The sequence below is a fragment of the Notamacropus eugenii genome, chromosome 4, assembly GCF_028372415.1.
Source record: "Notamacropus eugenii isolate mMacEug1 chromosome 4, mMacEug1.pri_v2, whole genome shotgun sequence".
In the NCBI taxonomy this organism is placed as follows: Eukaryota; Metazoa; Chordata; class Mammalia; order Diprotodontia; family Macropodidae; genus Notamacropus; species Notamacropus eugenii.
In genome coordinates, this window is record NC_092875.1 from 12,806,358 (window position 1) to 12,878,446 (window position 72,089).

Here is a 72,089-nt window from a genome sequence, read left to right on the forward strand (position 1 = left end):
TGAGTGGGGTCCTGGTGTTGGCACTTTCCTGCTCCACCACCTTGGGGCTCAGGATCTCCCTCTGGTTTGCTGAGGTGAGGCTTGCTACTGGCTTCATGGGACACCTCCCCTTCTCTATTACTCCCATTCCTTCATAATGAGAGGAGCCTTTCCCATTAATCCTCTAAGCTTTTTGGACTACGAGACTGCTGTACTCCATCTTTCTGCTGGCTCAGCTGTTTCAGGGTTTTTCCTGGGGTGACATTTTCTGGGATTTCAGAAGACAATAAGGGAAGGTGAGAACGACTTATTTCTTACTCCACCATTTCATCTCCCAAAATTGGAAATCACATTATATAGTTATTTTGAACCAAATTTCTCTTCCTATCACTTTCTTCAGCTTTTTATTGCTAACATAAGAAAAATCGATGAATTGTGTGGGTTAATTATATGCACTGATGCTTTTCTAAAATCATCATTTCAATTGATTTATAGTCATCTCTCTAGGTTGTCTAGAAAGACTGAAAAACATTTTATCATTAATAAAAAGCAATCATTTTGTTGCTTTTTGCCTATTCTTATTTCTTCAATTTCTTTTTTCTTATATTATTGTTAGAGATAACATACTCAATACTGTCTCTAATTATAGTGATAATAATGGACATTCTTGCATTGCTCCTGATCTTATTGAAAAGACTTCTAGTTCATCTCCATTACATTAAATTCACGCTGGCTTTTGATTTTTGATAGATACTATTTATCTTAAGGAAAGATCCAAAAATGGATGTTGTGTTTTGTCAAAAGCTTCTTCTGATCACATTGATACAATTGTGTACTTTTATTGTTTTTGTTATTAATTTGGTTTATTATGTTTGTAGTTTTTTAAATATTGAAACAATCCTAGAATCCTAATATAAATCCAACCTGGGCATTCTATAGATTCTCTTTTTTTTGTTTCTGGAGCCCCTTTGATAATATTTTTAAATTTGTTTCAATATTTATTGGAGATATTGGTCTAAATATTTTTTAATTTTTTTCTCACTGACTTAAGTAGTAAAACCATATTTACATTACAGAAAAATTTTGATAGGATCCTTTATCTTCCTGTTTTTCAGTTAACAGTTAGTATAATATTGGAATGAATTGTTCTTTGAATGTTTGAAGAAATCACATATAATTACAGTTGATCCTGTATTTCTTTTACTTTCATTTATGGCTTGTTCAGTTTCTTTTTCTGAGACTGGGTTATTTGAATTCTTCATTTTTTTGTTCTATTAACTTGAGTGTTTTTTAAAAATTCTGTAAGAATTCATATATTTTGTTTAAGTCATCAGTTTTGCTGATGAATAATCGATCAAAGTGGAACTTCCCAACTGTGACAAACCACTTCCCACCTCCACTTGTAGGTTCCCTGGAGGAACTACCAGAATTGCCCTAATTGACACAAGTCATCAACCTTGAAACTTCTAATGAGCTACAAAATTCTCTCTTGATCCTGTTTACCAGCTATCATTCTACATCTCTCCTCTTATTTTTTGAGAAGGTTGTATTTAATTGGTGCATCTACAACAATCTCCTCTCTTTTAAACTCTTGATGCTCTCACTTGAACTTCATCATCCAACCAAAATAAACTAGTCAACCGACTCTTGTGGCTCCCTCTTGCCTCCTTGATGAAACACAAAAATCCTCTGTTTGGTCATGACTTCATAACTTGAACCCTTCCTCCCTTTCCACTCTTTTTATATTTTCTTCTTTTCCATAGACATCACCAGCAGGTGACAATGACCTCCTTGCTGTATCTTGTACAACACTCCGTATCCCCACTATGCATTTTTACTGCTTGTACTCTATGCTGAGATTCTTTCCCTCTCCATCTCTGTCTTCTGGATTCCTTGGCTCCTTTAAAGTCTCTGCTAAAATCTTACCTTCTGCAAGAAGTCTTTCCAGGTATCCCTTAATGCTAATGCCTTCCCTGCAAAGTTATGTCCATTTTACCCAACTTAGCTGTGCATAGTTCTCTGAATGTGCCTCCCCCATTAGACTGTGAGGCCCTCAAGGGCAAGGACTGTATTTGCCTTTCTTTGTATCCCCAGCATTTAGCACAGTGCTTGGCACATAGTAAATGCACATAGTAAAATTTTGTTGACTGACAGAAAATCCTGTCTCCAGTTATTAAGGTTCACTTAATGGCCACATCTTATGACTTCTTCTTGATCTCTATGCCATCTGACACTATTAGTCACTCTTCTTCCTGAATAATCTCTCCTGTTCAGGTTTTCATGACCCTGTTCTCTTGATTCTCCTCTGAGTGATCTGAATGATTTCTCAATTTACTGAGACTCTTGAACCTCTTTTCTCTCCCTCTGTACTATCTCTCTTGGTGGGTTTAATTATCATTTCTATGCTGATGATCGCTACACCTCTTTATTCAGTCCTAGTCTCTTGAACAAAAGCCACATGTCAACAACCATTCTGGGAAATCTCGAACTGGATATCCCATAGTCATATGGAACATACCCATAAAAAACTCATTGTATTTCCCCTCACCCCTTCCCTTCTTCCAAACTTCCCTTATTCTCTCAAAGGCAACACCATCTCTCAGTCACATGGCCTTGCAACCATTCTCTCCACTCATAGAGCCAATCAGTGGCCAAATTTTGTCATTTATTTCTGCACAATGTCTTTCTTTGGCATCGTTGTTTATTTCTCTGACACAAAAGAGCCAATCAGTTGCTAAATTTATCAAATATTTTTCTCTTTCTTTAGTCATCTTAGTCATGTCTGACTGACTCCATTTGAGGTTTTCTTGGCAAAGCTATTGGAGTGGTTTGTCATTTCTTTGTCTGACTCAATTTACAGATGATGAAACTGAGGCAAACAGGGTTAAGTGACTTGCCCAGGGGAACACAGTTACTAAGTGTCTGAACCCAGATTTGAATTCAGTTCCTCCTTACTCCAGGCCTGGTACTCTATCTACTGTGCCATCTAGCTGCCCAATACCTCTCTTGCACATTCCCTTTGTGATTTAGTGCGTGTCAAGCACTGTGCTAAGTGCTGGTAATACAAAGAAAGGCAAATACAGTCCTTGCCCTTGAGGAGCTCACAGTCTAGTGAGGAAGACACATTCAGACAACTATGCACAAATAAGTTGGGTAAAATGTATATAACCTGCCATGAAATGCATTAGCATTGAAGGAGATCTCTTTCTAAGGATACCTTTCATGTATTCTGTATTTGTTCTGCATGTTGTATGAAACTGCTGATGACCCAAAGAACAGCAGAAGTACATATTGTGAGTATGTCATGATTAATTATGTGCAAGATGTCATCAACTATAGGAATGATTGGAAAAGGAAGTGGACCTGTCATGTATCCAGAGCAAGGCATGATACCTCTGGGCACCTTTGGGGGCCCAGAGAGAAGGTCTCTAGCACCTTGGATCCATAGGTCTACCATGGAGGAATTATGGGAGGATGTGGAAAAGAACTGCATGACACATGAACAACAAATAAATATTTTTTGCTTGATTGATGAGGAGACCTGAATGGACTGTCACCAGCCTCAGTGGTAAAAATATGTAGTTGGAGAAGGTTCCATAGGTGGCAGTTGCCAAGGGGTAGATTTAGACTTGATGTGAGACAAACCTTTCTCGCTGTTAGAGTTGTCCCAAAGGCTACTTTGGGCAGTAGTGAATTTCACCTCACTGATATAATGAAAAAGAGGCTGTAGGAGTCAGGGAGGTGTAGAGGGGATTCTTGATCAGGTATGAGCTGGACAAGATGTCTCTGAGAGTCCATTCTATGAAATACTTTTTATACACATTCTCTTCCTCGTTCTCTGTGTATATTTTTTTCCCTCCCTTCTTGCTCTCTCCTTTGCCCTGTCTTCCTTTCTATCCTCATTCCTTTCTTCTTTCCTTCTTCTCCTTCTCCTTCCCTTCCCCATCCTCCTTGTCTTTCTTCTTCTCCTTCTCCTCCTTCCCCTTCTCCTCCTCTTCTTCCTCTTTCCCCTCCTTATTCATCACCATCTTCTTCTTCTCCTTCTTCTCTTTTTCCTTCTCTGTCACTGTAGATGTCCAGATATGTATGAAGTTAGGAAGAGGCGAGGGGTTTGGGAAGAGGTTTCTCTGTTAGAGCTACAGGTGTTTGAAAATGGAGGTAGGGATGGAAGAACACAGGAAATGTTTGAGAAAACAGGAGAGAATTTCTTGTTCAGGACTGGTCAAAATATTTAACCCTAGTTGAGTGGCTGACTAGTGAGATGAGGCCTGGGTATAGATCTAGTCCTGTGATCTTTTGGCTCTAGATTACCATGGTAAGGGGAATGAATGCCTATGGGGTGACTGCTATTACATTGGGAAGCTCTGAGACTTTTATTGCAAAAATACCCTGGAGAGACACTGCTGGACCCAAAGACTTAGGTGGCTTCCATGTAGGTCTCATTCTTGTCCGGTCCTAAGAGTGGCATGTGTTCTTTTTTTGTGCCCAGGAAGACAAGATTCCCTCTCAAAGTTATGATGGTCTGTGTCTACTATGCTGGGTTAGAATTCATATAACCTACATCCTAGGCCACAAGACAGTAAGTGCCCTGGATTTTTTGTTCAGTCCAGTCTCTCTTTAGGTGTTTGCCTGAGTTAAAATATTCTGCAGCCCCATTTTTACCCACAAACAGAGACAGTAGTAAAAAAGTAGCAGTTACCAGCTATGAAATAACTTTCCAAGGATTTCAGATCAATGGGTCCTCTTCAAGAGTTAGGGACCCCAGGTATGCTGATTTGCCCATCAATCTCACCAGCTTTCAGTTATGCTAGTTTGCTGCCCTTCCACAGCCCAGTGAGGGGCTAACAGGGAAGAGGAATGTTGTTGTTCCAGACTTGGTTGACCTGCTCTGAAGCCCCAGGGAGGACTCAGGCAAAATAACCATAGTAGAAGACACCCACTTCCATGACCAGGATGGCGTTGACATTCACCACATTCCTCCAGAAGGGTTTTTTGGATGTGTCTATCCGCTTCTTCTGGAGAGCAGCCTTCTCTTTCTCGGTCAGCTTGGGGCCTTTCTTCATCTGCAGGCCACAGAAGACTTTCTATGCCCTCTTGAAACACTCTTGTGATTTCCCTGGGCCATGTAGAGAAAAGAGAATACAGGTAAACAGTGAGGAAATGTGCTCATAATGGACATTTCTACAGGGCATTTCAAGCTGGCAAATGGCTTTACCCAGATGTCATTTGGGTCTCACAGAAGTGCTGGGAGGTGGGAAATACAGGTATTATTATGCCCATTTTGTAAATGAAGAATCTGAGATTCAGTGCTTTAAAGTGACTTCTCTGTGGTCACACAGCTAACTGGTGCCAGAGTCAGGATTCAAGCTCAGCTCTCCCTGACTCCAAGAACAACATGCTAGCCAGTGCACTCTGTTGCAATGAACTCTGCAAGGCGACTGGGAGAGCAGTGCATTTCTGGCAAGTGATCAGACCCCAACAAAAACATAGGAGTTCCCTGATATTACTAAAGGCAGCAACTGGATGAAATCAGCTGGAAAGGAAAGAGCTTCCAGAGTAACTTCAGATCTCAGGATCCTGGTCAAAATCTGTCCCACCAGAGGAGAGGTTTCCACTTCAGCACCAGAAGGAAAAGTAGTTCCATTTTCTAGGTGGCCTTGAGGAGATGCCCAAGGGGGCCCTGAGTCTTTCAAAGGACAAATCTGTCTCAGTAGGTGGGAAGTTGTCTCAGCCATTTTGTCAAAAAGCTAATTCCTTGCTGAAACACAGGGCTTCTGAGAGCCCAGTGGAGCTGAGCACACAGACAGACAAGAGGAAAATTCAATATCACCTTCCTCCTCCTGGTCTTCAGCTTCCTCTTGTCCATATTGCTCAGGATTCAGGTCAATGTGGTCTTCTTGGCTATTGGGGAGAGCCCAGCAAAGGTGGTACAGCTGTCCAGAGAGAAGAGGCAGAAGTTAGCCATGTGAGCATGGAAATGAGCAGCCCTCCCCACCACAGATGTTAGAATGAACCTCAGACCAAATGCTACCTGCCTCCAAGAAGCCTGCCTTGATTCTTTCCCTGCTCTCTGTTCTAAGGGCCCTCCATCTCTAACAAATTATATTCTAAAGGTTCTTCTTGCTTTGGCATTCTGTACTCTCAGAACACTCATAATGTGTTCCCAAGAATTCACATTCTATACTCTAAGGGCCCTCTAAGGGCCCAACTCTATCACTCTATGCTCCAAAGTCTCTTCTAGGTCTGACAGTTTATGCTCTAAGAGCCCTCCATAGCTCCCATTCTGCCTTCTGAAGGCTCTCCCAGATTTGGCATTCCCTCTTGTATGACCCCCTCCAAGCTCTGACATTCCCGGTTCTAAGGTTCCCCTTCAGCTCTGACATATCCTGTTCTAAGATGGCTCCAAGAGTTGACATTCTGTGTTCTAAGGACTCTCCCAGACTTGACATTTCTTGTTCTAATGGCCACTGTGGCTTTGACATTCCCTGTTTCAAGGTTTCTCTCAGCTCTGACATTCTACATGCTAAGGCTACTCCCACTTTTGATGTCTTATTTTCTAAGATATTTTTCCTGACTTAGACATTCAGATTTACCTTTTTACAACTTCTTTCTCTGGTTCCTGGTTTTGCCCTATATGGCCACATAAAAAAGTCTTATTCATCTATCAGGTGGCAGTCCTTAAATTCCTGAGGGCATCTCCCACATCTATCCCCTAACTCAACCCCAAGTAGTCTCTTTTGCCATCTCCATATTTTCAGACCTTTTAACCTACCCACATTTGAGACATGAACTTCAAGCTCTCTGGCACCTTGTTCACTTTCCCCCAGATAGTCTGTATTTTATCCACATACTTATTGGGTCTCCATCACTGAATACAGTACTCCAGGTAAAGTCCCAGATACTTTGCTTCTCTCAGTGAAGGCTAAGAAAATCTGAAATTTCTTGGCACCTGGATCAAGTTTCTGCCCCACAAAAGATTTTCCATCCTGTAAACCCCCCCAAAATCTTTTTCAGAGCATTTCCTATTAGAGCATGCCTCCCTCATCTTGTCCTTGTAAAGCTGATCTCTCAGAACCCATGTGAAACTTCACACTTCGCTCTATTCCACTTCGTCTTATTATTAGCACTACTACATTCCCCCCTTATTATAGCCCAGTTCTGACATACTATGTTTTAAAATGCCCCCTCTCTCTGAGAGTCTAGGGTTATGTGACTCAAAGTCTTCCTGATCCAGGATTCATAGCTGAGGCACAAGCCAGGAATAGGGTATGTTCTCACAATGAGTAAAGGCAAACTCATACTTACATGTATGTCAGGAATAGGTTTTGTCAAGAGAGAGATACTAAGTACAACCAAGACTGTCAACATGAAGGAGACGATGGCAAAATAGGGGTAATGCCATCCACAGATGATGTCGGGACATTGGATGGGAACCATGCAAGTTCCTGTCCCATAGGCAAACTCAGCAAACATTCGAATTAGACTAATTGCAAGTCCACACATCAGTCCCCAGAAAGCTCCCTGTCAAAGAAAATCAAGGAGAGTGGTTTCAGGGTGCTTTCAGCCCAAGGGACCACAAACCACACAAAATGCATCTTGGGGGATAGCGGAATTATAGAGGATCAGAATGACAATAACAACAAAAAAACAACACAATGCATTCATATCTGATTCTAAGACTGTCAGAATTAAAGGGAAATGGTGTCCAAAGTTGTTTGTTGTTCAGATGAAAAAACCAAGTCCCAGATAACTGCAGTCATTTGTCCCCAAGAAGCCTGACTTCTAATTCAGACCTCTTTCTACCATACACTTATAAAGGATGATTATTAATGTTATGTCTTATTGCTGTGAAAAATTTGGATTTGGGGACATCCATGAATGTGGGAGGAAGTGGCATTTTGGGTTCCTCACGCGATCAGTTAGAGTCCTTCCCACTTCTACACACTGAACTTTCCCTTTCTGACTCATCTGCTCATTACCTCTCTTGCAGAAGATGGCAAGCAGGAACACAGCTGCGATGGGGGACCCCAGGTAGCTTGCTATTGATGAAAGATACTGGAAGAGTTTGACTTGCCTGGACTACTGGGATCCAAGCAATGCTGAGGGCAATCAGGATGATGATGAACAACCTATAAGCATATTTCTATCAATAGGATATTGAGGTATAACTAGGGTAAACAAGTTGGGGATTTTCTCATGGTGGGAGGATGCTTCTTCCTTCTCATGAGAACACATGCCTTGTATTGCAAAGTACTCTCACATCCCCTGACATTCTTGGTATTGGGAGAGGGCAAGGAAGTGATACTACTCCTTGTTATTTTTGTTCATCCTCCATTTTTGAAGAAGGCAATAGCATCCCAAGGGTGGTGTCTTGATTTGTGCTCAATTGGATTTAAGTCAGGCACAAAGTCGTCAGTCTCACTCTCCCCTCCAGAGTCATCTAAGTCCAGTGGCAAGACAAAAGTCAGGATGGCTGATGATGCCTTGGATGCAGTGGAGGACCTTGGCATTTCGAAATTAAGGTCTTCCCAAGGTCTCATTTTGTCTGAGGCAACACCCATTTGATGACTAAGGTCTAAGCAAGAATTGAGGCAAAAGATGGCCTAATTTTCCACCAAAACAGTATTACTCTGGAAGGGAACTTTCATTGAATGACCAATAATATTACTGGTGGTAGGGATTAAGGACATAAGGGGAGAGATGAAGATGGGTTTCCCCTTTTCTACACAGTCAGGCTATTTTTCCTGGTGGCTACCTGACTTCCTCCCAAATTTCTATGGGGGTTCATATTGGATTCTCTGGACAATGGTCAATAAAGATACCCTCATTCTCTTGTCAATCATGCTCTCAACCTTAGAATTATTATTAATTTCTCCCTCTTCTTTTCCCCCTACCACATTTAGTCCATCACCATTCTAATCAATTCTCTTTCCTTACAGTTTTTGCAAATGAATCATCCTAGGCTGAGAGGGTATAGAGCTGGAAGAGACCTCAGAAGTCCTCTTGCCTGAGCCTTCATTTTGGAGGGAAGGAAACAGGGCCAAGAGATTTGACCAAAGTCACACAGCAAGTAGTAGAAGCAGGATTCAAACTTGGGCTCTCTGACTCCAAAGCTTGTGTTCTTCCCACTGAACCACACTGCTTCTCCAGCATCTTTTCTTCCTTTACAACTTAACAGGTAGCCAGCAATTTGGCTTAGTGGTAGGAACTCTGGAGTCTGAGCCTAAAGACTTGAGTTTTATTGCTGTTGTGATACTTCCTGGCTGGGTAACCCTGGGAAAATGGCTTGCTTTCTCTGCACCTTGATTTCTACATCCATAAAGTGGAGATAGCAGTCCATCCCCTTCCTCACTTATCAATTGGTTGTGAGAATTAAAAACTGTAAATCTCAAGAGGAAGGGGGAGTGCTCCCAAGGAGGTTCATTGAAAGTACAGAGAAATCCCCTGGGCAAGAAGGGACATTATAATTACTATTGTATCCTGGAACACAGTCCTCAAGTTTTGTTTCCTTGTTGTCACTATATGTTCAAGTAATAGATTTAACCATCTTCTCTTCTCTCAACCAGGTGGTACAATTCATAAAGTCTTGAGCCTGGGGTCAGTTTTGTTGATTACAGACAGAAATGCTGGTGATTTGTATGGGTTTATTTTATATTCTGCAACGTTGTTGAAGTTGTTAGTTATCTCAACTAGTGTTAAGGTGCTTCTCTAGGGTTTTCTAAGTACACCATCATATGATGTACAATGAATGATAGTTTTTTCCTTCATCGTCTATTTTTATTCTTTCAATTTAGTTTTCTTGTGTTATTGCTATAGCTAGAATTTCTAATATAATATTAAATCATAGTGGTGATAATGAACCTCTTTGCTTTATTCCTTTTTGGGAAGGCTTCTAGCTTATCTCTGAGGTAAGGTATTTATCAAAAACACTTTACTAGCTCTTAAGGGAACATTTTAAGAACATTTTGAATAATTCATATATATGGAGTCCATAAAAAATACATTTGGAATCTGGAGACCTGAGTTCAAATCCAAGCACTACTAGTTATTAACTATGTAACTTTGGCCAACTTATCCAACCACTTTGGGCATCAGTTCCTCTACCACATCTCTGACCTGTTAGAAGTACAATTACACTCCTTCCAACTGAAAAAAAAAAAGGCTTCAATGACTCCCTATTGCTTCTACGATCCAAGGAAGTTTTTCACCCTGACATTTTTTAAAGCCCTCTATAATATGCCTTCTATCTACTTCTCAATTTCTTATCATAAAATTTCCCTTAGCACACCCTCTATTCTAGTCAAGCTGGCTGGCTAGCTACTCTATTCACATTACATTTTATCTCCAGTCTCTCTACTTTTGTATTATTGGTCCACCATGTCAGAAATACACTCACTGTTCACCTATACTTTGTAGAATCTTTAGCTTCCTTCAAAGTCCAACTTAGAAGCAACTTCCTTCATGAAGGGTTACTTGATTTCCCCCTCCCCCCAGGCGTTAGAATGCTCTTCCCCCTCAAATTACTTTTTAAAACCTTTAGTTTCCTTATCCGGGTACATAGTGTATCCCTCCATCAGAATAGAAGATCTTTGAGAGCAAGAACTGTTTCTTTTTCCATTTTTGTTTTCCATCCGCTAGTACCTAGAAGAGTAGTTTGCTTATATTAGGTGCTTAATATGTATGCATTGAATGTTGACTTGAACCTGTTACTATCTGAGTTCATAGACCTAGGAAATCTTATGCAATGTTTTTTATAATTTAGCTGGGTATCAGAAATATGGCTTCCTAGGTCTTGTTAGCCTACTTCTACCTAGAAGTCCATCCATCCTCTTTAGTGGGCTACTGTTTATAAGATGCACAGGTTTTAGGGAAGAGAATTCCAACACACTCTGGGCAAGGTGTTCACAGGGCTGTGTCAGCCAGGTGATGTTGTGGAAAGGGTGCTAGACTTAGATTTGGGAAGACCTCAGTTCTAATCCTTTTTCAGATGCTGACCAGCCATGTGACTCTTGGCAAGCCACATATCCTCTTACAGATTCAATTTCCTCACCCGTCAAGTAAGAATGTTAATAGCACCTACTTGTAGGATTGTTATGAGGACCAAATGAGATAATAACTATAGATCAATTTATAAACTTCAAAGTACTGTATAAATACCAGCTACCATTATCAGCTCTGTTACCTTCTTGCTAGCAGGAAGCATCTCTCTGATGCTCGCTTTCGGATTTTGGTATAGATGTCAATGCTGAACAGTGTGCTGGCACTATTGAAGATGGAGGTGAGGGAGCTCATGAGTGACGCCAACATGACTGACAACATCAGTCCCCGAAGTCCTTGAACAACCAAAAAAGAGGAAATTATCTTCTTCTGTACTTTGGAACCAATGTCCATGGCTTTATACTATCTATTCTTTCATAGTTTCTGAACCTCTGAGAATAATCCAAGCACAGAATTTCAGAACTGGCAGAGTGTAAGATCAGAGAGTGGCAGAGCTAAGATGAACTTTAGAAAGAGAATGTCAGACCTGAAAGGGCCTTTAGAATACAGAATGTCAATATTGGAAGGGACCATAGCACAAAGAAGGCAAAACGAGGGCTGACCCATACTCAATTTGTATTTGCTACCTTGAGTGTCTGGGCAGCCAGAGGACACAGTGGATAGAGTGCTGGACCTTGAGGTCAGGCAAATCTGATTTCAAATATAGCCTCAGACACTGAATAGCTGTGTAACACTGGGCAAATCACTTAAACACTGTCTGTCTCAGTTTCCTCAGTTACAAAATGAGCTCTAGAAAGAAATGGAAATCCACTCCAGTGTCTCTGCTAAGAAAACACTATTGGGGTCGTGATGAGTCAGACACTACTGAAAAATGACTGAACACTCACACACACAACTTGAGTGTTTATATATTTGGAGAAGCATGGATATGAGCCATACTTGTATTTTATTTTGGAGATTTCCTGGAATAATTTCAGATGAGTTTGGTCATCCCAAAATGACTCCAGAGAAAGGCACCTTCTAGTTTCAGAAGGCATCTGGATTTTCATTCCAGCCCTTCTTCCTTACTAGCTGTGTGACACTAGAAAAGTTCCTTCCCATATCTGAACCTTTGCCTCTTCCTCTGTGAAATGGGGTTAATCATGTCGAATCATGCTTATGCTACCTGCTTCACAGGGATCACTGGGAAGAACCCACTTTGTAGACTTCAAAGTCTTGAAGAAATGAGAGACACAATTATCATGAAGTCATTGCCTCTCTCTGAGCTTCACTGTTTAGCTGTTTAATGAGGGTTTGGCTTGAGTGATTTCTCCAGAAGTCTATACAATCTGAGCTCCCCAGCTTTGTTATTAGCCAGGCAACCATGGTCAGCTCTTGGGGGTCCTCCTTGACATCATGTCAAGGCAATGGTCTGGTTGACCTCTAGTTCTCTGGTTTCTATGATTAGAAGAGTTTAAGGGGATGCTGATCTTTTTTCTACTTTTTCCAGATAACTAGAGCATACCAGACCTTCTGGACTCACCTGATGACTCACTGGATCATAGACTGAGACCTGGAAGGGACCTTGGAGGCCATCTGGTTCAACTACCTCATTTTACACAGAAGAAAACTGACAGAGGTTAAGTGACTTCCTCAAGGTCTTACAGTCAGTGCTGGAAAAATTTTAACCTACATCTTGAATTCAAGTTCCTTGAAAGTAAGGGAGAATAACTTACCCTCAATGAGAGAAGCTAAAATTTGTCTGGGGGAGGTCAAGAAGGATAGTGAGGAGTGGGGCAGATGGCATGTTAATTGTACTCACATATTAGAAAGTCAATCATAAGAAGGAGAGATTGATTAGTCTTGCTCAGCTTGGCCCCAGAAAGCAGAACCAGGAGCCATGGGTGGAAGTGACAAGGTTGCTGAATCGACTTTGTGACAATAATTTTGATGCTCCCTACTGAAATTATTCCACATTTACTCAGTTCATTGTGATTTGATGGGTATCAGTGATTTGTCAGTGAATTACACAGAACAGAATTGTTAAGTTAGTTATAGATGTTAATGTGGCCATTAAGTGTCATAATTAATTAGTCCACCATATATTGATGATTATATTACATATACCTATCAGTGAGATTCATGATGTTAGTTGGAAAAATAATGAAAATATAATTGTTACAGTACCCCACCCCAACCACTCTGTAATGTGGTGTAATAAGGTTCACTTTTAGGTACTGTACACCTCACCCCTTTGAAGCCCTGCTGTCCACTCCCTTGTGACCTTTGCTTCAAACCTACAACTTCCTTGGACCCTAGGTACTCTTTGTCAAACACTAGCATCTCATAACTTGTGGAGGGTACAGAGATGTTACTGAAGGGGTCCTATGATAACATCTGCTGAATGACCTGGAATTGATGACCTGTGGAGGGTCTCATGACTTATCAAGTTGTGTTGATAAATTTATTGTGATTGATGGACATTTCCCTTAAATTTTCCCACTTCTGGAATTGACCAACCAATGAATTATAATGTTCTCTTATTTTTAGTGCTCTCCAAGTATATAGAAGTAATTAGGATCCAAGAGGAGGGGTCCTTGTTCATGCAGAAGATCTTGGGCCCACTTAATTAAGCACCACCAGTATCCCCAATAAATGGAATATGCTTGGAGCTTGTTCTCAATGACTTTTGATACCAATTGACATTTTATGGCCCACAGCTTGATGTTAGGGAAAACATCCTAACAATTGGCATTAACCCAAAGTGGAATGGACTGCCTTTGGAGGTCTTCAAGCACAGACTGGGTGACCCCTTGTTGGATAATGTAGAAGGGGTTCTTAGGACCAGATTGGAATAGATAACCCCTGAGGTCCTTCTCAACTGTAGGACTGAATGAGAAAGGGCTCCATTACTTGCCAGAGACTACTCAAATCAGTGTTCATGGCACCCTATTGTAGGTGATATGAAGATCCCAATAAGACACTAACCATTGGGCATGAGTTCTACCACCAACTTTGAGTAGGCTATGGTGGTTCAACCTGCACTGGTGCCACAATGTTGTTCACATTCTGAAGGCACGACACAGGCGACTTCATCTGTGGAAAGAGCCAGAGAGAATTCTGGTCAGTCAGGATTCAAGCTGTGAGGAGAGCCAAGTCCACTAGTATATTAGCTGGAAAGGAAGATCCTGAGTGTGTGCCTTGGCAGGGGTTAATGGACTTCACCTGGAGCTAGGACATTCTGCCTGGCAGCTCCCAAGTAAACATGACCCCCTTGAGAAGTGTGCCCAATTTGAGACGTGGAGCTGCTAGCTAATAGGGCACAAAAACCTGTTCTGCTTTTCCTACTTTTTCGTTGAACTCTCCCAGAATGTCTTGAAAACATATTTTAAAAAACACATTTTATTGCTGTCCTGGCTTTACCCCTTGAATACAGCGACTTCCTTTTGTCTTTGTGTTGCCAGATCCATCACAGTATCTGGCACATAGTAGGCACTTAATAAATGCTTGTTATTTGATTGATTACATCACAATCACCTTCTGCCCCTGCCCCAAGATTGAACAAAGAACAATAAGTTCATTGTCATCTAATGAAGTGACTTCATTTGATAATGTATACCATATTCTTCATTTAGGTCCAGCTTTTTTCATCCATTGGAAGGGTGTCCTGAACCCCTTAGGCAGTCTCATGGAGCCTGCAGATTCCTTCTCAACAAGTTTTTGAGCATAAAATAAAACAAAATATACATGATTCAAAAGGAAACTAATCATACTGCAGCTGAGCTATCAAAAGAGGTATTTTTTAAGTTCCCAGACCCCCCCAGGCCAAGAACCCCTGATTTAGAGAACATTTCTCTAAAATTAATCAGTGAATCAAGATGTATTAAGTGTCAGTTATGTGTCAGGCACTGTACTAAGCACTGGGTGTACAAAAAGAGGAAATAGCCACTCTCTATCCTCAAGGACCTTACAGTCTAATTGAGGGAGGAGACAATATGCAAACAAACATATACAAAGAAAATTAAATAGGAAACAATTAATGGAAGGCACTAGAATTAAGAGGTATTAGGGAAGGCTTTCTGTAGAAGGTGGGACTTAAAGGAAACCCAGGAGCTCAGTAAGTGTAATCGAGTTCCAGGTATTTAATAAATCATGTCATTGTAAAAAGAGACAGACAGAATGTGAGCATGATGAAGGTGATTTGTGGTGTAGAGTACTGGCATGATCATAGACTTATGTTCTCCAAGTTAAATATTCCCATTAAAAAAAATGGTGACCTTAAGCTAGACAATTGCCAGAAGACTTAATGTCAACCTATTAGAGCTCTGTTCTAAACTGGGACACTTTATTACTAACTGGGAGAGAAAGCTGAGCCAACATACGTTTGGTGACAGTGGAGTAAAAAGGAATGGGCAATGATCACAGATTTAGTGTGCAGCACTGCATTTTCTCATCTGGATCAGAACAGTCACAAAGATCAAGACTATTTTGATGAAAATGATGAGGAAATTCAGAAACTGCTAAATGAAAAATGAGAACTCCACAGGGTTTACCAGCAGGAGAGTTCATTCATCTCTAAGAAGGTAGTGCTTAACTCCATCAGAAGCAAATTACAAGGGGAATTTAGAGGGATGCAGGATTCTTGGCTCAGTAAGAAGTCAAATAAAATTCAGTTTTGTGGTGATAGCAGCAATCCAAAGCATTTTTATGATGTCACAGAAGTTATTTATGGGCCAAAGACCTACGGTGCATCTCAACTCTTCAGTGCTGAAGGAGCCACATTGTTTAGTGATAAGGACTTGGTCCTGGAGAGATCAACTGAACACTTCCATAATGTTCGCAACAGAATATCATCAATCAGTGCTGAAGCCAGAAGGTGAGCAGATGTCAGGGAGGACTTACCTGGGAACAGAATGAAGCTGATCATACCAGGCATCACCATGAGGAAGAGGGGTAGCAGCCAGGCTTCACATGGGACAGGTTGTTCTCTGATAGATACCACTGCACAATCACCTGCCAGAGAAACAGAGTGTGCACGGTGCAGCTACTCAAGTTAAAAGGTGCCTCTGACTACAGAGAGGGATGCGGCCTGATTCTCACTCCAGGCAATGGATAGAAGTTCCAGGTGGGCAGTCTTCAGCTCAGTGTAAGAAATAATGTTCACCCATTTGAGCTGTCCAGCACTTCAGCACTGGAATGTACAGCCTAGGAGGCAGGTAGTGAGTTCCCCACCACAGGAGATATTTAATCAGAGGATGGAGAGCCACCTACTGATAATGTTGCAGACAGGCATTTGGTCTATGTGGCCCCTCAGACAGTGAAGTGGTTTGTTGTTTTTATTGTTGTTTTTGCTCACCAAAACACAGCATTTAAGCAAAGGGGAGACATGTATCATGGTAGAGAAAGTATGATTATGCTGAGTGTGCCCTGCCAAGCATAAGCCACAGATCACTTCCACATCCTCCTACATACGTGCTGCTGGAGGAAGGTGGAGAAATTCAAGAAACTGTTCCGACCAGGTCCACCACAAATTTTTGTTACACAACCTCAATTGGGCCCTCACTATTGCTTGGAAATCCTCCTGTACCACCCTTATCAACTCCCACTTCCACCAGCCAAAGTGGCTCTTCCAGACATTTTCATACCTCCTCAAATCTCCCATGGCCCCTCTCCCCGAGTCTCTCAGAAGTGAACCTTAAGAAACTCATTTTTACAGAATAAAATGGAAGTCATCCACTCCGAGCTCCTTCTTCTCCTCTCTCTTCATCTCCTATCACTCAGATGACTTCTGCCACTCCTTCCTACTTGAAACCTGTTTCTCAGGCTGAAGTGGCCTTACTTTTACCAAGGTTAACTCCTCCACTTGCTTAAGTGACCCCATTTAATCCCATCTTCTCCAACACATTGCCCCCTCTCTTTCATCCCCGCTCTTTTAATTATCTTCCATCTCTCCTAGTTTACTGGCTCATATCCTACTGCCTACAAACATACCTAGGTCTCCTTTTCCCTGAAAAAAAATCCCTCACTTGATCCTTCCATATCTACTGCTATAGAGAACAACACCATATGTCCAGTCCCTCAGGTTCCCATCCTAGCAGTCATCCTAGAGTACTTACATTCTCTCATCCTGCCATATCCAAACTGGTGCCAAGTTCTGTCCATTTCAGCTGTGTAACATCTCTCAAATACAGCCCCTTCTCTCCTCTGACACTGCCACTCCTCTGGTGCAGACCTTCAGCACTTCATTCCTGGACTATCGTAGTAGCCACTGGATGCTCTTCCTGTGTGAAGTCTCTCTCCAATCCAGCCTCCATTCAACCATTAAAGTGATTTTCTTAAAGTTTAGGTGCAACCATGTCACCCCTTACTCAATAAACCCCAGTGGTTCTACAGTGCTTCCAGGATCAAATGTAAAATGCTATTTAGCATTCAAAGTCCTTCATCCCCCAGCCCCTTCCTATCTCTTCAGGCTTCTCACACTGTACATCCCACTCATGTCCTCTGACACCCAGTGACCGTGGCCTCTAAGCTGTCCCATGAACAAGACCCTCCATCACTTGGCTCTGGAAACTCTCTGGCTACCTCTGAAGCCTGGGAAGTTCTCCCTTCTCCTACTGACCTCCCTAATCTCCTTCAAATACCAACTAAAATTTCACCTTCTACAGGAAGCCTTCACCAACACCCTTAATCACAGGGTCTTCCCTTTTTGATTACCTCCAATCATCCTGTAGGGAGCTGGTGCATCTAGTTGTTTGCATACTGTTTCCCCCCATTAGATAGTGAGCTCCTTGAGGGTGGGAAATTTTTGCCTGCTTTTGTGCCATGCATGCTTTGAATAATTCCTAGCACATAGTAGGTGCATAATAAATATTGACTCACTAACTGGTTTTGGAGGCAGAATCTAGGTTCAAATCTCATCTCTTCCAAGTATTCCATGTGTGATCTCAAGCAAACATTTAAATGTCCCTGAGCATCAGTTTCCTCATCTAATCTCTTGAGGTTAATGTCCTGAAAAACAGCCACAAAATCATCACAAACCTACTGTTATTGTTTCTAATCAGAGAGAGAGACCTCAAAGCTGAGTGAGTTTGACCCTGCGGGGAATTAAAACCATGATTCTTTGACAATATTTCTGATTGGGATTCTTGGCTATGTGACATTGGGCAGGTCCTTTCCCATTTCTAAATCTGTTTCCCCTCTGCAAGGTGAAGAGGATCTCAGAGGTCTCTAAATGGCTGATCCCATGAACTGCTGCTGAATAAATATATGAATAAATGAATATGTATGTGTTTAAGAAGAGATTGAGAAAATAGAAAGGGTTGTGTGTGTGTGTGTGAGGGAAGGGAAAGGAAAGAGGAAAGAGAAGGAAAAGAGGAAGGGAGAGAGAAGAAGAAAAGGAGGGGTAGAGGAAGGCAAAAGTGAGAAAGGATGTGAGAGAGGGAAGGGGAAGCAGGGAGAGAGAAAAAGAAAAAGAGAAGTTTAGGAAGGGAAGAGAAATGGATCTTTGAAAATTGGAATCTGATGTCTGTTAGTGATTGGTCTGCTTGTTTCCTAGGAATTAGAACTTTTCCAAAGAGGAGTTGGATATCTCAGGAGGCAGATAGCGCTCCCATCATTAATGTCTTCAAGCAAAGACTGGATTGATGGCCAGCTGCGCTCAGAGTTTCTATTACTCAGTGCCTCAGGGGTTCTGTTCCCTCCTTCCTCTGATCTCACTCTGCATTCGAGGTCCTACTGGCTTTTACTGGCATTGCCACTTCTACATTTGACTGTTGATATTTGAGACCTTGGCTCCACCACTCACTCACTAGTTAACTGTGACCTTGGGCAAGTCATTGCCCTTCTGTGGGCTTTAGCTTTCTTCTTTGTACAATAAGGCTGTTCATTCTTGCCCTGCCTCCCTCAAAGCATTCTTGGGACATTCAAATGGAAGAATGGTTGGGAAACACTTTGGAAAGAAGAAAGTTCTTTGCACAAACAAGCTTAGGTAGCATGAAAAAAGCACTTTCCTTAGGGTTAGCTTTGGGTTCAAAATTTTTTTTTCGGGAAGTAATCAGGGTTACGTGACTTACCCAAGGTCACACAGTGAATTCAATTTCACCTCTTCTAATCAATTTAACTCAACAAATAATTATAAAATGCCTAGTATGTGCTAGTCCCTGGCGATACTGAGTTGAAAATGGATCAGTCCCTGTGTGAAGGAGTTTCCATTCTTCTAAAGGAATGTATCCAAGTAAGGAAAGGTAAAGTATACACAAAGAAAGTTCCAGTGGTACAGAGTAGTTAACAACAGGAGGACCAGGAGAGCCCTGGGCAGAGCTTTGGAGGAAGCCAGGCTTTCTAAGAGGCAGGTGATGCAGGCAGGGCCTGAGGCATACTTTGCATACACTATCTGGGTGGCCTTGGGCAAATCCCCTAAGGTGTCTAAGCAAGTTTCTTTACCTGAACAATGAAGAGGTTGAATTACACAGGGCAGAACACTGGCTTTGGGGTCAAAGGCCCAGTTTTGAATCCTGCCTCTGTCTCTCAATAGCCATATAAGTTTGGGCAAGTCACTTAACCACTCTGGGCCTCAGTTTACCTATTTGTTAGAGGAGGGGGCTGGGCTAGAAGATTTCTAAGGTTCCTTCCAGTCTTAGGTCTAGGATCTCATTCTTTCTATGGTATAGAGAAAAGTGATGTGGCCCTTAGGTCTCTTATCTCTTTGCGACCTCTCACCTGGTCTGCACACCAGTACCAAAGAGAAACAAGGTTCATTCCAATGAGGATTCCCAGCCATGGCAGTTCACCAGTGATGGGATCCTGGAAGAGGTGGAAGGAATCTGCTTTGGGCGTGTAGCATTCTGGGTTCAGAGTTACATTTCTCTCCGTGATGACAGATGGGATGGCTTTCATGTACTTCTCTGTGAAGGTCTCATATCCTCTCACTTCTGCAAAAGCTAAACAAGATCAGGAAAGAAGTTAACTCTAAGGATCCAAAGGGAACCAAGAAGCCATATCAGGTGACCTTGTCCTCAGGCCAAGATAATTATGTCCATGTACATGACTGTCATCCATCTCCATAGTGTCCCAAGCCTATTGTCCCTCCCACTCCTCTCCCTGGCAAAAACCTTTCCTGATTCCCTCAGGTCATCCTGTTTTCTGCTTCAAATTATCTTATCATACTCACTTGTATATACACTATTTTTTTCCAAAAGAATGTAAATTCTTTGGAGGCAGAGGCAATTTCCTTTACATTTTTGTATCCCTAGTGGGCCATTGGGTGGAGTACCAGCTTTGGGTTCAGGAAGATTCATCTTTCTAAGTTCAAATCCACCTTCAGACACTTACTAGCTGAGTGACCTTGTCAAAGTCATGTAGATGTGCTTCCCTTAGTTCCTGGTCTAGAAAATGAGCTGGAGAAGGAATGGCAAACCAGTGTAGCATCTTGGCCAAGAATGCCCCAAACAGGATCATGGAGAGTTGGATACAACTGAAAGGACTCCACCCCAATAGTGCTTAGTATGGTGCTTGACGTGCGATTACAATGATCCTTCCCTTTGATCTTCCTCTAATGCCTCTTTGTCGAGTGGAGGCACCCCAGACTGTCAAAGATGGTAACAGGCAAGAGTGCAAGGTCAGGAAGGTTTTGGGTGCTGGTCTGGTGAGGAATGATGTATGTTTGTCATCTAAGGACTTGGACTGAGTTCAGAGAGGTTCATCTCTGCTTGTTTTGCCAGATGACTCTTTTTGTTTGTTTGATTGAGCTTTTGCTCTTGGTGTGGGGTGGGGTGGTTGGTTGGTTGGTTTTGTTCTAGGAATGTCTATTAATTGTCTCCTGAGAAATGAAGGAGTCATGATTTGTTTCAGTATAGGGAGAAGGGCAAAGTGGATTACACTAATGAAGTTAAAGATCTTTAAAATACTGGCTAGTTTCCAGCATGGTATTCCTGTTTGTTCTTGAGTGAATTAGCACCTCTCATGTCCCAGGGTGTAGTACAAATGACCTGCCATAGACTTTGTTGGCACAAGACCACTTCCTCAGGATCACCAAGCCTCAACAGTACACTGAGCATTGTGAAGCCCCACAATAGGGCCCTTACTGACCCACAAAGCATAGATGATTGGACAAGCCTTCCCTAAATCATTTTCTAAATTCTGACCCCGTACAGGGCCTATGTAACTAACAAAACTGGAATTATGTGCAAAAGATAAAGCAACTTTATCTGTCTCCACTGTGTAAGATACCAAGAATCCAAACAAGGCAAAAATTCAGTGAGCTAATAACAGAGAAGGCTAATATCTACTCCCATTCCATGATCACCCAGCACCTCCTCCCTCACCACCCACCAAGCAGCAAGGTTGTACAAGTCTACTCACAGGCTTGCACCAGAACTCAACTCTACACTCTACTCCTTTATCCCATGCTGCCAAGGAGAGCCAAGCTGAAGAAATTTGATCAAGCTGTGATGGAAGCAAAGGGGATCATTGCAACATCAAGGAGAGGTGTCACAACAGACCCTCATCAGACAATGAGGCAGGATATGTGTGTGTGTGTGTGTGTATGTGTATTTGGGGACAGGGGGAAGTTGTGGCATTCCATTATATCTGAGGGAAAGAGCAAAGCACACAACTGGAGCAAATTCTGTTTTTCCAGAAATCACCTGAGGCAAAGATTAGTGAACTATGATTTACCCAGTGTTGGAGGATATTGAGACAACTTTGAGGGCCAGCTCCCAGAAAAACTGCCATCAAAGGAAAGGGAGTAAAAAAGTGAGCAACAGTGGAAAATAAAAGAAAAAATGGAAACAACCAAAATCTCAGGAAGAAGAAAAGTCAAATAAATACCTTGAGTAGAAGCAAATTGACCAAAATGGAAATTAGTAATAACAGAAGAGAAAATGGTCTCCAAATCACTGAAAGAAGTTTAGGTATCTATGAATACACATTGCAAGATTGGACAGAAATGAATCAGCATCTTGAGACCTTGTGGATTCCTGAGAAAGCATAGAACCACAGTACTATGTGGCTAAAGGGTTTAAAGGAGAAACTGGATGTCCTTTAGGTGCTATGGTTTTTCTAAATTGAACTGGAAAAGTATTTGAAGCTTACTAGTGAAATATACTGGGTAAACTCAGTGAAATGAGGAAGAATGGGACTAGATATGATAATCAGCAACATATGGAACCCATGTGTAAGTTCTTCTAGTTCTTGCCCTGAGATTGATGGGTAGTCACCCCTCCCTTAGATGGAGCAATTCTGATGGCTGCCTCCACTCCAGGACATTTATGAGTATCCTTTGACATTTCCAGGGTGGTTTCTCTCTCTGTTTCAGCCAAGTGGTGATTGCACCTACAAGATGAGGTCCATCCTGCTCAGATGTGCAACTGGTGGTGCTGACCATTCTCTCTTTATCAAAGTAAGGAAGTATGTAATAAACGGTAGGATGATTTCCTTCAAAATAGAAGAAATAAAAATGTCATGACTGCTGAATGGTGTGCAGTGTCATATGTTAAAGTATGATACTCTCTAGTGCCAACAATAGCCTGAAAAAGGAGAACCTTCTCAAGAGTGTCTCAGTTGCTCTCCTCTGCCCTCCTTGGCTCAAGGCGGAAAGGACACATTTTGCTTCTATTTAGTGGTGAAGTGGATTTTACTGTGAGATAAGGGTTATACCTGATTGGACAAAATCAAATCTCCTGCTATTTAAAGATCTGAAGAGTTTGGTAGTTCTCAGGATTAAGTGGGTAACACTTTTCCTCAGAACCCTGGTAATGGTGGCTGTGAGGGAAAAGAACTTCATAATCTTTACAGCAGAAGAGGAATAGTTGCCAAGCAAGAGAGTAGTGAGAAACAGAAGGGGAAGCTAGCAGAGAAGTTATGTTTTATATTGTTCCAGAAAGAACTGAGGACATTAAGAGCTACTGTTCAGAGTTGTTATTTGCCCCAGGAATATGAATTTCTAACTCACGCATGTACCTGCTAAGTTTCTTTAAGTGTGCTCCTGATTTTTCACATGGAGACTGGTATGCATTTGTAAGAGAATATGATTCAGGTTCCTGAGGGGATATTTGGTTATTCATGATTTGCCTTATCTTGACTAAAAGTTATTATTTCTGCTTTTGCCTTCTATTGAATAAATATTGTGATGATTATTGCACTTGCCTTGATGTTTAGGAAACTTTTTATATTTTAATGGTGTCATGGTAACTGATTTAGTGTAAATGGGAAGTGAATCAGATGGTGTTCAGAAACTACATTGGCATGTAGCAGAAATGTATACATGTACACATACAAACACACACCAGTGTTACCCCTAGGATGGAGATAAGGAGAGAGAGAAGGAGGGAGAGATAGACAGAGACAGAGATAGAGGCTGGCCACACCTCTGGGGACATTACCCTGATGTACTAAAGTAGATGTAGGTGGAGTAAGCAATTCATCACAGAGACAAGAGCAAAACAGGGGAGGGTTGAGAGTTGAGAAACGTGGGCCACAGCCTAATCATAGATGTGGAACTAGAAGGACCCTCAGAGATCAACTAATCTAATCCTGTCTTTTTACAGAAAAGGACACTGAGACAAAGATAGTGGAGTGACTTGACCAGGATCACAGAGTTAAATGCCAAAGCTAAGATTTGAATGTAAGTCCAATGCCCTCTCTACTAGACCACCTTGCTCCTCCTGATAAAGAGGACTCTTCCTTTCCTCCCTGGAGTCCTTCACTGCTAAAAGCACAGATTTCCAGAGAACAGGAATAGAAAGACTAGAGGAGATGGACAGAGGTACAGAGGCAGCGATAGGCTCTCTGGCTCCTGAATCTCATTCAACACCTCCCACTGCTGAGGTCCACCCTCTGTTCTCCAGGGAGGTCTCTGTCCACCCCTGGCTGTACTTACCATAGCCAGTAAGGATGAAAGAGTCAACAAGCATAATGACTGTCTGCAGGGCATCAGTGTAAATCATAGAAGCCAAGCCACCTGCTGAGGACAAGGAGAGAAATGAGGACATTATGATTCCAGGGGAAGGACCACACTGCATTAACAATAGAAACCATTTCTGCTTTCATGTTGTATTTCCCTTCTCTCATCTTCCCTGCGCTCCTGGCTTTCTGCCATGGTTTTGGTTCCCCCACCTTGGAGAGTCCTTCAGTTCTGTGTCCTCCTGTTCTCCTCTCTGCTCTACCCAAGCCCTGACCCAATACTCTGCCACAATAGCCAGGAATCATGTATGATCTGGTATAGTAGACATAGCAGTGACCATGGAGCCTACAGAGAACTGGATTCAGATCCTGCCTCTGGTGTTGACTGGTTTTGTGACCCAAACCAAGCCACTTAAATTCTGTGATTCTCAGTTTCCTTATCTATAAAAGTGAAGAAAATAACAATAGTGTTACATAGTGAAGAGAAGGGTGGATTGGGATTCTGAGGACCTGGGTTCAAATCTGTGCTCTGACCAATCAATCAAGCAATTCATCACAATGTATTCATTAAGCCCCTACTGTGTTCCAGGCACTAAGCTATCTGGTCTTGGACAGTAAATTCACCTCTCCAGGCCTTAGTTACTCTCTTGTAAAGTGAGAGAGTTGGGACTTAAGACCAATAAGGTCTCTTCTGATTGCAAATCTATGGCCCCATCTATATTGCCCAACTCATCCAGGGTTGATGTGATGCTCAGTAAGACGTGTGAAGCCTTATGTTCCTGTTGTTGGTATCCAGGAGATTTAGAGCCACAGAGGACCATCTTGTCTAACCCCCTTATTTTACAGAAGAGGTTCATAAAAAGGCACTGGGCCACCTAAGAACTACCCAGGTAGAGGAGCTGGGATTTGGAACCAAGACCCCTAAATCCAGCCACATGATCTTTGTATGTTAGTGCATTGCTTGAACCAATTGGGTTAGTGTGACCAATTGGGTTGACCCAGGCATTCAGTGTGCATTCATGTGTGTATATGTGCAGTACATGTTTTGTGTATGCAGGTGAGTTATACTTTTGGATCCCCTTGAGCAGACATTCACTTGCTGCCTTAGACTGTACAAACCTGACTCTTCCCAGCATTCCTCTAAATTCTTGACCCCTGCTCTTTGGTCCTCCTTTTCAACCTACAGATGCCCAGGTCCCAGTAACCAGCTGCTGAGGCTGCATTCTTTTGGGTTGGGTTGTGCCCCAGGTCACAGATGGGGAATGAACGGGTGCTGTCTACTTATAGCATAGACTCCCTAGGAGTGTGACTTAATGATCCTAGATCTACAATTTTTGTTTTACAGATGAGAAGACTCAGGCTTGGAGCAGGTTCCCCAACATCTCACAACAGCAGAACAAGAATTCCAACCCAGGCCTCCTGCTATCTTCCTTTACACCACATTCCTTCCTCCTTATCTTAGTAACAGAAACACAAAATTTCAGAGCTTCAATGGATCTCAGTGGCCACTGAGTCTGGGCCATGCAGTCTCTACATGAAGGTCTCCAGTGATGGGAACCTCACTACTTCTGGAGGCAGCCTGTTCTACCTTGGAGCAGCTCCCACAGTTACAAAGTCCTCTCATCCATTCAGCCCAAATTTGCCTCTTCACAATGCCCACTCATTGATTTTGGTTCTGCCTTGTGGGGCAAAGCAAAACAAGCAAATCTAATCCCTCTGCTCCATGACACCCTTTCAAATACTTGAAGTTAGAGATCTTGGGCCCCTAAGTCTGCTCTCCTGCAGGCAAAATGCCCCAAGTTTATTCAATCAGTGTCATATCAGACACTGTACCGAGGAGTATAGGGGCCAAGAGGGCAGTGAGTCAGATAGAGAACACTCAGCAGGGAGTGAAGGACTCATCTGCAATAGTGAAGAGCTCCGTGATGACCAATAGGATTAAGATGGCTACATAAAGATCCTACACAAGGGCCACATCGATGAATATGGATCCTGAGAACATGTTCCCCTGAGAATGAGAGAAGATGTCAGGATCAAGGAGAAGGGAGGCTCATGGATCCTGAAGGGATAATGATGACTGAAGATAGAAAAATGCTCCATGTAGGAGACCTGGAATTTGAGTCAGGATCTGGGTCCTGTCCTGGCTATGCCCCTGAATTTACTGTGTATCCTTGAGGACATCTCCTTCCTTCTCTGGGCCTCACTTATCTCACCTGTACAAAGAGAAGGTTAGATCAAGATGATGGAGAAGCTGTGTGGAGTTCTACTGGAAAGTGTATCTGATTTGGAATCAGAAGATTTGACCTTGAACCCTGGCTCTCTGACTTACTGCCTGGGTGATCTTGACCACTGTCTTCTCCTCTCTGGAGGAGAGTTTTCAAACAAAACTCCTCTCTGGGGTTTTGCTCCCTATAAAATGGGGAGATCGAACTAAGATGACTAAAACATTGTTGAGTCCACAGGGCTACACTGAATTGGGAATCCCAAGACTTAAGTTGAATCCTGGCTCAGTGACTTAATGACTGAGATTTTCCTGTTACTGGACTTCACCTTTCTCTTGTGTAATGTAAGGAATTCAGACTCAGATGATGGGGAAGTAATGGAAAGAGCCCTGAGTTTGAAGGAGGAAAACCTCACTTTGAATCTCAGCTCTGTCTGTTACTACTGATGTCATCTTGGGCAAGTCTCTTCACTTCTTTTTCATTTGTGAAATGAAGGATCTGGATATGATGATACCAGAAGTTCTCATTTTCTATGAATGTTTTAGCACCTGCAGAATATGTGATTTTGTCTGTGGATGGTCTCTCTACCATTCCAAAATGCAGCCCATCTGTGCCTCAGTAGACAATCTTTGACAGATTTCTTTGGCTAAAAAAAAAAAATTCTTGTGCAGTATACTTAGACTCATAGGACAATATCCTGATGTGATGGGAAAGCAGGAGGATTGATAGAGTCTTTGAAATGACTGAAAGGGACTGCAGTGGTCCCCTAGTCTAAAGCCCTTCTTGCCAAGAGGAGAAAAGGGAATGCCTGAGAAGTTGAGTGATTTTCTCAAAGTCATATAGCTAAGAAAGCTCAAAGAAAGCTCCAGCTTTCTTTCCCTGACATCTTAGTGGTCATGGGAACTAGGATGTTTTCTTGTTCAGTTTTTTTCAATTGTGTCCAATTCTTCATGACCCCATTGGGGGTTTTCTTGGCAGAGATGCTGGAGTAATTTGCTTTTTACTTTTCTACCTCATTTTACAGATGAGGAAACTGAGGTAAACAGAATAAATCACTTGCCTAGGATCTTAGACCAAACTTGAACTCAAGAAGACAAGTCTTCTGGACCCCAGAGACTTGCTCTGTGTTCCATGACACCATCTGACAGCCCCAGACCTATGAATGCTCTGTCTCAGGAGTGGGGAACCTGAAGCCTTGAGAACATATATGGCCCTCTAGGTCCCCAAGTGCACCCCTTTGACAGAATCCAAACTTCCCAGAACAAATCCCATTAATAAAAGTATTTTTTCTGTAAAACTTGGACTCAGTCAAAAGGACCTAGAAGGCCATATGTGGCCTCAAGGCTACAGGCTCCCCACCCCTGCCTGTTCTAAATAGTGAGCAGGACACCCACACAAGAGAGAGATGTGCAGAGAGTTAGAGGGTCCAGTCTCTCCCTGAAGACCCTACATATGGAGCTCTGAGACACTAAGAGGCAGGGTAGATAGTAGAGAGAGCCAGTCTGGTAGTGCTGGGTTCTAGTCCTGTCCCTGTCCCACAGGGGCTCTGAATATCAAATCACTTCATCTCTTAGTGCTTCCAGGGAACTCTCAAAGACTAAGTTACAGAGGAGCTGCATTAATGAAAGGAGTTTCCACACTGGAAATTCCCCACACAGGTGTAAATCCCAAGCTTCCCTCCCTCAACCAAGAAAAGGAAGTGATATCAAATGTATTAGTAGACATTATTTGAGGACAGTATGAAAGTCATATCAATGAGTGAAAAACAACATATGTCATGAGGAATGTGGGAGCTGTGGAAATGGTCTGGGATCCTGACACACCCTGGTATTTCTTGGGTTCTGGACAAGTCCTGATACAGCTCAAAAAAAACTATGACACTGTGATTAGAAGCTCATTACTGGTCCCTCTGTCCTCCACTTATCCCTGTCCTTTGAAATGTCCATTACAAGCTAAAGCACTTGTAAGTTTCTCTGTCCTGGGAAATAACATTCCTTCTTTTGCTTCGCAACTCTCCATGTCTGAACAGAAAGAAAAACAAAGCTCAGAGATCATCAGGTGCCAGCTCCACTTTTACAGAATAAGAAACTGAGTCTGAGAAACATGCAATAAGTTGGCCAAGGTCACGCAGTGAGTGACAGGTCAGAGTTGCAGAAATTAAGCCTTCCAGCCCCAAGCTCAAGGGCTCTGGTACAGTGTCTTCACCATTCAATGTGCACTTCCAAACAAACCTCCTTTTATTCTGCTTACGCTGTGTGACCTTGGATGAGTTCCCAGTCTGGACCTTTCCCATTATCTGTAAAAGGACAAGAGCCAGAGGACTCTTGGTTCCTTGCCAGCTTTAGGATGATGCTGTGAAAAGGTTAAAGTCTTGTTGGAATTTGTGGCTTAATTAGTAAACCCAATGAGAATCTCTTATCACCCAGGGCAGGAAAAAAAGTGAACAAAAGGTCATGTCTTTGAGATTAATAGCTATTAAAATTTCTCACCACAGGCTAAGGCAAGGGTGAACTTCCATTTGTGTGACTGCCACTCCAACATTATCAGTGGGCAGCTGCCATTTATGGCCTCCCACAATCTGGTCTGACCTGTTAGTCCACTGTTATCACTCCCTACTCCCCACTATGTACCCTCTGCCCCAGGAAAGCCAAGCACTTCCCCACCCCAGCTCACTCTCACCTCCACACCTCCACTCATACTGTTTCACCCTAAACTGAAAGGGGATTGTATTTTGCTCTGGGAGGCACAAAATTCAGGGGGACAGATGCCTTTTTTGCTCTTCCCTCTCTCCCTACTCAAATTCTACCACCTATGTTGGAGAACCTGTTTCAAGTCTCATCTCTGTCCAGAATTCCAGAGAGCAAGTGTTCATGGGATTTTGGCAACCACTGAGTTCAAATCATAAGCCAGGGGTTCTTAGCATGGGGTCCATGAATGATAGATAGATAGACAGACAGATGGACAGATAGATGGATGAATGGATAGACAGACAGACAGATAGATAAGTGGACGAATGGATGGATGAATTGATAGGCGGATGGAGGGGTTTCCTTTGTAACCATATGCACCTCATGTTATTCATTGCACAAGCTGAGTCTGAGAAGGGGTCTCAAAGCTTCCCTAGACTGATCACCCAAGGGAGCCACAGCACCAAGAAAGTCAAGAGCCCCTGCCATACCTGAATGTGAACTCCCATTTCAGTGGAAGTGTTCCTGTAGGCTCTGCCTGAAGACATTTGGGACGGCTCTAACTCTTAAATAGTTATTCCCTCTCTGGAAATTCTTCCCATTCTCCCCACTTCTGCCCACTGGTCCAAGCTGGACAAACCTAATGCTTCTTCTGTCTGTCAAATGAGTGTACTCATTATCTCCTCTGATGGAACCTAAGTTCTATGAGGAAGAACACTGCTTCATGTCTGTCTCTGTGGCCCGAGTTCCTAGCACATAACCTGGATGCCTGTGACTAGGGCAGATGAGAGGGGCTATCACTTCCCTAGGGTATCCTGACTCTGCCATTTCTGTCTTCTTACCCTGTAATTTTGCATTGCTCTTTTGTAAAGCAAGAAGATTGAAATAAATGGTTCCTAAGATCCCTTAAGTTCTGACTAGCTGTGTGACATAGAGGATCTCATTTGGCCTTTCTAGACCTCAGTTCCCTCATCTGTAAGTTAAGGGAATTGGACCAGATGGCATTTCAGCTCTAACATTCTATGAGTCTAGAAATATCCAGACATATGGTCTTTGCAGTTGTTTGGTCAGTCAAGAAGGGGCCAACTGAATCACTCAAGACAAAGAACTTGATTTCTTTCACTTGACTGAAAGGAAATGCTAGAGGTTGTAAAGAAAGTCAAATTTTGGCTGAATGTATGGAAAAACCTCCTAATACCCAAAGGCTTTCCAAAGTGGAATAAGTTACCTTGCTTCTCCTATTCCCTATCAACATACTTGGGTGCGTCCTCTCCCATAAGACTCACTTTGACTTTCCCTCAGAGACATTCCTAGCCCTATGATCCTCTGACTGTCCTCATCCTGCTTATCCTCTGGACACTCTGTGGCTTATTAAAGTCCTTCTTAACTGAACACAATACCCTAGGTCTAACCAAGGAAAAGGACAGAGAGCTTGCTACCTTCCTAGCCACAAAAACACAGGCTTTCACAGTTGGAAGGGACCTCAGAGGCTCTCTACTCCAACTTACACTTACTACAATTCCTGGCACATAGTAGGCACTAAATAAAACCATATTGATTGCCAGACCTATACTGACCAAGGATCCCCTCTATGACACCTCCATTATGTAGTTATTCAGGCTCTGCTTTAAGACCTTCAGGATGGGGAGCCCATTTTTCTATCCAATTCAATGAACATCTATTAAGCTCCTACTGTGTGTTCAGATCCTGGCATCTAAAGACTGAAATAAAAGAGTTCTCAACTTGAGCCTAGTTGGGAAGTCACTTTGGACAGCCCTATAAGGAAGTTTTTTTTTTCCGACATAGGCTAAATCTGTCTCCCTTTACAACTTCTAGCATTTCTTTCCAGTCTAGGAGAGAAAATTAAAATTCTTCTGCTGGACAGCTCATTCTCCAAGAAGCCTTCAGCTAATATTTGGGTCTTCCCTTACAGACTCATAGACTATCAGAGCTGAAATGGACCTTAATCCCATCTTCCTCACCAGACTGAAAACTTCCTGAGAGTAAAAAACTGTCCTAATACCCTCAATTTTGCCCCTGGATTGTGTCAGTACAGGGCTTACAGACACAAGACAGGATATCTGACCTATAGGGATCTTAGATATAATCTGGACTATAATCAAACATTTTCAAAATTACTGAGAACTTCCCTGAGAGCTTTTATGTAGCTTATTATCATTGATATTTGTCATATTTGCAATAGAAACATCTTATCCATGGGAAAGAAATAAGCATTTATTAAGTACTTACTATAGGCCAAACATGGACAGTTTGGTGGCTTAGTGGATAGAGTGCCGGCCTTGGAGTCAGGAGGACCTGAATTCAAATCTAGCCTCAGATACTTCCTGGATGCAAGTCACTTAACCCTGTTTGCCTCAGTTTTCTCATCTATAAAATGAGTTGGAGAAGGAAATGGCAAACCACTCCAGTATCTCTGCCAAGAAAAGCCCAGATGGGGATCATGAAGAGTCAGACACAGCTAATGGACAGTACAACAACAAAATGGGCCAAACACTATGCTAGGTCTTTACAAATGTTACTGCCTTTGATCCTCATGAAAATTCTGTGAGGTAGGTGTTATTATGACATCCATTTTATGAATTGAGAAACGGGAGGCAGAGGTTAAGTAACTTACCTGGGGTCACATAGCCGGTAAGTGTCTGAGGCAGGATTTGAACTTTTTGTCTTCCAGACAAAAGCAGCTACGTGGTGCAGTGGATACAGCGTTGGCCCTGGAGTCAGGAAGATGCATATTCCTCAGTTCAAATCAGGCCTCAGACACCTTGTAGTTGTGTGACCCTGGGCAAGTCACTTAACCCTATTTGCTTCAACTTCCTTATCTGTAAAATGATCCGAGGAAGGAAATGGCAAACCACTACAGTATTTTTGCACAAAAACCCACAATGGGTTTACAAAGAGTCAGACAACTGAAACAACTAAACAAAACTTCAAGACTCCAGGCTTCGTGCTCTATTTACTGGGGCATATAGCTGATGTTATGAGAATAGTTTTGACTTCATAGACTTTGTTTATGGGTCTTTGGGATCCCACAGGGTACCCAGACTATACTTTGAGAATTGCTGTTGTGTTTCAAGCCCCTTATTTGACAGGAATAAACTGAGGCACAAGAAGAAGAAAGTTTATACATCTTGCTTTGGTAGTGAGGGTTCATGGAATATGGTTAAAATGGGTTTGGGAAGCATCGTGCTTTCAGGCTGCGGCTCAGTCATGGGAAGCCAGACATAGTTAGAAAGCAAACGTCTGGACCAGGTATTTTTCTTGTGAAGAGTGAGACAAATGCATGACCCGGGAACTTGGTGGTAGAGACAGATAAAGAAGGTTGTTTGCCAGGAATCATAACATTCCTGCTAGGGTACCTGGTAGGGTACATGAGACATCATTCTGTGAAACCCACATAATGGGCTCCATAAATCCAACAACATTCTCCTGGAGTCCTTGGAGGACATTATTGTTTATTGGGAAGAGCTCTGGAATTTGTGTCAGGGCACATGAATTCAAATCCTAACTTTGTTACTTGCTGCTTGTGTCACTTTAGGCAAGTGTCTTAGCCTCTCTAGCCCTCAGTCTCCCTATATGTAAAATGACCAGACTGGGACAGACCTTCTCTATGGTATCTTCCAAATCTATATAATTTTATGATCAGATGACACTTCCTCCCAAACCAATGGAATCCACTGAAACGTAAGAAGGTGCTGATTAGCCTACCAAATCATTAGCAGTAATCAGCAGCTCTTCATCCTTAAATATGCACATTATAACCCCACAATCCTCTGAAAGGGTCCACGTGTTACTCAGCAGCAGCAGGTTTCACGATTTTCCTGACCTCAGTGCTAACAAGCTGCTATCTTGGGGGCTGCCCACATTGTAAGAGAGATAGCAGAGCCCACCAGGTTCAATTATTCAATCTGTGAATAAGCCAGCCTCCTGATTCTCTGTTCTAGGTCCAGGGACAGCTCCTCCTTCCTTTTATTTGCATTCTTTCTATTAAGCTCACATAGCCAGACCACCAATGAGAGCTCTTTGTACATTTGGTAGCAGCCCCCAAATTCACTCAACAAACATTTACCAAGCACATACTCTGTGCCAGGAGCTGTGCTAGGCAATGGAGAGAAAGAGACTGAAAGGAGTCAGCACCTGCCTACAGATGAACTCACCGAGATTTTCATGACTATACTGAGAATAGGAAAAGGACAGAGAAGAAGATCTGAATCCTCTTCCCTCCAATTCTCTTCATCAGATACTCAAGCATTGTCACCACCTGCACAGGTAGGAACAAGCAAGAGTCAAACTGTACCACAAAGCATCATGGAAACGTTGGGCACTGGAATTCAGGGAATAAGGACTTTCACAAGCATTGTGCCAGCAATCCAGCTACTATCATTCCCCTAAAGTTAAAGTGGAAAGGCACCATCCCACCATGGAATTTGGAGCCAAGGACTTTGGTTCTACATCTGCCCCTCATGTGACCTTGAGTATGTAAATTGGTCTCTCTGGGCCTCAGTTTCCTCATTTATGAAATTAAGAAGATAAAATCTCACATACCATGCAGTGTTGTTGTAACTAAAGAGATTTGAAAATTTTGAAGCATTATATAAAAGCAAATAGCCTTTCAAGTGTATTGTATTGAGAATTGATGATGCAGGAGGGATAGATAGGGAAAAAAAGCCCCTCCCTTTGGGTACCCACCCCAGCCTTGATGTAAATGGGAACAAAGAAGCAGCCTAGGACCAACAGCAATATCAAACCCTGCAAGAAACTGAGAAGAGATCATACAGGAATCAGGCTTTTCTTCTCACTGGTCCTGCTCAACCGATGCTATATTCCTCAAGATCCTGGATTTCTCCCCTTTATTTATCTGATGCTCACATGGAATTATTTAAAGGGACATTGGGAAATATGACTTCCAAGAAAGAATTCTCTTATAGCTTTAATTGATGAGGCCAAAATGGGTCCCATCTTGAGAAAGTCATTCCTCTGAGTGTGATATTTTTAGTTTTTGATAGGGAGTCTTTGAGACTCCCCTGGGGCAGTGAGATGACACAGTCAATAAAGCTCTGGGCTTGAAATCAGGAAGAAAGTTATAGTAATTACATTATTTTCCAAAGAAACACACAAATGCAGGTTACAACCAATCAGTGATCAAGTCTCCCAACAGCAAGTGTTGGTAGGCAAGCATGTCACACATTATTGGAAAGTCCAGCAGGCACTGGCAGAAATATGTGTGTGAAATGACTTGTTTACAATGCGTACTATATAGTTACATGACTCAATGTTGCATTTTACATATGAGGAAACTGAAGCAAAGAAGGTAGAAAGGACTTGCCAACAGTTGTAAATGTTGACTCATAGGATCATGGATTTGAAAGTGAAGGGGTTTCTAAGAGAGTGAGTGGGAAAGGAGGTGAGATATACTGGAAGATGAGGATGCTGTAAAAAAAGGATATCATTTAAAAAAATAAAAACAAGTTCATTTTTAAAGAAGAGCTATTAGGGACTTCAGAGATCACATGGTCCGCCTCCCTTCTTTTACAGTGAAAAAACAGTACTAGGGTCACGCAAAACAACCCACCCCCCAACTCCAAGCATTTTTGCTGACTTGTACCCCATGCCAGAAACACTGTCCTTTCTCATCCCCAACTGTGAATGTCTGTGACTTCCCCAAAGACTTAGCTCAAGTCTTACCTTCTATACGAGGCTCTTCTGGATCCTCCTTTCTCTCAGGTTTCCCCCTCCCTCACAAGGGTCATCCTCTCTGCAATTTCCTTCCATCTAGTCAGCTATCTGTTGTCTCCTCATACTAAAATGATTTTTTTTTGGAACCTCAGTGGTCAGCTTGGTGTCTGACACACGCTAATATACTTTTTGACTGACTGGCTGAATAAATTCCCTTAGGTTAAGAAGGAGCTCTCCTTATGTATGTTAAGGTATGTTAAGAGAAAAACGCTAAATACTTTGACCACATAATGAAAAGATGGGACTCATTGGAAAAGACTTTGATGTTCGGAAAGACGGAAGGCAAAAAGGAAAGTGGACAACAGAAAATGAGAAGGATAGACAATGTCATGGAAACAATGATCATGAACTCCGACAGATTTGGGGAGATTATGAGGACAGAAGGGTCTGGCATACAATGGTCATGAAGAGTCAGATATGACTGAATGACAACAACAAAACAAGATCAGTAAAATAATAGTATTTGTGTGTCCTGTCTCAGAGGTTTGATGGGTCAAAGTCTTGTAAGTCTTAATGATGTTATAGATATACAAAGGACTGTTGTTATTAAAATAATTCTTAATTTGAAAAAAAAGAGAAACATCACAGATGCATCACCTACATTTGTCTCAACCAGGATAATAGCAATTCCTGAGGCTGCTCCGGTCTCAGCCAGGTCTATGAAACTGACACTGCCAATATTACTGGAAAATAGGGAGGCACTGATCTGGAAACCAGAAGAAGAACATGCTGATGTCAGACTGAAACCATCAGAGGCTTTTATAGGAGTTCAGGACCATGGGCATGAGGGACGGAAGGGACCTTTGAGAATATCTAATTCAACTACCTCCTTTTACAGAGGACCTGCCCTAGGTCACACAGCCAGGCAGTAGCAGAAGTGGGATTGAAATGATCTTTTCTTGGGTCTATTAGTACTGCTTGCTTCTTATGATTTTCCCACAAGAACAGGAAGCTTCTCCTTTCCACCCTGGCCAGTCTGTAACCTGCCACTGCTTCTTGGTCTACTAAGCTATCATATGACCTTTTATCTTTCTTTTGAATTCCTGATGGGGGTTGAAAAAATCCTGGACCAAGAAATAACAATGAAGAAGGAGCAAAGTAGGGACTTGAAATCCAATACCTCCCTGAGCCTCTCTCTCAAGCACATTCCTCTCCTTCCCACTGTTTTTCTTATCCTGGTCACTGGGCAAGATCCCAGAGTTCCTTTCCCCTGTATCTCACTTTCTAAACAAGTACACAAAAGAGAAGTGAGTCCAAAGGGTTAGGTCCAAAGGAAAGTCCAGCTTTTGTCCTCTCTCCTTTGTTTCAGATTGTTAACCTGAAAACTCGGTTAAAGAAAAACATCAGACTAAAGGCATGCGTTATTTATTAATTAATTAATTCCCTCTTAAAGATAACAGTCATAGCACTATGGAGTCAGAGGTGACTCTGACTATCTAGTACAGAAATCATCTGTCTTAAGTATATTTTGCCATGAGAAAGAAACTCTCCTAATTAAGCAAATCATAAATTCAGTAAGACAGGACAATTAACAAAGCAATGTTAGTCAGGCCTTGAGATTCCAAGCTGGGTAAGCATATGTCTCAGTGATAAGGAAAGAAACCCCACCACTAGTAAGTGGCAGGCTTCCTCCCTTAAACAGATAATTGACATAGGAAAGGGTAAACAATGCTCAATAGAAATTACGATCTAAGATGTCTATATTTTCATTATCATTAATATGCCATAACATAGTATATGTCTATAGATCAAAGGAAAGTCCCATTATTCATAACATAGTATGTGTCTATAGATAATAAGATTCATCAAAGGAAAGTCTCATTATTCATAACATAGTATGTGTCTATAGATAATAAGATTCAACGAAAAGTCTCATTATTCAAGAAATAGCGTCTTAGGTTAAAGGTCTCCTTAAGGAGTGTAGAGTCGGCCTTGGCTGACTTTTGCTGACATAGGAAAAGGCACTCTCTGAGTTTACTTCAGAGAGAACAAAGAGATTATTCCAAAATTTTATATTAAACATTATCAAGATCCAAGCTTTTCCTCACCTTCAGGTTAAGGCTAAAGCCTAAGCTTCAGACTTTCTGAGTATGAAGTTTGGGAGAGGCTACAGAAAGCCATTATTCCAATCAATAACAAGGGGATGGAATGGGACATACTCACTGGCCACCACACCATGTCCCTACCAGCCAGGAGGAAGCCTCCCACTATCTTTCGATTGCTCTTCAGCATGGCCTGAGTAGAAAGGAGCAAACAAGGCACAAGATATAAGAACTGAAGACACAATAGAATTGGCACACAGACTACTGAGAGTCAACACACAAAAGAAGCAAATGGAGAGTTTTTTCACCATCATGCAGTCATATTGCGCTAAGAACCAATCTCATTTGTTGTTTGATCAGTTACCCCTGTCTGAGCCTTCGTGGCATTATTTGGGTTTTCCTGGTAAAGATACTGGAGTAGTTTGCCATTTCCTTTTCCAGCTCACTTTACAGATGAGGAAACTGAGGCATATAGGGTTAAGTGACTTGCCCAGGGTCATACAACTAGTAAGTGTCTCTAATCAGATTTGAATTCAGGCCTTTCTGATTCCAGGACCTGCACTCTAACCCATTATGGTTTCATTCAAAAACCTAGAATCACTGAATCTTAAGATTCAGAAGTCATCCAGTCCAGCCTCCCTTCCCAACTTTGGTTGCCTTTCTCTTCAAACAGGTATTAATCATTTATATTGTTGAAAGCACTCTGTAAGAAGCACTTTGTCTCTGATAAAATTCAGATAATCAAATGTGAAGCTAAATTAAGTAAAGATTGATTGCTACTGAGGCTGTCGGGAATATGTCTGACTTCTACCTGGGTGGCTCAGTCTTTATTACCTCTGGGATGAAATAGAAAGTTTTCTGTTTAGCATTTCAAGCCCTACATGACCTATCCCATCTCCCCGACACATAGTCTTAGACTCTGTTTCTCTCCAGGTACACTGGTCTCCCTGCTGTTCCTCAAACAGGACCATTCACTTCTTGGTTCTGTACCTTTTCATTGGCTGCCCCTGTGCCTGGATTTTCTTCTGTCCTTGCCTCCCCTGTTACCTTTTCAGGACTCATTCAAGACTCAAATATTAGCTCTACAAGGTCCTTCAGAAAGCTAGAGACTTCTCTCTGAGAGAAACATCCTTTTACACACAGTGTTTATCTTCAATGGACCAGACATGAAAGGAAATTCATGGGAGGAATGGAGTCAGACACAATAAAAGCAATGGTCACTTACTATTGAAAACTGTGCATCTCATGACCTTCTCATTACCAGTACTATTTTCCATTTACCTAAGTGCAATAAAACTTCATGGAAGCACCCTCACAACAAATATTGGCATTTAATAAACTATGTCATTGTAAGAAGAGACAGAATGAGAGAGTGATGAAGGCAATTTGTAGTGCAGAGTGCTGGACTGATCATAGACTTATCCACTCCAAGGTAAATACACCCATTAAAAAAATGGTGGCCCCAAGGTAGGACAACTACCAGGAGACTTAAAATCAACAGATTAGAGCACTGCTCTGAGGTGAACACTTCACTGCTATCTTGAAGGGCAAGTTATGCCAACACACAGTAGAGCAGAAAAGGAGGTGGTACCTTTCAGAGATTTGGTGTACAGCATCACATTACTTGTCTGGGTCAGGACAATCACAAAAAACAAAATTGATTTGACGAAAATGATGAGAGAATTTGGAAATTGCTAAAGGAAAAATTAATAACTCCAAAGGGTTTACTAACAGGATAGTTCATCTTACTCTAAGAAGACAATGTTTAACTCTATCAAAAATAAAGTACAAGAGAAACTTAGAGAGATGCAGGATTCTTAGTTCAGTAAGTTCAAACAACTCAGTTTTATGCTGATAATAATCCAAAGCACTCTTATGATACCCTGGTCGCTATCTATGGGCCAAAGACCTATGGTTCATCTCAACTTCTCAATGCTGATAGAGCCACATTGATTAGTGATAAGAATGTGATCCTGGATAAATGGACTGAACACTTCCATAGTGTTATCAACAGACCATCCCCAATCAATTCTGAAACCAGTGACTGTCTACTTCAACTTGAAAGTAATCCTTCTTTTCATGAAATTCCAATGAAGAAGAGATTTCCTATGCCACTAAGTTCCTCTTCTTTGGCAAATCATCTGGTGCTTATTTTATTCCAACTGAGGTTTACAAGGCAAGGAGTCCACTGCTCATACAAAAGCTGCCAGAAAATTTCCAGGTTACATGGCAAGAGGAGATTATCCAGAAGTTCAGGGATGCCTCCATTGTTCATCTCCATAGAAGTAAAGGATATAGGTTGTACTGTGACAATCACAGAGGGGTCTCTCTCTTAGTCATTGCTGGCAAGATTTTTGCCAGAGTCCTCCTTAGTAGGATGATCCTTCATTTGGAGAATGAGTATTTATATGAGAGCCAGTGTGTATTCAGAAAGGACTAAGGAAAAATTAATATAGTTTTTTCTGCCTAAAAACTTCAGGGGAAATGCCAGGAGCAAAAAGAATTCTGGATACAATCCCTCCATTCTGGAAGCAGAATCCCACTTTAGCATAGAATTGAAAGTAGAGAAATAGGCTTGAAAATTAATCAAACAGCAGAAAAAGAATGTGACTATAGAAAATTACTATCTTGACAGAGATCAAAACACAAACTCAGAAGAAGACAACAAAGTCTAAACTGTTATACCAGCAAAAGTCTCAAAGAAAAATATGTATTAGTCTCAAGCAGTGTAGGAGCTCAAAAAGGATTTTAAAAATCAAGAGGCATGGGGGTAGAGCCAAGATGGTGGAGTAGGAGGAGGGAACTGCTGTACCTGTTCCCACAAAGCCCATAAAGTACTAGTAAAGATGACTCTAAACAAATTCTAGAGCAACAAAAGCTACAAAACAACAGAGTGAAAGAGATTTCCAGCCCAAGGCAGCCTGGAAGGCCTACAGAAAAGGTGTATCACACCAGGATCAGAGTGGATCACAGCCCAGGCTTGGCCATGTGGCTTGGCAAGGACAGGACTGGAGCAGGCTTCAGGGCACAGAATCCCAGGTAGCAGCTGTGGTTTTCAGATTCCTCAACCCGCAAACGCCAAAGACAGTTTCAAAGGTCAATGAGAAAGCTCTTTCACCTGGATGAGAAGGAATCAGGGTATTTCCCTGGCCCCAGCCCCAGGCAGTTGCAGCTTGCATTTTTGGAACTCTCTGTTTAAACACCCTGGAAGAATCAAGTGGCTGATATGAATCTCAGACACTTGGCAGCCGTGGGGTAAGATGGAGTACTGGTGTGGTGGAGCTGGAGACAGCTGTGGAGAGAGAACACTACTAGAAGATCCTGGGCAGAAAAGTCTGTGGTTGATCCCAGACCAGAGCACAGACCAGGAGAGGAGTAAACTCCCCTCCCTTGATTGTGTCTTCTTGAAGGAACTGAGACCTTACAGGTCCTTAGAGCATACCCTCCACTTGACAAAGGACTCAAAAGTCAAGAAACTGGCTGGGAAAATGCCCAAAAAGGGAAAAATAAGACTATAGAAGGTTACTTTCATGTTGGACTGGTATTTCCTTCCATCCTTTTGGATGAGGAAGAACAAAGCATACCATTAGAGGAAGACATAAAATTCAAGGCTTCCTCATCCAAAACCTCTAAAATAAATATGCAATGGTCCCAGGCATGGAAGAGCTCAAAAAAGATTTTAATAATCAAGTAAGAGAAGTGGAGGAAAAATTGGGAAGAGAAATGAGAGAGATGCAAGACAATCATGAAAAGCAAGTTAACAGCTTGCTAAAGGAGACCCAAAATTGCTGAAGAAAATAACACCTTTAAAAATAGACTAACTTGAATGGCAAAAGAAGTCCAAAAAGCCAATTAGGAGAAAAATGCTTTAAAGAGCAGAATTAGCCAAATGGAAAAGGAGGTTCAAAAGCTCACTGAAGAAAACAGTTCTTTAAAAATGAGAATAGAGCAGATGGAAGCTAATGACTTTATGAGAAACCAAGAAATTACAAAACAGAACCAAAAGACTGAAAAAATGGAAGACAATGTGAAGTATCTCATTGGAAAAACAACTGACCTGAAACGTAGACCCAAGAGAGACAACTAAAAAATTATGGGACTAACTGAAAGCCATGATCAAAAAAAGAGACAAGACACCATCTTTCATGAAATTATCAAGGAAAACTGCCCTGATATTCTAGAACCAGGGGGCAAAATAAATATTGAAAGAATCCACCGATCACCTCCTGAAAGAGATTCAAAAAGAGAAACTCCTAGGAACATTGTGGCCAAATTCCAGAGTTCCCTGGTCAAGGAGAAAATATTGCAAGCAACTAGAAAGAAATAATTCAAGTATTATGGAAATACAATCAGGATAACACAAGATCTAGCAGCTTCTACATTAAGGAATTGAAGGGCGTGGAATATCATATTCCAGAAGTCAGAGAAACTGGGATTAAAATCAAGAATCACCTACCCAGCAAAACTGAGTATAATACTTCAGAGGGGAAAATGGTCATTCAGTGAAATAGAGGACTTTCAAGAATTCTTGATGAAAAGACCAGAGCTGAAAAGAAAATCTGACCTTCAAACACAAGAATGAAGAGAAGTATGAAAAGGTAAACAGGAAAGAGAAGTCATAAGGGACTTACTAAAGTTGAACTGTTTACATTCCTGCATGGAAAGATCATATTTGTAACTCTTGAGACTTTTCTCAGTATTTGGGTAGTTGAAGGGATTATATACATATAGAGAGAGGACACAGGGTGAATTGAATAGGAAGTGATGATATCTAAAAAAATAAAATTAAGGAGTGAGAGAAATATATTGGGAGGAGAAAGGGAGAAATGGAAATGGGCAAATTATCTCTCATAAAAGAGGCAAGAAAAAGCTTTTTCAATGGAGGAGAAAAGGTGGGAAAGGGTGAGAGGGAAAAAAGTGAAGCTTAGTCTCATCACATTTGGCTTAAAGAGGGAATAACATGCGCATTCAATTTGGTATGAAAATCTATCTTAATATTACAAGAAAGTAGGGGAAAAGGAGTAAGTGGGGGGGGGATGATAGAAGGGAGGACAAATGGGAGGAGGGAGTAATTAGAAGTGAACACTTTTGGGGAGGGACAAGGTCAAAAGAGAGAATAGAATAAATGCAGGGCAGGATAGGATGGAGGGAAATATAGTTAGTGTTTCACAACATGACTTTTATGGAAATCTTTTGCATAACTGCACATGTATAACCTATATTGAATTGCTTGCCTTCTCAGTGGAGATGGGTGTGGAGGGAGAGAAGGAGAGAAGTTGGAACTCAAAGTTTTAAAAAAGAATGTTAAAAATTGTTTTTACATGAAGTTGGGAAATAAGATATACAGGTAGTGGGCTATAGAAATCTATCTTGCCCTACAAGAAAAGAGAGAAGATGGGGATAAGGGAAGGGAGGGGTGCGATGGAAGAGAGGGCAGATAGGGGGACTGGGTAAAAAGAATGCATGGTGTCTTGGGGTGGAGGAGGGGAGAGATGGGGAGAAAATTTGGAACTCAAAACCTTGTGAAAATGAATGTTGAAAACTAAAAATTAATAAGTAAATTAAAAATAAAAGAAAATACAATTATCTAAAAATGAAAAAAAGAAGAGGTAGAGAAAAATGGGAAGAGAAATTAGAGAGATGCAAGAAAATATTTTTAAAAAGAGTCCACAGCTTGATAAAGGAGGCACAGAAATACTGAAGAAAATAACACCTTAGAAAGTAGAATAGGTCAAATGGTAAAAGTAGTGCAAAAATCCAGTGAAGAAAGAATGCATTGAAAAGCAAAATTGGCTAAATGGGAAACAACATGCAAAAATTAACTGAAGAAAAGAACTCCTTTAAAAGTAGAATTTGCCAAATAGAAAAGGAAGTAAAAAAGCTCACTGAAGAAAATAATTCTTAAAAATTAGAATTGGACAAATGGAAGCTAATGACTTTATGAAACATCAAGAAACTATAAAACAAAATACAAAAAAATGAAAAAATAGAAGAAAATGTGATATTTCATTGGAAAAACAACTGACCTGAAAATTAGATAGAGTAGAGATAGCTTAAAAGTTATTGGACTACCCCAAAGCCACGATAAAAAAAAAAAACCTAGACATCATCCTTCAAGAAATTACCAAGAAAAACTGCCCCAATGTCTCAGAACCAGAGTATAAAATAGAATTGAAAGAATCCATTGATCATCATCTGAAAGAGACACTGAAATGAAAACTCCTAGCCATATTATAACCAAATTCCAGAGATTCCAGGTCAAGGAAAAATGTTGCTGACAGCCAAAAAGAAACACTTCAGATATCAAGGAGCTATAATTAGAATAATACAAGGTTTAGCAGTTTATACATTGAAGGATAGGAAAACTTTGAAAGAAGGCATTCTAGAAGGCAAAAGTCTAGGATTACAAAGAAGAATCACCTACCCAGTAAAAATGAGTATAATCCTTCAGGAGGAGGGAATGGATACTCAATGAAGACTATATAAAGATATAAATAGAAAGAGGACTTTCAAGAACTTCTGATGAAAAGAGCAAAGCTGGATAGAAAATCTTGCTTTCAAATAAAAAACTCTGCAGTGCCATCCAAATTTAATTTCTAAAAACTTATCATACTTAGTCGGAAAAAATAATAACAGGGTTCATTTGGAAGAGCAGAGAGTCAGGAACTTCAGGGAAACCAGGATTGGGGAAGATGTGAAGAAACTAAATTCAGTAGTATCAGACTTTAAACTATATTGTAAGGTACGAGCAGTGTTGAAGTGTAAAATGGAAAATTTTGATTATTTTAAATTAAAATTTTCCTGTATAAATAAAACCTATGTAGACAAAAAAAGAGGGAATGCAGATAATTGGAGCAAAAAATTCTCATAGACAATCTCTTAAATAGAATGTAACTGGGCCAGAATATTTTTGTGGTGCAGAAAATGATGATCTAAATTGCATTTAGAAAAATATGGAAAGACTTAGACTTATGAAGGAAGATGCTATACACCTTCAGGGAAACAGAAGAAAAATGAAAATAAGTATAGCATGATCTTATATGTATGTGTGTGCAGGAGTGTACATGTGTATGTATGTTTGTACATGTGTCTATGGATAGCCATGTATGTATATGTATATTTGTCTATGTATGTATACACACATATATACGTAAGTATGTATATATATACATATACACACATATATATTCATGCTTAATTGTAACATTCTTGCAGGGGAAGGAAGAGGAAAAAATAAAGTAAAAACTGCACAGCAGGGAACAAAAGAAAACCTACAAGGAAGCAAAGAAAATATGGACAACTTTGAAAATGTGTAGGCTTAAAATGGAAATTTATTACTTTATATTGAATCCTCTCATGTTCTGCTGTGGGTCTGGCAATATTTTATTCTTTTCTTATTTTGTATTTAAGTTTAAATTAAATTTTAAAAGTTAAAATAATAAAATATCAAATACAAGACTCAAGAAAATCATAAAATGTTAAACAGGAAAGGAAAATCATAAAGGATTCAGTAAGGTCAAACTGTGTACATTCCTGTGTGGGAAAATGAAACTTGTTAACTCCTAAAATCTTTTTTTATCATTGGGGCTATTAGAAGTATACATCGACAGAAGACATGGGTGTGAGTTAAATACGATGGGATAATTACCTAAAAAAGATTAAGGGATGGGAAAGAGGAATGCACTGGGAAAATGAGAAAGGGATAGGTAGAATGGAGGAAATTATCTCACATAAAAGGTACAAAGGAGCTTTAACAGGGGAGGAGAAGACAGGGAAAGTGAGAGGGGAGCAAGTGTGCCTTACACTAATGGAAATTGACTCAAAGAGAGAGTAACATACACACTAAGGTGGGTATAGAAATCTATTTTACCCTACAGAAAAATAAGAGTGTAAAGGGATGGGGGCACTAAGAGAAGGGAGGGAAGATTGGGGGAGGTAAAAGTCAGAAGCAAAACACTTTTGAGAATGGACAGGACTAGGATAAACAGAGGGAAATATAATGAAGAGAAATACATATTAATCATAATTGTGAAAGAAATTTTAAAGTAGATTTCCAGATAAAGAACTCATTTCTCAAATATAGAGAACTGAGTCAAATTGATCGAAATAAGAGCCATTCCTCAATAGATAAGTGATCAAAGCATATACACAGTCAGTTTTCAGACAAAGTAATCAGTTATCTACAGCTGTGTGAAAAATGTTCAAAATCAGTATTGATTAGACAAATGCAACCTAAAATAACTCTGAACTACCACTCCACACATATCAGATTGATTAATATGACAAAAAAGGAACATGACAAATGTTGGAGGGGATGTGAGAAAGCTGAGACACTAATACACTGTTGGTGAAGTGGTGTACTGATCCAACCACTCTGGAGAACAATTTGAAACTATGCATACCCTTTGAAAAAACAATACAACTAACAAGTCTATATCTCAAAGAGGTAAAAAAAAAAAAAAAAGGGAAAGGACCTATATGCACATAAATAGTTATAGCAACTCCTTTAGTGGTGGCAAAGAATTGGAAATGGAGGGGGTATCAACCAATTGGGGGATAGCTGAAAAAGTTGTTGTATTGTGTTCATCCTTCATTGCCGAAGAAGACCGTGCCATCAGAGGAATGACTCACATGACTTGAACTTGACTTTGTTTTGAGTGAGGGAGGGCTGTGCAGGTCACCAGCCTTACTTCTTCTCCCAAGTCATCTGAATCCAGTGACCAGATATTCATCAGGATGACTGGAGATGACCCAGGATGCACCGGGAGATCTTGGGCCCTTTAGGCCAAAGTCTTTCCAGGTACTCATTTAGGGTGAGGCAACGCCCATTCATTGAATAGGTCTGTTTAAGAAGTAGCCAAGGCATGACCCTTTTAATGAGGCCAAGAAAAAGGAAAAAAGAAAGATATCAGGCTGGGTGGGAAACAGCAACGTTTACTATTCATAATAATTCTAAAGCTAGGAGGGTCCAGAGGAGCCCTTAGGCAAGGGCCCATTGGGCTCCCAGTTTCAGAGTGCAGTATTAAGATTTTGGGAGAGGACAGGACAGGAGAAAGGAAAGGAAGGGAAGGGAAGGGAAAAGAAGGGAAGGGAAGGAGAGGAGCCAGTAAGACCCAAGTCAACTGGGCATCTTTTGGCTATCCAAATTTACCTTCCTTTGGAGATGAGAAGGAAGGGGAGGGGGAAGCAGACAGGTGAGGAGGAGTTGAGTTACTCAGCTAACTGAGTCCTCATTCAGCCAGCTGTGTCTACTCACAGGATTACGTTTGTCCTTCATTACCAAAGAAGACCATGTCATCAGAGGAATGATGACATGACTTGCACTTGACTTTGTTTTGAGTGAGGGAGGGCTGTGCAGGTCACCAGCCTCACCAAGTTGTTGTATATGATTGTGATGGAATAAAATTGTGCTATAAGTAATGATGAGCAAGATGCTCTCAGAAAAAAACCTGGAAGTACTTACATGAACTATTGCAAAGTAAAATGAGCAGAGCCAAGAGAACATGGAATGTTATAGACAGCAAGGACGTTAGGACGTGAGATGTCAGAGGCAGAAGGCCATCCCTTCCATTTTACAACTGGGGAAACAGAGACCCAAAGGGAAGAAGGGGCTTGTCCCCCAAGGAATAAGTGTTGTAGGTGAGAGAGCTCCAAATTCAGCCCTCTTGCCTTCTCCTTGTTCTACCCCTTTCCGCCCACCAATCCCCTGCCTTGCCCTTGGTCTAGGTTCCCCACGTACTCACAGTCCCCTGGCCACGAAGTGAATGACAATGACTGAGATGTCCACAGCATTGTGATGCTGCCCAACGAGTGGGGAGGCCCGGGGGTTCCTGCCGAGACATTGGGGCTCACGGTCACGTCCATGGTGGCAGCAGCGGGTCCTGTCCTTACCGGGGCAGGCGGGTCCTCACACAGAGACAGACTGTGGCGTGCTGTCCCGGGGCTCGCTGCCTGCCTCTTTGTGGCTCCTGTGCCAAGGATCGGTCTGCCGTACGTGTTAATGATCCGCCCTGGTCGGGTCAGCAGAGGGAAAGGCAGAGGAGGAGGGCAGGGCAGAGGAGGAGGGCAGAATTCCAAGGGGGAACGAAAACAGGGCAGAGCATGGGAGGGGAGTTACCCAGGTGTTGAGGAGCGAGAGGGGGTGAAGGAAGGGGGAAACTTCCTCAGTCAGTGGTCCATCACAGGACAGAAGTCTGTCTGGAGGGCTGTGAAGGGGGAAAGGGGAGTGCTTCCCAGGAACAGGGAGAGGTGGGGATAAATTGTAGGAGGGTAAACTAGGAGGGTAAACTGGATAGCAAGAGTGCAGACCAAAGTTTGGTCCCTCCAGGCTCCTTCAGCCTCATTACCAGAGGAATTAAGTTGAGGTGCCAATGCCAGTGAAATTAAACTCTAACTTGAGTCCCCAGTGCTGACCAGCCAGAACTCTCTTGATCCTACAGCAGCTAGTGCCTTCCTAGAAAAGTGGATGCCAAATAGAGCTTTATGGGAAGAGGTCCTCAAAATATGGCTTGACCACTTTCCCATGTTTTAACCGTATGAGGTAGACCAAGAATCCCTTCTAACACCTCCAGCCTCTGCTTAAAGGTCCCCAGGGAGGCAGATCCCCTGCCATCTCCCTCAGGGTCAGCCCCTTCCTCTTTATGACAGTGTTCGCTGATGTCAGGAAGTTCCTCCTGATATCCACCCCAAATTGGCCTCTTTGGAACTTTACCCCCTACCTCCCTGTGGTGTCCCTTCACCAGTAGAGGAAAGATCCCTCCTCTCCATGGCAGCCTTTCAGACACTGGAACACAACTCCCATGTGCTTTTTCTTCTCCAGGTTCAACATTGCCATTTCCTTCAGGATTCTTGAAGGATATGGTCTCAGGGTCCTTCCCCATCCTCATGCCTCCTCTGGTTATTCTCCAGCTGATCAGTGCACTTCTGGCAGGTTATTCCTCATGTAGCCCTTTGTCCCTCCCTCGCCAATGCACCTACCTAGTATAGTGGCTATTATCTTTGTGTTTAGGTGAGTGTATTTCTCTCTCTAATTAAATCACATAATATAAAACACTTTGCCAATCTTACAGTGGAAATAAATGCTGGCTGTTAATAATAAGGTCAACAAACATTTATTATAAGGATAATAATAATTACAATAATGAGAAAACATGACTAGACAGCCACAGCCTAGGAGAGGAAGACCAAGATCTGACTCTGATAAGCTGACTGTGTGACCCTGGGCAAGCCATCTAACCTTGTTTGCCTCAGTTTCTTCACTTGTCAAATGAACTGGAGGAGAAAATGACAAACTACTCCAGTATCTTTGCCAAGAAACCTCAAACCCGGTCTCAGAGTTGGACATGACTGAAAATGACTGAATGACAACCAAGCACATCTTTAATTTATAAATGTTTTCTGGTATTGTGGTGAATTTTGTTAAACAATCAGAAAGACTTGGAAAACACTGCCCTAGGCAACACTTTAAGACTATAAATTAAAGAGAATGTGCTGACCTGCATTGGTGAAGGGACTTCCCCCTTCTGGGAATTCTCTATACTCACAGGTCCAGGCTCCATCTTTATGAGTATCTTAATCTTCCCAATCTTTCCAAGGGCTTTCAGATAGAAACAGTCCTGGAACAAGTCACTTTTCTGTTATTCTTTTATATACAATAGACAATTGTCCAGATAGATAAAAAAAAATTTCTTGTGGTTCAATAAAAGCACCAGTGTCCACTCATCCTCTGCAGGCTCACTGAATGCATCCTTAGCAGATAGGAAATCATCTATGAGTTGCTCCTTCTTCTGGGCCCAGATGACTTGTGTTTCCTCATTCAGGTCTCTAAACTTTGATCGTTTTTCATGTCTTGTAGTTTGGAGATTTTTAATATCTTGGATATGATGTCTATGAAAAACACCATCCCTCAGTTTGTAACTGATCAGTGTGTTCAGGAAATTGTTGGTAATATTTGGTGATAATGATAAATCCTTCAAAGTCCATACCAGAAAGAGGTGGCGACAAAAAAGTAGGGGGGATGTCAGCCAGGGGAATGTGCATGTACCCTGAGACTGTTAAAGTAGATGCCGTGAGTCACTGTGAATGAAAAAGGAAAAAATAAACCTAACCAATAAGTATTACCTGAAGGGCAACGCCTTAAAAATAATTCATATTTTCATCATGCTTTAAAGGTGAAAAGTGGCTTTATTGTCAAGATAATATTTGAGCCTCCCAACAGATTTTCCCTTCTAGTCTAGATGGACATAGTAGAGCTTATACTGAAATATATGGACCAGGGGTGGGGAAGCTGCAACCTCGAGGTCACATGTGGCCCTCTAAGTCCTCAAGTGAGGCCCTTTGACTAAATCTAAACTTCACAGAACAAACCCAGTAAATAAAAGGATTTGTTCTGTAAAACTTGGACTCAGTCAAAAGACCATATTGAAGGCCACATGTGGTTTCAAGGCTGCAGGTTCCCCATCCCTGGTATGTATGAGTTCCAATTTTTCTCTCCATCTTTCCCCTCCCCTCACCCCATAACACCTTGCATTCTGATTACTCCTTCCCTCATTGTGCCCTCCCTTCTATCACACCCCAGTCTTTCCTTATCCCCAACTTCTCTCTTCCCTTGTAGGGCAACATAGATTTCTATACTCCATTATCTGTATTTCTTATTTTCCAGTTATGTGCAATAACAATTCTCAGCATTCGTTTCTAATACTTTCAATTCCAACTTCTCTCCCTTCCTCTCTCCCCACCCATCCCTACTGAGAAGGCAAGCAATTCAATACAGGCTATATATGTGCCATTTTACAAAAGACTTCCATAATAGTCATGTTGTGTAAGACTAATTATGTTTCCCTTCATCGTACTCTGTCTCCCCTTTATTCAGTCCTCTCATTTGACCTTGTCCCTTCCCAAAAGCGTTTACTTCTAGTTATTCCCTTCTCCCATTTGCCCTCACTTCTATCATTCCCCTCATCCTACTTGTCCTCTTCTCCCCTATTTTCCTATAGTGTAAGATAGATTTTCATACTAAATTTAGTGAATAATTTATTCCCTCCTTAAGCCATATATGAAGAGGGTAAGCTTCACTTTTCCCCTCTCACCTCATCCCTTTTCTCCTCCATTGAAAAAGATTTTTCTTATGTCTTTTATGAGTGATAATTTGCCCCATTCCATTTCTCCCTTTCTCCCAAGATATTCCTCTCTCTCACCCCTTAATTTTATTTTTTATAGGTATCATCCCTTCTGATTCAACTCAACCTGTGTTCTGTGTGTGTGTGTGTGTGTGTGTGTGTGTGTGTGTGTGTGTACCTCCAACTACCCAAATACTGAGAAAAGCCTCAAGAGTTACAAATATTATCTTTCCATGTAGGAATGTAAACAGTTCAGCTTTAGAAAGTCCTTTATGATTTCTCTTTCCTGTTTACCTTTTCATGCTTCTCTTGATCCTTGTGTTTGAAAGTCAAGTTTTCTATTCAGCTCTGGTCTATTCTTTAAGAATGCTTGAAAGTCCTCTATTTCATTGAATGACCATTTTCCCCTGAAGTACTACGCTCACTTTTGCTGGGTAGGTGATTCTTGGTTTTAATCTTAGTTCCTTTGACTTCTGGAATATCATATTCCAAGCCCTTCAATCCTTTAATGTAGAAGTTGCCAGATCCTGTGTTATCCTGATTGTATTTCCACAATACTGAAATTGTTTGTTTCTAGCTGCTTGCAATATTTTCTCTTTGACCTGGGAACTCTGGAATTTGGCTACAATATTCCTAGGAGTTTCACTTTTTGTATCTTTTTCAGCAGGCGATCAATGGATTCTTTTAATATTTGTTTTACTTTCTGGTTCTAGAATATCAGGGCAGTTTTCCCTGATAATTTCATGAAAGATAATGTCTCGACTCTTTTTTTGATCATGGCTTTCAAGTAGTCCCATAATTTTTTAGCTGTCTCTCCTGGATCTATTTTCCAGGTCAGTTGTTTTTCCAAAGAGATATTTCACATTGTCTTCTATTTTTTCATTCTTTTGGTTTTGTTTTGTAATTTCTTGGTTTCTCATAAAGTCATTAGCTTCCCTCAGCTCTACTCTCATTTTTAAAGAAATATTTTGTTCAGTGAGCTTTTGAACATCTTTTTCCATTTGGCTGATTCTGCTTTTTTAAGCCTTCTTTTCCTCATTGGCTTTTTGAATCTCTTTTTCCAATTGAGTTAACCTCTTTTTAAAGATGTTATTTTCTTCAGCATTTTTTTGGTCTCCTTTAGCAAGCTGTTGACTCTCTTTTCAAACTTTTTCATGGCCTGAGCCCATTGCATATTTGTTTTGGAGGTACTGGATGCAGAAGCCCTGACTTTCTCTGACAGTATGCATTGTTCTTCCTCATCTGAAAGGATGAAAAGAAATACCTGTTCACCAAGAAACTAACCTTATATGGTCTTATTTTTTCCTTTTTTGGTCATTTTCCCATCCAGTTACTTGACTTCTGAATCCTTTGTCAAGAGGAGGGTCCTAGTGCTCCTCCTCACCCCAGGACTATGCTCAGGGCTGAGGTTCAGATTAGCTCCTCAATTCCCCTAGGGAGTTTAGGTACAGTGCTTCACAGATCAATGCCATCACCACTACCCCCACCATCGCATGGGGCCCATGCTGGGGGGGACACTGCTCCCCTCTCACCCAGCTGGGAGAGTCCTCTCACTGATCTTTGAAGCTTTCTTTGGCGTTTGTGGGTTGTGGGATCTAAGACTCTCTCTGCTGGGGATTCTGCCCTGGAGGCCTGTTCCAGTCCTGTTCCTCCTGGTGCCAAGTGGCCAGGGCTGGGCTCCACTCAGCTCAGCATCCCATGGGATCGACCTTTCCTGTCAGCCTTCCAGGTTACCTTTGGTTGGAAATCTCTTTCACTCTCTCATTCTGTGGCTTCTGCTGCTCTAGAATTTGTTGAGAGTCATTTTTTACAGGTATTTTATGGGTTGTGGGAGAAGAGTTATAGTATGTGCGTCTTTCTACTCTGCCATCTTAGCTCTGCTGTGCTCAAGGGAGGGTTTCTAAGGGTCAAGGAGATCCAGGTACACAGAAAGAGAACTGGTCAGTCAACCAGAGATCACCTCCTTTTACCCAGTCTCCAGCCTCTTTTCCTCTGTACTGCTTAGGGTACTGGTCCATGCTGTCCTCTTGGCTGTCACAGAGAGGCCAACACAGGCAACAACCATTAGTGATTGTGACAATGGGTATGTAGTGTGGTTCCAGAAAGCATACAAAGTGCTGACTCCTTCAGGAAGCCTACCCTGAAGTCCACTAGGAGAGGAGGGAGGGAATCTATCTCTTATCCTTTACTACCCTAAGCATTTCCTTGGTCCATTTCTTAGGCACTTAGCATTCAAATTATATGCCTTTTCCAGTAGATATTAGCTCCCCTACTCAGGGATAACTTGATGCAGTGAAAAGTGAGCTTGGTTCAAATTCCAAACTCTGGAATTTAACACTTGTTTGACCCTGGCCAAGTGACTTCATCTCTCAATTATGAATTTACCTAAAAAACAACAATTCAGCAAGATGGCAGAATAAAAGCATAGACTTGCTTGGCTTTTCCCCAAAACCCCTACAAGTACCTGTAAAACTGACTCTAGAGAAATTCTAGAGCATCAAAACCCACAAAATGACAGAGTAAAACAAATTTCCAGTCCAAGACAACATGAAATATCAACAGAAAAAGTGTGTTGCACTCTCTGAGAGAAGAGCACAGTCCAGTGCAAAATGTGGAAGCACAGACCAGATCCCAGGAAACCTGGAACAGGCCTCAGGAAACTGAATTTCTGGCAGTGGTGGCAGTTTCCAGACATCTCAACCCACACACACCAAAGGCAATTGAGAAAGTCAGTAGGAAAGATCTGTCAGACCTGGGTGAGAGAGGAGCAAGGCCTGTCTCCAGCCCTGGGGTGACAGTAGCGGTGGTGGCAACAGTGGCAACAGCTGTTTTCAGATCCCTCAGCCTGCAGATGGTGGGGGGAATCGAGTGGCTGATCAGAGGCCAATTGCAGAAATTTCTTTGCTGGTGCTGAAACAGGATTATATTGCTTTGCCCTTGCTTGGATCTGGGTTGCAGTCCCTGGGGGCAGTCCTGGCCTGAGAAGTGCTGGTGTGGTGGAGGTAGTGGCAGCAGTGGAGACAGAGTCTTCCTTACAGTTCCAAGGTATAAAAGAGCGCTTGTGGTCAATCACAGACCAAAGCACAGGCCAGGAGAGAAGGAAACACCTCTCCTTTAATCATACCAACTTGGAAGAACTGAAAATTTACAGGTCCCTTGAAATAATTCTTAAAACAGCTGCACACAACTCCTGTAGCTTGGCACAGTGCACCCTCCACACTGGAAGCAGAACCCTATCTTAACAAAGAGTTTAAAAGTCAATAATTAACTGGAAAAAATAGCAATCAACAGAAAAACTCAGACTGTGGAGTACTACTTTGGTGATAAGGAAGACCAAAATATACAACAAGAAGAAGAAAACAAAGTCAAATCTCCTACACCGAAAGGCTCCAAAAAATGTGAATTGGTCTCAGGTCATGGAAGAGCTGAAAAGAATTTTGAAAATCGGGTAAACCCCTCCTAAGTTCAATAGGCAATGTTCAGATTTGGAAAGCTTAGAAGTTCAGTTCTCAACCATAAGAAGTCTACTTTCTGCCAGAAACTAACAACATAGCCAAGGAAAACATGCCTTGACAATACCCTGCATTGACACAGGGAAAAAGAAAGAACTATCTGATGTAGCTCATGGAATTGTTGTTAAGAGCAAAGGACTCTTGGCTGCAGGTGAGTCCATTGGTAGCACTGCAAAATGGCTGCAGTCCATGGGAACTGAAAATACAGAGAAAAACTGGTGCCTACAGGCAATTGCTTCTGATAGCAGATGATTGAGTGAACTTCTATATTAGAGGTGTTATCCTTTCCCATAAAACACTCTGGCAGAAAGCTGAAGATGGTTGTCCCTTCCCCAAAGTCACAAAGGCAAAGGGTGGCATTGTGGGCAGCAAGGTGGACAAAGGTATAGTACCCGTGGCAGGGACCAGTGGAGAGACTACCACCCACAGTCTAGATGGACTGAGTGAACACTATGCCAAGCATAAGAAGGATGGAGCTGACTTTGCCAAGTGGCATTGTGTAATAAAGATTTGGGATAATATGCCTTCCCTACTTGCCATCATGGAGAATGCCAATGTGCTGGCCTGATATGCCAGCATTTGCTAGCAGAATGGCATTGTCCCCATCATGGAGTCAGAGATCCTTCCTGATAGAGAACATGATCTGAAGTGTTGTCAGCATGTCTCTGGGAAGGTCCTGGCTGCTGTCTATAAAGCTTGTGACCACCATGTCTATCTGGAAGGGGCTTTGCTGAAGCCTAACATGGTCACCACTGGCCATGCCTGTATCCAGAGGTATTTACATGAGGAGATTGCAATAGCAACTTTAAGTGCCCTTGACCAGACTGTGCCTCCTGCAGTCACTGGTATCACCCTTCTTTCTGGGGGGTGGGGGGGTCAGAGCAAAAAGGATGCCTCCACCAACCTCAATGCCAACAACACCTATCCCTTTAACAAGCCACGTGCCCTGACCTTTTCTTATGGCCAATCCCTGCAGGCATCTGCCCTCAAGATGTGGGATGGAAAGAAGGAAAATGTCCAGGCTGTCCAAGAGAAATATATTAAGTGGTCCATGGCTGACAGCCAAGCTGCTCAAGACAAGCATACTCCAAGTGGAAAGTCAGGAGCTGCAGCCAGAATCTCTCTTTGTTTCTAACCATGCCTACTAACTCAGTCAAAGACTTCTACCTGGGTTTACCCTAACATTCAAAGCCATCCCTCACAGTCCAAGAAGAGGTTGAGATGCTAGAGCTTTGTGCTGACCTCTCCCATCATTCCTAAATTGTGTGGCATTGTTGCCCTCTGACGAATCTAGTGGCCCTTCCTCAACCCACTTTTTCTGATAAAGTATTTAACAAGGAAAAAAGAAAATCATGTAAGAGAAGTAGAGGAAAAATTGGGAAGAGAAACAAGAGTGATGTAAGAAAATCATGAAAAATGAGTCGACAGATTGCTAAAGGAGACCCAAAAAATGCTGAAGAAAATAACACCTTAAAAATAGACTAGCCCAAATTGCAAAAGAGGTCAAAAAATCAATAAGGAGAAGAATGCCTTAAAAGCATAATTGGACAAATGGGAAAAGGAGGTCCAAAAGCTCCCTGAAGAAAATAATTCTTTAAAAACTAGAATGGAGCTAACTGAAGCTAATGAGAAATGAAGAAATTATAAAACATAACCAAAAGAATGAAAACATAGAGGACAATATGAAGAACCTCACTGGAAAAACAACTGTCCCAGAAAACAGATCCAGGAGAGATAATTTTAAAATTATTGGACTACCTGAAAGCTATGATCAAAAAAGGAGCCTAGACATCATTTTTCAAGAAATTATCAAGGAAAACAGCCCTGATATTCTAGAACCAGAGGGTAAAATAGAAATAGAAAGAATCCACTGTTCACCTCCTGAAAGAGATTTCAAAAGGAAAACTCCTGTGAATATTATAGTCAAATTCCAGAGTTCCAAGGTCAAAGAGAAAATATTGCAAGCAGCCAGAAACAAACAATCCAAGTATTGTAGAAATACAATGTGGATAACACATGATTTAGCAGTTCTACTTCGATATAATATACCATAGGTCAAAAGAGCTAGGATCAAAACCAAGAATCATCTAAGCAGCAAAACTGAGTATAATTCTTTTTTGAAAAAATTTATTTATTTAACTTTTAACATTCATTTTCTTTTTTTTTTTTACATCTAATGAATTTATTTACTAGATTTAGTAGATTCATTTAATTTATTTTTTTAAATTTAACAGAATTTTGGGTTCCAAATTTTCTCCCCCCCTTGTCCCCTCCCCCCACCCCAAAACAGCGAGCATTCCAATTGCCCCCATCACCAATGTGCTCTCTCCTCTATCATCCCTCTCTGCCCTTGTCTCCATCCTCTCCTCTGTCCTGTAGGGCCAGATAACTTTCTATACCCCTTTACCTGTATTTCTTATTTCCTAGTAGCAAGAACAGTACTCGACAGTTGTTCCTAAAACTTTGAGTTACAACTTCTCTTCCTCCCTCCCTCCTTACCCCTTCCCTTTGGAAGGCAAGCAATTCAATATAGGCCATATCTGTGTAGTTTTGCAAATGACTTCCATAATAGTCGTGTTGTATAAGACTAACTATATTTCCCTCCATCCTATCCTGTCCCCCATTACTTCTATTCTCTCTTTTGATCCTGTCCCTCCCCATGAGTGTCGACCTCAGATTGCTCCCTCCTCCCCATGCCCTCCCTTCCATCATCCCCCCACCCTGTTTATCCCCTTATCCCCCACTTTCCTGTATTGTAAGATAGGTTTTCATACCAAAATGAGTGTGCATTTTATTCCTTCCTTGAGTGGAATGTGATGAGAGTAAACTTTATGTTTTTCTCTCACCTCCCCTCTTTTTCCCTCCACTAATAAGTCTTTTGTTTGCCTCTTTTATGAGAGATAATTTGCCCCATTCCATTTCTCCCTTTCTCCTCCCATATATTTCTCTCTCACTGCTTGATTTCATTTTTTTAAAGATATGACCCCATCCTCTTCAATTCACTCTGCTCACTCTGTCTCTATGTGTGTGTGCGTGTGCATGTGTGTGTGTGTGTGTGTGTGTGTGTAATTCCACCCAGTACCCAGATACTGAATAATTTCAAGAGTTACAAATATTGTCTTTCCATGTAGGAATGTAAACAGTTCAACTTCTATAAGTCCCTTATGACTTCTCTTTGCTGTTTACCTTTTCATGCTTCTCTTCATTCTTGTGTTTGAAAGTCAAATTTTCTTTTCAGCTATGGTCTTTTCATCAAGAATGCTTGAAAGTCCTCGATTTTGTTGAAAGACCAATTTTTCCCCTGAAGTATTATACTCAGTTTTGCTGGGTAGGTGTTTCTTGGTTTTAGTCCTAGTTTCTTTGACTTCTGGAATATCCTATTCCATGCCCTTCAATCCCTTAATGTAGAAGCTGCTATATCTTGTGTTATCCTGATTGTATTTCCACAATACTTGAATTGTTTCTTTCTAGCTGCTTGCAATATTTTCTCCTTGACCAGGGAACTCTGAATTTGGCCACAATGTTCCTAGGAGTTTCTCTTTTTGGATCTTTTTCACGTGGTGATTGGTGGATTCTTTCAATATTTATTTTGCCCTCTGGTTCTAGAATATCAGGGCAGTTTTCCTTGATAATTTCATGAAAGAAGATGTCTAGGCTCTTTTTTTGATCGTGGCTTTCAGGTAGTCCCATAATTTTTAAATTTTCTCTCCTGGATCTATTTTCCAGGTCAGTTGTTTTTCCAATGAGATATTTCACATGATCTTCCATTTTTTTCATTCTTTTGGTTTTGTTTTGTGATTTCTTGGTTTCTCATGAAGTCATTAGCCTCCATCTGTTCCATTCTAATTTTGAAAGAACTCTTTTCTTCAGTGAGCTTTTGAATCTCCTTTTCCATTTGGCTAATTCTGCTTTTGAAAGCATTCTTCTCCTCATTGGCTTTTTGAACCTCTTTTGCCAATTGAGTTAGCCTATTTTTCAGGGTGTTATTTTCTTCAGCATTTTTTTGGGTCTCCTTTAGCAGGGTGCTGACCTGCTGTTCATGCTTTGCTTGCATGTCTCTCATTGCTCTTTCCAGTTTTTCCTCCACCTCTCTAACTTGATTTTCAAAATTTTTTGAACTCTTTTTGAGCTCTTCCATGGTCTGAGCCCATTGAGTGGGCTGGGATACAGAAGCCTTGACTTCTGTGTCTTTCCCTGATGGTGAGCATTGTTCTTTCTCATCAGAAAGGAATGGAACTTTCTGTTCACCAAGAAAGTAACCTTCTGTAGTCTTGCTTTTTTTCCCTTTTCTGGGCATTTTTCCAGCCAGTGACTTGACTTCTGAATATCCTCTTCACACCCACTTCGCCTCCAGATCCACCCAGCCAGTACTTGGGGTCTGAGATTCAAATGCTGTTTCCCAGCCTCAGGGTTTTTAGTGGGGGTTGGGGAGGGCTGCTATTCAGTGTGAGATTAAGTTCAGCTGCTCAGGTCGGGGCAGGGCCGCCTCACGGGCTCAGTTCCCTCAGGGGGTTTATGCAGAAACCTTCAACAATGGATCAGGGTTCCTGCCTCCCGAGGGGGTCTGAGTTATGGGGGCACCCCACTCCCCTCTCAACCCGCCAAAGAGACCCTCTCACCGACCCTTGTCACCTATGGGTGGAGGGACCCGCGTGGCTGCTGGAGATTCTGTCCCTGAAGCCTGCTTGGATCTGCTCCCTTCTCGGATCTGCTCCTCTCAGGGCCGGGCGGCCAACGCAGGGCTGGGCTCTGCTCCGCTTCTGCAGTTCGAAGAACCTTTTGCGAGAGGTTTTCAGGCTCTCTGGAATAGAAATCTCATCCGCTCCACTGTTCTATGGCTTCTGCTGCTCCAGAATTTATTGGCAGTTCTTTTTTACAGATATTTTATGGGCTATGGGTTCAGATCTAGCGTATGTGTGTGTTTCTACTCCGCCATCTTGGCTCTGCCCCCTTAACATTCATTTTCACAAAATTTTGGGTTCGAAATTTTCTCCCCATTTCTTCCCTCCCCCTCCCCAAAACGCTGAGCATTTTAATTGCCCCTATCACCTATCTGTCCTCTCTTCTAACATCCCTCCCTTCCCTTGTCCCCATCCTCTCTTTTGTCCTGTAGGGCCAGATAACTTTCTATACCTCATTACCTGTATTTCTTATTTCCTAGTAGTAAGAACAATACTCGACAGCTGTTCCTAAAACTTTGACTTCCAACTTCTCTTCATGTCTCCCTCCCCACCCATTCCCTTTGGGAAGCAAGCAATTCAATATAGGCCACATCTGTGTAGTTTTGCAAATGACTTCCATAATAGTCATGTTGTGTAAGACTAACTATATTTCCCTCCATCTTATCCTGCCCCCCATTGCTTCTGTTCTCTCTTTGGATCCTGTCCCTCCCCAAGAGTGTTGACCTCAAATTGCTCCCTCCTCCCATTGCCCTCCCCTCCATCATCCCCCCCACCCTTCCTATCCCCTTCTCCCCCGCTTTCCTGTATTGTGAGATAGGTTTTCATACCAAAATGAGTGTGCATTTTATTCCTTCCTTTAGTCGAATATGATGAGAGTAAGCTTCATGTTTTTCTCTCACCTCCCCTCTTTTTCCCTCCAATGAAAAGTCTTTTGCTTGCCTCTTTTATGAGAGATAATTTGCCCCATTTCATTTCTCCCTTTCTCCTCCCAATATATTTCTCTGTCACTGCTTAGTTTCATTTTTTAAAGATATGACCCCATCCTATTCAACTCACTCTGTGCTCTCTCTCTCTCTCTCTCTCTCTCTCTCTCTCTTCTCTCTCTCTCTCTCTCTCTCTCTCTCTCTCTCTCTCTCTCTCTCTCTCTCTCTCTCTCTCCTCTGTGTGTGTGTGTGTGTGTGTGTGTGTGTGTGTGTAATCCCACCAACTACCCAGATATTAAAAAGTTTCAAGAGTTACAAATATTGTCTTTCCATGTAGGAAACAGTTCAACTTTGGTAAGACCCTTATGACTTCTCTTTGCTGTTTACCTTTTCATGCTTCTCTTCATTCTTGTGTTTGAAGGTCAAATTTTCTTTTCAGCTCTGGTCTTTTCATCAAGAATGCTTGAAAGCCCTCTATTTCATTGAAAGACCATTTTTTCCCCTGAAGTATTACACTCAGTTTTGCTGGGTAGGTGATTCTTGGTTTTAGTCCTAGTTCCTTTGACTTCTGGAATATCCTATTCCACGCCCTTTAATTCCTTAATGTAGAAGCTGCTAGCTCTTGTGTTATCCTGATTGTATTTCCATAATACTTGAATTGTTTCTTTCTAGCTGCTTGCAATATTTTCTCCTTGACCTGGGAACTCTGGAATTTGGCCACAATGTTCCTAGGAGTTTCTCTTTTTGGATCTCTTTCAGGCAGAGATCGGTGGATTCCTTGAATGCTTATTTTGCCCTCTGGTTCTAGAATCTCAGGGCAGTTTTCCTTGATAATTTCCTGAAAGATGATGTTTAGGCTCTTTTTTTGATCGTGGCTTTCAGGTAGTCCCATAATTTTTAAATTGTCTCTCCTGGATCTATTTTTCAGGTCAGTTGTTTTCCAATGAGATATTTCACATGATCTTCCATTTTTTCATTCTTTTGGTTTTGTTTTGTGATTTCTTGGTTTCTCATAAAGTCATTAGCCTCCATCTGTTCCATCCTAATTTTAAAGAACTATTTTCTTCATTGAGCTTTTGAACCTCCTTATCCATTTGGCTAATTCTGCTTTTGAAAGCATTCTTCTCCTCATTGGCTTTTTGAACCTCTTTTGCCAATTGAGTTAGCCTATTTTTCAGGGTGTTATTTTCTTCAGCATTTTTTGGGGTCTCCTTTAGCAAGGTGTTGACCTGCTTTTCATGCTTTTCTTTCATCTCTCTCATTTCTTTTCCCAGTTTTTCCTCCACCTCTCTAACTTGATTTTCAAAATCCTTTTTGAGCTCTTCCATGGCCTGAGCCCACTGAATATTTATTTTGGGTGTTTGGGATACAGAAGCCTTGACTTTTGTGTCTTTCCTTGATGGTAAGCATTGTTCTTCCTCACCTGAAAGGATGGGAGGAGATATCTGTTCACCAAGAAAGTAGCCTTCTATGATCTTACTTTTTTTCCCTTTTTTGGGCATTTTCCCAACCAGTTACTTGACTTTGGGGTCCTTTGTCAGGAGTAGGGTATACTCTGGGAATCTGTGAGATCTCAGTTCCTCCAAGGTGGCATGATCAAGCGTGTACTGGTCTGGATGCAGAGAGGGATTTTTGTGCTCAGAATCTTAGCAGATACCTCTCCACAGCCACTTGGCCTCCAGTTCCCAAGTTAGCACTGGGGGCTGATTTTCAGATAAGTTGGATGGGCAGGGCCGCCATTCAGTGTGAGACAAAGACCAACTCCCCCAGGGTCTCCACACAGTGTGTAGGCAGGACTCAGCTCTTCAATGCCCCCCAGGGGTTTTTACACTCCAACAATTGAGCTTCCGTACGGGGGCTGCTGTGCAGGCTCTGTGGTCCCTGCCTGCTGCCAGAGCTATGGGAAGACACTTCTTCCTTCCTGGCCTGCTGATAAAACCCCGTCACTGACCTTTCACACCTGTGGGCCAAGGGATCTGAAGACCTGCTACTGTGACTGGAGATTCTGCCCCTGAGGTGTCCTCCTCCTAGAGTCTCATTGCGCCATGCTGCTCCTCAGCCAAGGATAGGCTGGGCTCCATGCTCAGTTCCGTGTCCAGCACAACTGACATTTCCATTGGCCTTTCAGTTCACCGTGGGCTGGAAATCTCCTCCACTCTATTGTTCTCCACTTCTGCTGCCCCAAAATTTGTTGAGAGTCCCTCTCTACAGGTATTTTATGGGCTGTGGGGAGGACCTTGCATAAGTGTGTCTTTCTAGTCCGCCTTCTTGAGTATAATTCTTCAGGGGGAAAATGGATATTCAGTGGGGGACTTACAACCATTCTTGATGAAAAACCAAAGTTGAATAGAAAATTTGACTTTCAGATACAAGACTTAAGAGAAGCATGAAAGGGTAGACAAGAAAGAGAAATCATAAGGGGCTTAATAAATTGAACTGAGGGGGGCGGAGCCAAGATGGCATAGTAGAAAGACGCACATACACATAGCTCCGAACCCACAACCCATAGAACAACTACAAAGAAGTAACTCACGGCGAATTCTGCACCCAGAGGCCACAGAACATTGGAGCGAGGGAGATTTCTGTTCCGGAGAGACCTGCAAACCTCTCGTAAAAGGTCCTTCGTGCTGTGGACTGGGCGCCGGGACTGGGAGCTGAGTACAGCCCTGCCGTGGCCGCGGCACCGAGAGGAACAGATCCGAGCGGGCTTCAGGGACGGGATCTCCAGCGGCCGCACAAGTCCCTCCACCCACAGGTGACGGGGGTCGGTGAGAGAGTCCCTTTGGCGGGTCGAGGGGGGAGTGGGGTGCCCCCATGGCTCGGGCCCCCTCGGGAGACAGAAGCTGAGGGGCAGCGGCAGACCAGGGCTCCCCAAGCAGGCAGGAGCCTGGATCCATTGTTGAAGGTCTGTGCATAAACTCCCTGAGGGAACTGAGCCTGAGAGGCAGCCCTGCCCTCACCTGAGCATCTGAATTAATCTCACACTGAATAGCAGCCCTGCCCCCGCCCAAAGCCCTGAGGCTGGAAGCAGCATTTGAATCTCAGACCCCAAACACTGGCTGGGAGGATCAGGAGGTGAGGTGGGTGTGAGGAAAATATTCAGAGGTCAAGTCACTGGCTGGGAAAATGCCCAGAAAAGGGAAAAGAAATAAGACTATAGAAGGTTACTTTCTTGGTGAACAGGCATTTCCTCCCTTTCTTTCTGATGAGGAAGAACAATGCTTACCATCAGGCAAAGACACAGAAATCAAGGCTTCTGTGTCTCAGCCCACTCAATGGGCTCAGGCCATGGAAGAGCTCAAAAAGAATTTTGAAAATCAAGTTAGAGAGGTGGAGGAAAAGCTGAGAAGAGAAATGAGAGACATGAAGTCAAAGCATGAACAGCAAATCAGCTCCCTGCTAAAGGAGACCCAAAAAAATGTTGAAGAAAATAACACCTTGAAAACTAGCCTAACTCAATTGGCAAAAGAGGTTCAAAAAGCCAATGAGGAGAAGAATGCTTTCAAAAGCAGAATTAGCCAAATGGAAAAGGAGATTCAAAAGCTCACTGAAGAAAATAGTTCTTTCAAAATTAGAATGGCACAGATGGAGGCTAATGACTTTATGAGAAGCCAAGAAATCACAGAACAAAGAGAGAAGAATAGAAAAATGGAAGATAATGTGAAATATCTCATTGGAAAAACAACTGACCTGGAAAATAGATCCAGGAGAGACAATTTAAAAATTATGGGACTACCTGAAAGCCATGATCAAAAGAAGAGCCTAGACATCATCTTTCATGAAATTATCAATGAAAACTGCCCTGAGATTCTAGAACCAGAGGGCAAAATAAATATTCAAGGAATCCACAGAACACCGCATGAAAGAGATCCAAAAAGAGAAACTCCTAGGAACATTGTGGCCAAATTCCAGAACTCCCAGGTGAAAGAGAAAATATTGCAAGCAGCTAGAAAGAAACAATTCAAGTATTGTGGAAATACAATCAGGATAACACAAGATCTAGCAGCTTCTACATTAAGGGATCGAAGGGCATGGAATAGGATATTCCAGAAGTCAAAGGAACTAGGACTAAAACCAAGAATCACCTACCCAGCAAAACTGAGTATAATACTTCAGGGGAAAAATTGGTCTTTCAATGAAATAGAGGATTTTCAAGCATTCTTGATGAAAAGACCAGAGCTGAAAAGAAAATTTGACTTCCAAACACAAGAATGAAGAGAACCATGAAAAGGTGAACAGCAAAGAGAAGTCATAAGGGACTTACTAAAGTTGAACTGTTTACATTCCTACATGGAAAGACAATATTTGTAACTCTTGAAACATTTCAGTATCTGGGTACTGGGTGGGATTACACACACACACATGCACACACGCACACACACATAGAGACAGAGTGCACAGAGTGAATTGAAGAGGATGGGATCATATCTTAAAAAAAATGAAATCAAGCAGTGAGAGAGAAAGATATTGGGAGGAGAAAGGGAGAATTGAATGGGGCAAATTATCTCTCATAAAAGAGGCAAGCAAAAGACTCATTAGTGGAGGGATAAAGAGGGGAGGTGAGAGAAAAACATGAAGTCTACTCTCATCACATTCCACTAAAGGAAAGAATAAAATGCCTACTCATTTTGGTATGAAAACCTATCTTACAATACAGGAAAGTGGAGGATAAGGGGATAAGCAGAGTGGGGGGGGATGATAGAAGCGAGGGCATGGGGAGGAGAGTGCAATTTGAGGTCAACACTCATGGGGAGGGATAGGATCAAAAGAGAATAGAAGTAATGGGGGACAGGATAGGATGGAGGGAAATATAGTTAGTCCTATACAACACAACTATTATGGAAGTCATTTGCAAAACTACACAGATTTGGCCTATATTGAATTGCTTGCCTTCCAAAGGGAAGGGGTGGAGAGGGAGGGAGCTAAAGAAGTTGGAACTCAAAGTGTTAGGATCAACTGTAATGTTCTTACCACTAGGAAATAAGAAATACAGGTAAAGGGGTATAGAAAGCTATCTGGCCCTACAGGACAAAAGAGAAGACAGAGACAAGGGCAGAGAGGGATGATAGAAGAGAGAGCAGATTGGTCAGAGGGGCAATTAGAATGCTTGGCGTTTGGGGGGGAGGGGAAAAAAGGGGAGAAAATTTGTAACCCAAAATTTTGTGAAAATGAATGTTAAAAGCTAAATTAAAAAAAAAATAAAATAAAAAAAAATAAAAAAAAATAAATTGAACTGAAATCTAAAAAATAAAATTAAGGGGGTAAGAGAAAAGAATGTAATGGAAGAAGAAGAAAGAGAGAAAGAGAGAGTTGACTTTAATTGGGATTAGTTACCTATGAGATCAAGTAATGTCCAACATCTCTTCCATCTCTAAAGCTTATAATCCTATGAACTGTTCATTCCTGGAGCTCAGGGTGTGTCACTTCGATGTAAGTCACTGTATCCCCTTCCCTTTGCTAGTGGCAAAAAGCTGTTCACAATGAATAGTAGACATGTTTAGAGACCTAGGGTTTGAATCTTGGCTCTGACACTTACAAGACCCTGAGGAGGTAGAAACTGGTGCTGAAAGGGGTGGGAATAGGGACTAATGGGAAAGAAATATTGAGGGTAAGATGACAGTTGGGGCTCATATGGACTATACATTGGGTAGGAACCTTGTCTGGTTGAGGCCAGGAGGAGATGAGGCTAAGAGTTGACAGACTGTAGAAGATGGCTGAGGAGGCAACTGAATGAAGGGTAAGGACTGATAGGGATGCAGGTGAAAAAGAAAGAATTGGAAAGGGATGAGGGGTTAGTGGGGTTTGATCACAGATGATAGGGAGCAAGTGTGGAGATTGAGAAAGGGTGGGAAAAGGAACTAGGGTGGGGAGCTTTCTTTGAGGCTAAGGGAACGGACCATACTGGTTCATATAGAAGAGATCTCTGAGTGAAACAGGACTGAGCCTCATTCTCCTGTCTTCTCTTCCCTAACCCAAGTGTAAGTCTTTGCATGTGTACCCGTGAAATTTCATTTTATTTAAAATACTTTTCTCACCATAGCCCTGAGAGGTCAGCAATTAAGGACTTTTCTCCCCCTTTTCCCAAGTAAGGAAACTGAGGCTCAGCAAGGTTCCCAGGGTTGCTCAGAAAATAAACATTGAGCCCCTTCTGACCTTTCATAACTGTCAAGCTCTCCATACCTATCCAGCTGAACATTTGCTAGCACTTGCTTTTTAAACTTTATTTATTATTAATTATCTTATCTTCTCATTTGTCAGCACCTCTTTTCTTTTTATTTCCACCCAGGAGCGCTCACTCACTTTCTCTCACTTGCAAAGTCTGCACTGGATGAGTCCATGAGCAGCCAGGTAAAAAATTTGTCACCAATTCCAAACGTGGCTCAGGCCCAGCATCTCCTTACTTTAGCCTGTACTTTGGCTGCTCGATTCTTGAAGCTGTTGGGTCTCTAGATCTTGACTCCTTTCCTGTGACTCCCAGCCCACATTTTCTTCATGTCTCTGATGTCATTTGGTATCATTTGTCCAGGTGGACTTTGTCTTCTGACCTTCTCAGGCCCTTGCCCAGAACTTGGACTTGATTTCTGATACTCCTGGAGTTCCTGACCCCATGCTTGTTCTCTTGGTTTCCCTGACTTGCAGGTCAGCCCCTACATTCACAATGTGGATACTTCTTGCCTTACTGCCCCCCTCTCATTGCCCAGGTTAATAATGATAATAAAAATGATACCGATTATGATAAAATGGTGTTGTCCTCTTGTTCTCTGCCCTGGTCAGAGGATGTCTGTAGCATTGTGCTCAGTTCTGTGTATCATGTTTTGTGAGGAACACAGATAAACTTGCAAGAAGATCGTAAGATTGAGAGCTAAGATAAAAATAGTTGATGGATGGATATATGGACGCATGTGTCGGTGGGCAGAGAGAGGAGAAAGAATATGGATGAATGAATCAACACTGATGAAGAGGAGGATGAATAGATAAATAGAAGATGAAGAAAAGAATGGATAGATGGATGTGGAGAAAGGGTGGATGGGTAGATGAGTATGATGAGTATGGATAGAAGTGGATATGATAAGATGGAAGGATAAATAGGTAGATAGAAAAATATATTGAAAAATGAAGATGAAGATGAAAAAGAAGAAGGCTAGATGGCAAGGAAGATGTATGGATGAGGAGGAGAAGGAAGAAGATAAATAGATAATGAGGATGGAGAGATGATGGGGAGGAGAATGGATGGAAGGATAGGTCTGCACAATGCAGTCCCTGAAAACTGTCATCCGATCTACACAAATTGTAACCCAACGACCCATGGGCCTTCCTATCTAATCCTCTGCTGTGTACTGTAGAGTTCTGGACCTTTCCACCTGCCCTGCATTTGTATCTCCAGAGTTTAGTATAGTGCTTGGCATGTAATAGGGACTTAATATTTTTTCACTCATTTATATATGGCAAGCATGGGGAGACAGATGGAGAGATGGTGATGGAGATGAAAACAAATGAATAGATAAGGATGAAGACGGATGGATGAGTAGATTATATTGAAGATAGTGATGAGGAAGAAGAGGAGAATGAATGGTGATAAGTACGGCAGGCTACATTTATACAGTAATTTAAGATTTGCAAATTATTTTACATATAGTACTTAATATGGTGTCAGCAAAGGGCTCTAGGTTCATGGCTTTTCAGATAGATTGAAGGAGCCAGGGATGCTTAGCCTGGAGAAGAGGAGATTCATGAGCAACATGGGAGCTGTTTTCAAGTAGTTGAAGGACTGGCATGTGGAAAAAAATTAACTTTCTTATATTTGTCACCAGAGACAGAATCAGAAATTGAGGAGAGACATTGCAAAGAGGGCAATTAAGACTTCATACAAGGAAAAAATTCCCAACACTGAGTGCCATCCCAATGTGGGATAGGCTGCCTTGGGAGTTGATGTACCCTTCGATATTTGGAAACAGAGGCTGGACACATGGATAGATCTTCATTTAGATGCTCTCTGATGTCCCTTATAACTCTGGCAATCTATGAGTTGCAACATTTCTATTACATTTTAAGGTTTACAAAAATAAAACCACAAAATTTTCCTTAAGCCCTGTGACATCAACAGAACCCCAACTCTTCCTTTCGTCCCTTGAAGTCACTTGGTCCTTGTACCCAGATTGAAATTTGCAGCTATCGCATTTCTTAAGCATCTTTATACCAGATGCTGTGCTAGGTACTGGGGCTACAAAAAGGAAACAGTCCTCCTCAAAGAACTTTCATTCTACTGGAAGAGACACACCAAGCATGTCAAGGTCACATATGACCCAGGACTAATGTCTCGAGGCTCACATGGGTCTTACTTGATTCTAAGGGCCTCAGAGGGTAAGTTTCTTTCTTTAATGCAAGATCTTCAAAGTAAAGTCTAAGCATAGCTTAAGTCTAGAGTTCCCCCAAACTCCAATAACAAGATCTCCAGTTCTCAAATCAGCACTCAGTGTACTTCTTTGGGAACTTAGTATGGAAAAATCTTCATTTCACCAGAGCCCATGAACAAATATAGAAACCTAAAGCCCCTAAATGTCCTTTCTAATTCTGACATTCTGTAATTCCCTCCCAGCTCTGACATTCCGTGTTCTGAGCTCCCTAGTAGCTCTGCTATTCTTTGTTCTAAGGCCCCACCCAGAACTGACATTCATGTTCTAAGGCTCCTCCCAGATCTGATAGCCACTGTTCTAAGGCCCATCCCATCTCTTACATACCCTTTTCTGAGTCCCTTCCCAGATCTGATGTTCCACAATTCTATTAGAATTCTTTTTAGAATTCTTTTTTGATCACAGGCCCTGAAATGGGTACTGAAACACAGTTGGGTGTACCTATAGATAAATATGTTTATATCTATTATTCCCAACAACCAAGAGCCATTCTCTGGCTAATACCCATCAATGCCCATCCATTTATTTCACAGTGCCTTTGTTACTCAATTCTTTGCCAACATCACAGTTTGTTTAACTGATGCCCTGTGTGATTACCGAAGACTTTTATCTTAACAAAATGTTATTCATCGAGCTGGGAAAATTGAACAAACCCTGTTTGTGTTTAGTCTTCCTTTGCCAAAGCTAATTATGGGTTTTTCAAGCACCCTTTGAACGTGGTGCTGAAGTCTAATGAGGGAAGTGAAAGAAGCACATCATTGAGCGATAATAAAAAGGTCAACCCTTGGGTGATCTGCGCATTCCATGTTTGAGCAGAGACTTTACTGGCCCTTGGCCATGACAAACACGTGAACATTTTCACACATTTTATGATCAGCTAAATCACAGCATCTTGGAGCCAGAAGAGGCCTCAGAGACAGTCAGTCCTCTGGTCCATTCAAAGTCCCCTCACTGCCTTCTTGATGAATGATCACTCAGTCTGTGCTCTAAGACCTCCAAGAAGAGGGGTGGCACCACAGCCCCCATCCACCATGGAACAGTCTCCTTGTTAGGAATTTTTCCACCCAAATTTGCCTCTTTCTAGCTTGGCCCCCAATTTCTTACTTCTGCTCTCTGGGGCCAAGCAGAACAAATCTCTTTCCTGGGATAGGCTTCCAACTTAAACAGCATCTTAGAATGAAGCCACCATGAAGTGAAAACTCCTTCTCAGTTCTCTCATTGGATTCCCACGTGACATTGACTCAAGATCCTTAAGTGTCCTAACTATGCTTCTCTAGACACACTCCAGCTTATCAATGTGTTCCCTAACCTGTGGTGCCCAGGACTGAACATAATCCTCCCTATGTACTCTGAGCAGGGCAGATATAACAACATTAAGATACTATGGCTCTATTTATGTAAATCTTAGAAGCAACTTTTCCAAGGCCACTTGCTAGTTGCATGACCTTGATAAGTCACTTCTCCTCTCTGCATCTCACATTCTCCTCTGTGAAATGAGGGGGTTGGATGCCATGATCCTTCAGTCCTCAGAGGACTCCAAGCTTTGAATCTTTGATCCTAAGATCACGTTGACTTTTATGGCTTCCATATCACATTGCTGACTCACAGGGAGTTAAACATCTTTTTAAAATGCCCTGTGGATTGTTGGTGGATTCATGACCTGAATACTCTCAGTGGGGTCTGACCTGAACTGAGGAAAAGAGAACAAGAAAATTCTGAATAATTCTGGACCAAAAAAACCCAAAAAAATTCTATTGCTACACTTAAAGGCATCAATAGCATGCTTGCTTAATTTGTAGCCATTGTGGTTGCTATTGTTATTGTTTTTCATTTATTCTTCATTCTCAGGGGGCCAATGATGTCATGAGAGTGATGTTTTGATTTTTGAGCGAATTGAATTTAAGTGAGGCAAAGCTGCACAAAGTCATCAACCTCAATCGCCCCTCCAGAGTCCAGAGTCTAGTAGTAAGACAAAAGTCAAGACTACTGGAGATGGCCCAGGATGCAGTGGGTCACCTTGGCCTTTCTAAATTAGGATCTTTCCCACATCTCAGTTGGTCTGAAGCAATGCCATTAAAAGATCAGTAAGAACTGAGATAAAAGATGGTCTAGTTTGCCATCACAAAAGAATCAGTCTGAGAGGAGATGACCTTCAGAGTTTCTGATCAGAACAAAAAACAATTGCTATTTGTACTCGCTCTGAGCCATCAAAACCCAAACAATCAGCAGGAGAGGCTTGGGTTGGAACCTATTATTGGTAATTCAGTGAAAGCCAGAGTGATCTGAGTTTAAAGGTACAGTCAAGTATTTCCATGTGAATCATGATGAGTTTTTTTCCCAAAGCCTGGTTTTTTCAGAACTATATTTCCAAGAAATCAAAAATGAAAACTGTGTAAGACAAAGAGCTAATTGTCCCAGCTTTACAGGGGGGGAAAGGTAAACCAAACAGGTAATTTTTAAAAATCTAGTCCCCAAATGCCAATATATCTTAAAAGTATAAGGGACCAAAAATGATATCATTTGGACAGAGTACCCATATGTAAGGGTATGATTCCACATGTGGTCAGAGGGACTACATTGAGAAGAAGAAGAACAGGAGGGAGAAGAAAGAGGAGGAAGAGGAGGAAGAGGAGGAGAAGGAGGAGGAGAAGAAGAAGAAGAAGAAGAAGAAGAAGAAGAAGAAGAAGAAGAAGAAGAAGAAGAAGAAAGAAGGAGGAGGAGGAGGAAGAGGAGAAGAAGAAGAAGAAGAAGAAGAAGAAGAAGAAAGAAGAAGGAGGAGGAGGAGGAGGAGAAGAAAGAGAAGGAGAACAAGAAGAACAAGAACAAGAATGAGAAGAACAAGAAGGAAAAGAAGAACAAGAACAAGAACAAGAAGAACAAGAATGAGAAGTAGAAGGAGGAGGAGGAGGAAGCATCAATGTCCAACTCAAACTGACAGGCTGCGGCCTCGGGGGGCAGCTACTACTACTCAGATTGTTTGGTGCTTTTGCTCCTACTTGACCTATAAGCCTCCCTCCATACAAACAAGGCCCTGGCTTCAGTAGTCTCTTTAGCTCTTTCCTCCCAGTTCTGAAAGGATTCTCTAAAATTCTTCTCTCCCCTTCAAATTAACAGTCTGGTTAGTGAACAACCCATCATCATAGTGTGTAAAAAGGTCATATTTTGAGATCCATTAGTATCATAATCACTTCTCACCTGCTGGGAACTGAGTGACTTCTGCAGTAGCATCTGACGCCCCAGCCTTGGAAAGCATAGCCTTCCATGATCTGGCTCCACTCTCCTTTGATACAGTTGGAAGAGAGTTTGGAGGCTATCTTTCCCAAACGCCTCATTTTAGCTTCAACCATACTGCCAAACTCCTCTGTGTCACTGGCAAGTCCCTTTCCCTCTCGGGACCTTGGCTTCATCACTGTAAAGTAAAAGTGGATGAGATAACAACTCCCTTTTCTAGAGCCTCTTAAGGTTTACAAGGCGGCATAAGGACAAAGGACTTGGATGCATGAAGGCCTGGGTTCAAATCCCACCTCAAACATTTGTTAACTAGGTGACCCTGGGCAACTCTTTGAACCTCAGTTTTTACAAATGTGAAATGGGTGCCCTAATAGAACAACATACACACCACCACCACCATCATCATCATCATCATCATCATCATCATCGAAAGATTCAATTAAGATTACGTAAGTAAAGTATAGGGGCAGCTAGATGGTGCAGTGGATACAGCATTGAGCTTAGAATCGGAAGGACTCGTTTTCATGAGTTCAAATCTGGTCTTAGACACTAGCTGTGAGACCTTGAACAAGTCACTTAACCCTGTTTGCCTCAGCTTCCTTATCTGTAAAGTGAACTGGATAAGGAAATGGCAAACCGCTCCAGTATCTTTGCCAAGAAAATCTCAAATGGGATCAGGAAGAGTCAGACATGACTGGATAACAACAAAGTAAAGCATTTTGCAAACCTTAAAGGAGTATAGAGATGCCAGCTATTATTAACAAAGGTTGTAGAAGGATTATTCACCATGTTCCAGGAAGGAGCAAGTTGTGGTCCACAAGGCACTGTGACTTTCTCCTGTTCATGCAGATAGTTAATACTTAAGGTGAGATTCAAGCCTAGGTCTTCCTTCATCGAAGTCCAGCAACCTGTCTATGATGCTGAGCTACTTATGTTCTTACAGGTAAAGAAACTGAGTCTTGGGGAAAGGTAGGGACTTGACCAGGATCTCCTTTCCTGAAGTGCCCTGCCCTTTGTTCTCTACCTATCCAAGTCCTACCCAAACTTGAAAGCTTATTTCAAGTCCCAGATCCTTGAGGAGACCTTCCCCAATGTCTCTAGTCAATAATGCTCTCTCCCCTTCCTGACTTTCCATGGCACTCGCTGTCTGGACCGTGGGTTCTGACCCCTTATCTAATGGGAATAAGAGCAGGCACATAGGATCATAGATGCAGAACCAGAAAGAACATTAAAGGCTATCTAATCCAATTCTATTATTTTATAGATGGGGAATCTGAGGCTCGGAAAGGATGACTAACTTGACATGGTCATATAGGTAATGAATAGATTTTAGGGAGTAGATCACATATAATTTGTCTCTTTATTTCATGCCCTGTGTTCAATATCTTTGGCATCTTGTCCTGTATTTTTCCCCACAGGCTAAAATTGTTCACCTCACCTCCCCCTCATAAAATGTTTGGGCTTTAAGGAAGAAGACTGTCTCCTTTCTCCTCTTTAGAGCTCTAGCCCCTAAAACAGTTCCCGGAACTGTGTAAGCACTTAATGTCGCCCAATTAAATTAAATGCTTCAGAAATTTAAACCATTGCTTCCTAATGCAGCTGAAAGGTTCTCAAGGATAGGGAATTCTCTTATAAGATCATAGGATTTAGA

General features: G+C 41.9%; 2 pseudogenes; one reads left to right on the plus strand and one right to left on the minus strand.

Moving 5' to 3' along the window:
* Window positions 1–4,795: 4,795 nt before the first annotated feature.
* LOC140498990 (sodium/glucose cotransporter 1-like) lies at window positions 4,796–23,978 on the minus strand (annotated as a pseudogene).
* Window positions 23,979–53,243: 29,265 nt separating this feature from the next.
* On the plus strand, window positions 53,244–54,339 carry LOC140498048 (fructose-bisphosphate aldolase A pseudogene; annotated as a pseudogene).
* The last annotated feature ends 17,750 nt before the right edge of the window (window positions 54,340–72,089 follow it).